Consider the following 72,089-nt stretch of genomic DNA (forward strand, 5'->3'; position numbering starts at 1 on the left):
CAAGAAATTCTAGTTCCTTTGGAAATTCCTTTAGGAATTTGTTTGGTAATTCCTGAAAGAAATACCGGCGGATTGCTAAAGGGATTCCTTAAGGAAATACCGGAGGATTTTCCAAAAGGATTCCTAGACAAATTTTGGAAGAAATTTTCGAAAGAATTCGTAAAGGAATTTTGGAAGATGTTTCAAGATTTATTTGCTGAGAATTTTTGAAGAAATTCTTTGAGGAATTTAGTAATGAATCACTGGAAGAATTACTGATGCATTACTTAGAGTAATTTACGATGGAATTCCTGGAGAACTTTTTGAAGGTACAGGTTTACCTCGATTATATGGACCCTCGATTATATGGACTTTTTACCTCGATTATATGGACATTTTTTCGCTCAATTTTTTTTGTGTTTGGGGGTTTTAAAAAGATGTTGAATATTGTAAGTCATATTTTACATTGATTCTATATTTATTATGGTACATTGGGCAAATAAAGGCCCGTAAGGCATGTTGTGATGTTATATATGGAGATGCACTCTGAGTCATATGCTCGATTGACTTGATTGTTTTACCATTTTCGCGTTGGAAAATTTCATTGTATATAATGATAAATATACAATTCTTTAATCTGCAACAGCCACGGCCAGAAAAATAATGCGTATTTTTGGTGATCTCTGCCATACGAAAACGTGAAGTGAATTGTCAGACTGACAGTATGCGGAGCAAGTGATAAGATGAGATTGTCATATTTAGCTGTTAAATCTTTGCTTCCAACCTTTTTCTGCTTTTGGTGCATGGTATAGAAGGACGGATGATGTATTAACATCCAGCAAATCGGACCCACTGAGACTGATTTTTTAGGAATATCCACGAAACTGGAGGAGTTTATTTCAATATGTGATAAATAAAGTTCCAAATGGTTTTCAAACCTGGCATTATTTCTTCTGGGCGAACTTGATAATTTAGAATGTAAACAACTGAAAACTCTTCGAGCAGTCTTTATGTTTAAATAAATGTTATCGAATATCCTGGTATTCACATTTGTTCAGCACAAGGCTTAAGGATTATACTGACGCTCAACGGTAGGAAAAGAAATTTAATATCTTTAGAATGTTCTTGAATGTTTTTGAGGACAACTTTCCCAAAGAACCCATACTTTTTGACGCCATACTTTTTGACGAATAGTGCTGGTTTCCAAGCTTGGCCTAACATTCGCCCTATTTTAAATTAAAATAAGGCCAATTCCAATTCTTCAAACGTGCGGCACTTTTCCGATTTTTTTTATTCTAAAATATGAGTTCTGTGAAATAGTTGAAATTAAATAAGTCAAAGAATTGACTGAGACAATAAAACGAGATACATTTTGTTTTGGGAAATGTCAATTGGTTCTTGTGAAAATGACGCTGGATAGAGCCCCTTATTTACATTGATTTAAATTCTTTTTAAGAATATCAATCAAACGCAACTTTTTGCAAGGAGATCTTTTAAAGACAAGTGTCAGAAAAGTGAGACTGTTTCTACGCGATTTTTGCTTAAGCAAATGCATTTTGGCCATATCTTCTGAGCCCATAGTCCAATCTGGCCAATTTTCAATAGGAGACAATAGGACAAAATTTGCCATCGGTTTCAATTTGCTGCGATCAAAAGAGGACAAGTGTCAGTCCTTCTATATAAAGCCAGTTTTTGAATCTAACATATACCTTTCTCGACCACTCAGTGTTTGCTTTGTTGCTGAAACAGGAAGGCACTGTAGTTAGAATTCGTTAATAAGTATATTAGTGTGCTCACATTGAGCTGGGCGAAGTCTTAATTACTAACGTAATCTTAGAAACTAACGGCTGGAAAAAAGGTTACGTTCTTATAGAAAATCATAATCTACTGAGTTATCATAAAATGAGTCCAAACATGCGGATTAGACTGTAAGGCAATATATGGATATTTTCTTTCAACTTTTAAGAGAGTAATTCTCGCTGAAACCGGGCCACTATTTGCACGAGGTTCTTAAAAATGTTTAAATTTACATTCTTTCGAAAGCTTTCGGCGAGTATATTAAGGATCCGAGTTAAATTCATCAGAATTATGAACCCCTCGTTAGTTATACACGAAATCATTTTTATGGACACCTCGATTTTTGTCAATTCTTGACTTACCAAAACTGTCATAACTCCAACATTTCTCAACCGATCGTAGAGATCAGCATATCGTTGGAAAGAGGAAGAGTGTATCCTCAATTTGCAATAATAAAAATACAAGCAGCCATATTGAATTTGGCCGCCATCTTAGAATTCTTGTTCAAAACCATTTTTCCGCCAAGTTCGCAACCTCCGATTTTGAATATTAATACATCGATGGAAAGCTTAGCTTATATTGTGCATTCTGTCCGAAAATCTCAGGTGTATGTTTTTTCTATCAAAAGTTATATATGATTTCCCAAATTATTTTTTTAAGGGCCATCTGACCAACGAAAATTATTTTTATGGTTAATATGGTAATACGACGTCAGTTCCTTGATTTCATACACTATTCTAAGCCAAATATGTTTCAAAAATCAAAAGCATATCTATAACAGTATTTTATTTGAAGAGCTCAAAAGTTTTGAGCATAACGGTGCCGTATTCAAGTTATTGTATTAAATAATTCAAGAATTTTGGTATTGGTAAATCGTACTTAACTTTTGATAGAAAAAACATACACCTGAGATTTTCGGACACAATGCACAATGCTAAGCTTTCCATCGATGTATTAACCCTTATCCTCCGAACGTACGATTCACCATTTCATATAATCACTAAAAAAATCATAACTTCCGCATTTCTCAACCGATTGTGACAATCAACCCCTCAACAATCGGTTAGATCTTCAGTTTCTGGAAATGGAATAATATTTTGGATTGGCCACTTGGTCCCGGAAATATTCCGAGTGTACTGGGGTTGGTTTTTGGTATCGGTAGGAAAACTTATTTAGCACTCCTATAATAAGTCATCGTGCGACATGTCAAACTCCATGATTTTGCAAAACAAGATCGGTGGAACTCATTTTGGGACTTTTTGGACAAGCTGGACATGCTCCGGAATCTTCCGGAGTCCTGGTCCACCGGAGAAAATGGCCATTTTCGATGAGTTATAAAACCTGGCTTGTGACACGTCAAACTTCACGATTTTGCAATACAAGATCAGTTCATTTTGTGTGTTTATGGACAAGTTGGACGTGTTTCGAAATCTTCCGAAGTCCGCCGGGGAAAATGGCCAATTCAGATCAGATATAAAACCTGGCTTGCGACATGTCAAACTTCATGATTTTGCAAAACAAGATCGATGGAGCTCATTTTGGGGATTTTTGGACAAGCTGGACATGTTCCGGAATCTTCCGGAGTCCTGCTCCATCGTGGAAAATAGCCATTTTCGATCAGTTATAAAACCTGGCTTGCGACATGTCAAACTTCATGATTGTGCAAAACAAGATCGGTGGAACTTATTTTGTTTTTTTTTTGGATAAGCTGGACGTGTTCCGAAATCTTCCTTAGTTCTATTCCACCAGGGAAAATGGCCATTTTCGATCAGTTATAAAAGTTCGCTTGCGACATGTCAAACTTCATAATTTTGCAAAACAAGATCGGTGGAACTCATTTTTGGGGTTTTTGGACAAGATGGACATGTTCCGGAATTCTCCGGAGTCCTGGTCCACCGGGGAAAATATCCATTTTCAATCAGTTATAAAACTTGGCTTGCGACATGTCATACTTCATGATTACGCAAAACAAGATCGATGGAACTCATTTTTGGGATTTTTGGACCAGCTGGACATGTTCCGGAATCTGCCGGAGTCTTGGTCCACCAAGGAAAATGGCCATTTTGGATCAGTTATAAAACCTGACTTGCGACATGTCAAATATCATGATTTTGCAAAACAAAATCGATGGAACTCATTTTGGGAGTCTTCGGACAAGCTGGTCATGTTCCGGATTCTTCCGGAGTCCTGGTCCACTGGAGAAAATGGCAATTATCGATCAGTTATAAAACCTAGTTCGATCATTTATAAAGTATGGTCATTCGCAGCACCTACTTCCAACACAGCCTCCCGTATCGTTCTGATTGATGGACGGCACTTCTCCGACATTATCGACGTCAGGACATATCGTGGCGTAGCATCGACTCTGACCACTGTCTGGTGATGGTGAAACTGCGCACAAAAATAACCGTCATCAACAATGTTCGGTACCGACTACCACCGCGGTACGACCTAGAGCGACTGAAGCAACCTGATGTCGCCACTGCATACGCGCAGCATATGCAAGGAGAAGAAACGCCGCCTGGAAGAAACGGAGTGCGAAGAGATGGAACAGCTGTGCCGTTCTCAAGAAACACGCAAGTTCTATCAGAAGCTCAACGCATCCCGCAAAGATTTCGTGCCGCGAGCCGAAATGTGTCAGGAAGAGGATTAGAGTATCTTGACGCATCTTTACTGTACGGCAAATCCTTCAAAAATGCCGTGAATACCACTGCCGTAATCTGAAAAAGTGACGTATACGACATTTTCCAAAAATGGTGTTAACGAGTACTACTCGTCGAGCTCTTTAACAGAAAAATGGAAAACATGCATGTTGTAAAATGGCTGTTACGTCACTTTTCCAGATTACGGCAGACCAGGTCCCAACGAATCATCTGTTCGTTGAATTCAAGGCGGCATACGACAGTATAGACCGCGTAGAGCTATGGAAAATTATGGACGAGAACAGGTTCCCTGGATAGCTTACCAGACTGATCAAAGCAACGGTGGATGGTGTACAAAACTGTGTGAAGATTTCGGGTGAACACTCCAGTTCGTTTGAATCGCGCCAGGGACTAAGATTGGGGGCAGCAGGGACAGCATGGACCATGTCCAAGGGCTTGACGACCCCTCCCCAGCTGTCTGTGAGTCAGGGAGAACTGCCTAGGGCGTGGTGGGATTTAGCAGATTTAGCATAAAAACCCCAAGTGCCCGTAATCAGACTCTATCAAAGCGACTGTGTGCCGCTTCAAAAGCACAAGCCCAGGGAGTGCCAATTGGCATGGGGAGTGTCCCTACTTCGGTAGGGTAGCGCGTGAGCTGCTTCGGCAGGGAGTGAGTGATCTGGTTGTGCTGAGGCAGGAGTGTCATAGCGTGTCGCCGCTATTGTCACCTCGAAGCGCAGCAGAAGTCTGAGTATGGACTGCACATGCTGAGGTAGGAGTCGAGGTAGCTATCGACACCTCGAGGCATGGCAGTGGAGTGTTAGAGTGAGCACCCGAAAAAGGGTCACATGGAGCGAATGGTCTTTGGAGAAGCTGCTTCGCGGCAGAGTAGCAGTGGGTTGTACCCACACACCTACAGTTGTGCACATGTGGTGCATGGGGAGTGTCCCTGCTTCGGCAGGGTAGCGTGTGGTCTGCTTCGGCAGGGTAGCGTGTGGTCTGCTTCGGCAGTGGTGTGATTGATCTGCTCGTGCTGAGGCAGGAGTGTCGTAGCGTAATATCTGTAGGCCCAGGCAGTTACCGCTATTGACACCTCGAGGCATGGCAGCGGAGCGCCCGGGAGAGCATCCAGTAAGACTCAAATGGAGTGAATGGTGTGCGAGCACCCAAGTCAGTCTCGCATGGGACGGGTGCCTGTGTGAGCGATAATGAGCGAGTACGTTTAGTACTGTCATCCCCCAGAAGTAGTACTGGGAGGTAGTTCCTGGGGGAAACGATGGTGGAGCCCAAGGGAGCTTAGTCGGTATTACCAGTATGGTCGAGTCCGACAATCCAGTACACTTCCGTGTGGTAGTTTGGCAACTACAATGCACGTATACTGGGTTAGTGTGTAAATGCATTCTCCATTGTAAAAAAAAAAAAAAAAAACGGACTAAAACAAGGTGATGGACTTTCGAGGCTTTTGTTAAACATTTCGCTAGAAGGTGTCATGCGGAGAGCCGGGTGTAACAGCCGGGGTACGATTTTCAACAAATCTAGTCAATTTATTTGTTTCGCGGATGACATGGACATTGTTGGCCGAACATTTGCAAAGGTGGCAGAACTGTACACCCGCCTGAAACGTGAAGCAACAAAAGTTGGACTGGTGGTGAATGCGTCAAAGACAAAGTACATGCTTGTGGGCGGAACCGAGCGCGACAGGACCCGCCTGGGAAGCAGTGTTACGATAGACGGGGATACCTTCGAGGTGGTCGAGGAATTCGTCTACCTCGGATCCTTGCTAACGGCCGATAACAATGTCAGTCGTGAAATACGAAGGCGCATCATCTGTGGAAGTCGGGCCTACTACGGGCTCCAGAAGAAACTGCGGTCAAAAAAGATTCGCCACCGAGACGCTAATAAGACCGGTTGTCCTCTACGGACATGAAACATGGACAATGCTCGAGGAGGACTTACAAGCACTCGGAGTATTCGAGATACGGGTGCTTAGGACCATCTTTGGCGGTGTGCAAGAAGACGGTGTGTGGCGGCGAAGAATAAACCATGAGTTCGCCCAGCTCTACGGCGAACCCAGTATCCAGAAGGTAACTAAAGCCGGAAGGGTACGATGGGCAGGACATGTTGCAAGAATGCCGGACAGCAACCCTGCATAGATGGTGTTCGCTTCCGATCCGGCAGGTACGGGGATGCGCTGGTAGCTGGTAGCTGGTAGCGGGGATGCGCTGATAGCTGTCCTATCACGCGCGTGCGACGCTACTATGCCGAGGAAAGCCCTGCCAAGAAATGGCAGACGCCCGGTATACTGGTGGAGTGCCGAAATTGCAGCCCTACGATCAGCCTGCCTCAAGGCTAGACGTAGGACGCAACGAGCCCGCACCGAGGAGGAAAGAGCGGTCCGCCGGGAAGTGTTTCAAGCTGCGAGACTGGCCCTTAACAAGGCCATCAAGAGCAGCAAGAGAACGTGCTTCGACAACCTGTGCGATGGTGCCAATGCGAATCCGTGGGGTGACGCCTATAGGATCGTGATGGCCAAGACCAAAGGGGGCTCTTCACCCCCCGAACGGTCACCGGACCGGTTGGCGAGGATTATCGAAGTACTCTTCCCGTCCCGAGCCACAAGTCCTGGCCTCCTCCTGCGCTGCAAGGCGCTGGGAGTGTGGCCGAAATGGTGGCTCCGGTGACGAACGAAGAGTTACTCGCAGTGGCTAACACCCTTGCGATGAACAAAGCTCCAGGCCCCGATGGAGTTCCAAACAGTGCACTTAAGGCAGCGATCATAGCGAACCCGAACATGTTCAGGCTAGCTATGCAGAGATGCCTGGATGAGCGTTGTTTCCCTGAGAGATGGAAAAGGCAGAAGTTGGTACTGCTGCCGAAGGCCGGGAAGCCTCCGGGTGACCCATCGGCGTACAGACCAATTTGCCTGATCGACACGACGGGTAAACTGCTCGAGAGGATCATCCTCAACAGGCTCACCCCGTACGCAGAGGGTACGGATGGCCTGTCGAGTAACCAGTTTGGTTTTCGGAAGGGTAAGTCCACGGTGGACGCTATCAATTCAGTCCTCAAGACTGCAGAGGTAGCGATCCAACGGAAAAGGCGAGGAATTCGATACTGTGCGTTGGTGACACTGGACGTGAAGAACGCATTCAACAGCGCAAGCTGGGATGCCATCGCGCTCTCGTTACACCGGCTTAGCCTGCCGGTGGGACTGTACCGGATCTTGGAATGCTACTTCCAGAACCGTGTGCTGCTATACGAGACCGATGCCGGTCAGAAAAGTGTTCCTATTACCGCAGGAGTCCCGCAAGGGTCAATCCTGGGCCCGGTACTATGGAACCTGATGTATGACGGGGTTCTGAAGCTAAAGTTCCCTCCTGGTGTGAAGATCGTCGGCTTTGCTTTGATCGTCGGAGTCAATCCCCGAAGTAGAGCTAACCGCAGAACACGCGATCACCACTGTGGCGGACTGAATGAGTGCGAGAGGCCTTGAGCTCGCTCAACATAAGACGGAGGTGGTTATCGTCAGCAACCGTAAGTCGGCACAACATGCAGTTGTGCACGTGGGAGACGTCGCGATCACTTCAAAGCGGAGTCTGAAGATTCTTGGGGTCATCATAGACGACAAGCTTACCTTCGGTAGCCATGTCAAATATGCGTGCAAGAAGGCTTCGACTGCTGTGGCGGCATTATCGAGGATGATGTCTAACAGCTCCAAGGTGTGCGCCAGTAGGCTACTGGCAGGCGTTGCCGCATCTATTCTTAGGTACGGCGGCCCGTCCTGGGCAAAAGCACTGGGGGTAACCAGTTACCTTCAGAAACTGGAGAGCACCTACCGCTTGATGTGTCTCAGGGTGATATCGGCCTACCGAACGGTATCGCGCGACGCATCCTGCGTGATAGCGAGTATGATGCCAGTCGGGCTGGTCATCCGGGAGGATCTTGTAAAAAAAAAAAAAAGGTACGAGACGGCGTGGAGCGCAGCGAGCGAGATGACCAAGTGCAAAACGACTTGGCGAGCTTGGGGCGTATTCGAGGATGGAGAGATGTAGCCTCGAACCGTGTATTGTGGCGTCAAATTGTTGATTCATTGTTATCTGTTTAGCGAAATGTTTAGATGTAAATAAATGAATGAATGAAATTCTGATGATTTTTTCAAGTTTTTGACGATCTCCGTACTGAAACCTGGTATGCGACATGTCGAACTCTATGATTTGGCAAAACAAAGCCAAACTGAGAACATTCTGGGGAATCTGAAATGTTTATCACATACCACGGGATATTCTGGCCACCTAAATACATGGATATGGTCACATTTTTAACCGTTGTGAATCAAAATATGCGATATTTCAAACTTCATTCTTTTCATTGACATGTCGCAAGCCAGGTTTTATAACTGATCGAAAATGGCCATTTTCCCCGGCGGACCAGGACTCCGGAAGATTCTGGAACATGTCCAGCTTGTCCAAAAATCCCCAAAAGGAACTCCACCGATCTCGTTTTGCAAAATCATGAAGTTTGATATGTCGCAAGCCAGGATTTATAACTGATCGAAATTGGCCATTTTCTTTGGTGGATCAGGACTCCGGAAGATTCCGGAACATGTCCAGCTGGTCCAAAAATCCCCTAAATGAGCTTCACCGATCTTATTTTGCAAAATCATGAAGTTTGATATGTCGCAAGCCAGGTTTCATAAGTGATCGAAATTGGCCATTTTCCCCGGTGGACTAGAACTCCGGAAGATTTCGGAACACGTCCAGCTTGTTAAAAAAAAAAACAAAAATGAGTTCCACTGGTCTTGTTTTGCAAAATCATGAAGATTGACATGTCGCAAGCGAACTTTTATAACTGATCGAAAATGGCCATTTTCTTTGGTAAATCAGGACCAGTGACGGGAAATGTCATTTCGATGTGATGAGACTAATTTGCTAATAACTTTTTTCACAAGTCATTTACAATTATGTTTTACATGTAAACATGTAGCCCTCAAAGGACCTGAAAACTTTTTCTAACAGGTAATTTATCGAAACGTGATATTGGCGACGTGAGAGCCGAATTAGTGTCAAATGACATTATTGTCATGACATTCCGTGACAGTTTTTAAATCTAGCTCTCATGACTCAAACTTTGTATTTAGAACAATGATCTGTTCGGCAAAGTTCTAGGACCCTTTAAATACTTCATGTCAACCAAAAATCCGAACTGTAAATGACTTGTGTAAAAGTTATTAGAAAATTAGTAATAGCAATGCCATGACATTTTTTGACATTTCCATCACTGATCAGGACTCCGGATGATTCCGGAACATGTCCAACTTGTCCAAAACCCTCAAAATGAGCTTCTTTTATCTTATTTTGCAAAATCATGAAGTTTGATATGTCGCAAGCCAGGTTTTATATCTGATCGAAATTGGCCATTTTCCTCGGTGGACCAGGACTCCGGAAGATTCCGGAACATGTCCAGCTTGTCCAAAAATCCCCAAAAGGAACTCCACCGATCTCGTTTTGCAAAATCATGAAGTTTGATATGTCGCAAGCCAGGATTTATAACTGATCGAAATTGGCCATTTTCTTTGGTGGATCAGGACTCCGGAAGATTCCGGAACATGTCCAGCTGGTCCAAAAATCCCCTAAATGAGCTTCACCGATCTTATTTTGCAAAATCATGAAGTTTGATATGTCGCAAGCCAGGTTTCATAAGTGATCGAAATTGGCCATTTTCCCCGGTGGACTAGAACTCCGGAAGATTTCGGAACACGTCCAGCTTGTTAAAAAAAACCACCAACAATGAGTTCCACTGGTCTTGTTTTGCCAAATCATGAAGATTGACATGTCGCAAGCGAACTTTTATAACTGATCGAAAATGGCCATTTTCTTTGGTAAATCAGGACCAGTGACGGAAATGTCATTTCGATGTCATGAGACTAATTTGCTAATAACTTTTTCACAAGTCATTTACAATTATGTTTTACATGTAAACATGTAGCCCTCAAAGGACCTGAAAACTTTTTCTAACAGGTAATTTATCGAAACGTGATATTGGCGACGTGAGAGCCGAATTAGTGTCAAATGACATTATTGTCATGACATTCCGTGACAGTTTTTAAATCTAGCTCTCATGACTCAAACTTTGTATTTAGAACAATGATCTGTTCGGCAAAGTTCTAGGACCCTTTAAATACTTCATGTCAACCAAAAAATCCGAACTGTAAATGACTTGTGTAAAAAGTTATTAGAAAATTAGTAATAGCAATGCCATGACATTTTTTTGACATTTCCCATCACTGATCAGGACTCCGGAAGATTCCGGAACATGTCCAGCTTGTCCAAAAATCCCCTAAATGAGCTTCACCGATCTTATTTTGCAAAATCATGAAGTTTGATATGTCGCAAGCCAGGTTTTATAACTGATCGAAAATGGCCATTTTCCCCGGTGAACCAGGACTCCGGAAGATTCCGGAACACGTCCAGCTTGTCCAAAAAAAACCCCAAAATGAGTTCCACTGGTCTTGTTTTGCAAAATCATGAAGTTTGACATGTCGCAAGCGAACTTTTATAACTGATCGAAAATGGCCATTTTCCCCGGTGGACCAGGACTCCGGAAGATTCCGGAACATGTCCAGCTTGTCCAAAAATCCCCAAAATGAGCTCCACCGATCTTGTTTTGCAAAATCATGAAGTTTGACATGTCGCAAGGCAGGTTTTATAACTGATCGAAATTGGCCATTTTCCCCGGTGGTGGACCAGAACTCCGGAAGATTTCGGAACATGTCCAGCTTGTCCAAAAACCGCCAAAATGAGTTCTACCGATTTTGTTTTGCAAAATCATGAAGTTTGATATGTCGCACGTTGACTTATAGAAGTGCTAAAAAAGTGTTCCCACGGGTGCCAAAAAACCAACCCCAGTACAGCCTGGAATATTTCCGGAACCAAGTAGCCAATTTAAAATTTCATCCCATTTCCAGAAACTAGAGATCTGAGCGATTGTTTTGAGGGGTTGATTGTCATAATCGGTTGAGAAATGCGGAAGTTATGATTTTTTTTAGTGATTATATGAAATGGTGAATCGTACGTTCAGAGGATAAGGGTTAAATCAAATATCCTTGGGGCAGTAACAAGCCTGTTGATGTATACTATAATAATAACAATAATAATAAATAAAACACTTAGAGTGGTGAAGGGAGGTGTTGCCGAAGTGTGGCAATCCATTTAATTTTTTTGTATGATTCATACAAAAAGTGTGACATAGAGGGAGGAGGGTTGAAAATGGCCAATTCCTGCGTTACGTAATTAAGGGTCTTCCCCAAGATGATCTTACCATCATCGCAATCAACGCAAACCCCATCCAAATTAACTTTATAGTGTTCGTCGATATGATCGAAATAATCAACGACTGACCTATCACATGGCAAATATTCAACGCATTGAATCATCTGTTTGTGATAGTTGTGAATCCGATTGTGGAACTCCTTATCATCTGATATGTAATTGCCCAGTCCATGCGCAATTTCGTTTCCGAATATTTGGTAAACACTTAGAGAAATTGACTTCAGAAACCTGAACCTTCAGAGTATTCTGTTGTTCACAACTCGTTGTGGTAAGGAGCTATGAGCTTTTGTACGTGTATACGTTGTATGCCCTCTTCAATGGTTTTCTGAACTTCCCATTGTTCCTTTTCTCATCTCCAATCGCCATGTTCTGTGACTAACGAATTATTTCATCATCGGCATCAAAATAAAAACAAGTAAACGATTGCAATCAATGTCTAATAGTGGGAAACCACTTTATTCATATCCGCTTTTCGATAAATGGAATTCCCATATTAACAAATAAGCTTGACTGTATTCGATTGCTATTATTCAACGTCAACGTTCTTATATATAGGAAAGCCTTACTCAGCCTAGCGGTAAGATGCGCGACTCTACGTCAAGACCATGTTGAAGGTGACTGGGTACGATTTTGTGTCCGGTCCAGGAAATTGACAGCTTCTAAATTGTCTCGACTTCCCTGGACAGAGAGTAATCATCGTCAGATGATATACATAGGTATATCATACGAATGCAAATAAAGCAACTTGCCGTAGAAACTTCGCCGTTAATAACTGTGGAGTGCTTAATGTCCCTATGAGGGATGTAATGTCCTAATAAAAAGAAGCTTAAGAAAAAACACATATCTGGTTTATTTATTTTCGGCAACAGCCAGGTTTATTTTTATGCGGTTCGATTTTGGTCGATTTTGAACTCAAGCCGCTATAAAATATTGAGTAGACACCATGAAAGAATCACAAAATTAAAAGAGAATTTAAGCATTGTTTAAAAGTGTACAACGTATAGATCAACCGCGTAAAAAAATACTTAGTAGCTACACTGGATACTGTTTTTTTTACGATTTACATTTTCTCAATTTTCACTCATCCTAAATGTTTAACGCATATTAATTACAATGTGATTTTCTTTGAATTATTTAGGATTTTATAAAACATGTTGCAAAGATTTTGGTGGTAAATTGAAGTCACACGATCAAAATTACTAGCGAAAAAAAAATCGTGTAAAAACAGATTCGTGTGTATACATATCTGTTGATTGGTATACGATTCCTTGTAAGTTTACATGAGATTAGTTATCATTTAGCATTGCACAATTAACCCCATCAATTACAAGTCAAAATGACCGGCTTTAACAATGGAAACGCATTTCATTGATTGCTTATCAGATAATCCAGCCGGAAGTCGTCAATCAACCTTAGCCAAAATCGCCAAAGTACATTCGTATATCACACGCTGAGAGATATCTGCGAATCTTTTTTGCAGGAATTTTCGATTTGCCCTTTTTTCGGTCACGGTGACTGCTAAGTTATCAAACAGATAATCCCTGTGTCTTATCACATTGCTAGAGATTATCACTTTTTATCTGATTTGTTTAAAAGCTTATATGGCTTCGCTGGATAATAAGCCCCCTGGAATTAATTTAGAGAAGTGCGTCGTCGGTAGGTGACCATTTACGATAGAGTCGGCCTAGCAGAAGCGTCTTCGTAGCACAATGTGTAGGCTAACTGTACTAACCTTCCTTGCGGTGGCAGTTTTAATACCTTTCTCGGAGGCCAACCGCTGTATCGGTAGGCCAGACGGTGCATTCATCGCCGATTTCACGGATTGTTCTGCATTTTTCACGTGCATACGACAAACACCAGTGCCTGGACGCTGTCCAGAGGGGTCCACTTCAACGATCAAGGTCAGCTTTGCGATAATCCGTGGAATGTGATCTGCCTGCTTTGCGTTGGTGGGGAAACCGAGGATGTGGAAGCATCCAACGCCGTAACGGAGTTTTTCCCGATCGAGAATGAATGTCGCAAATATACGCTTTGTGTCAACAGGGTCGGATTCCTGAGAGAGTGTTCGGTGGGGCTAATGTTCGATGCTGCAGCACAACGATGTGATCTAGAGGCAAATGTGGACTGTGAAGAAAGTGTTTGCCCGAATAGTGTTAATCCGAGTGTTGCCTCTATGGTGCCAGATCCTAGGGACTGCTCCCAATACTACATTTGCTTCAACAGAGTGGCGAATGGACCACATTCGTGCAACCCTGGGCTACTATTCGATCCAGTGAACAGGCGATGTGATTTAGAAGCCAATGTGGAATGTGAGGTATGTATGTTACAAGTTGAATGGGGTGGGGATGTGTTTCGAAGCGTCAAAGTGAAGAAAATGGGAATTGCTTGCAGAAATGGGATGTAACCATTATTGCTAGTGTAACAGTCATCAATAAACCACGTCTGGTACCATCGCTACGATACTTCAAGTGGATCGTTTATTCTAAGTAGCCTACTCTGGTTGAATCATATTACCTAGCCTACTACATCTCTCCTTTGTTCTAATAATGATGCAAGAATATTTGGATGTGTTTCAATGCCAATTGTACAGTTATATATTGTACAATTACAGAGTTAATGCTGCTTATACTTAGAACCTTGTTTATTAATAACATTTGTCTTTTTAATGATCTCTGATGAACAGTTGTTTATCAGGAAAGTTTCACACTTTGATCTCCTGGAATTTGGGTATCACAATAAAGAAGATAGGTTATATGTACTGAGCCTGTTGAGTGGCATTTTATCATTCGTTGAATAATAAATAAATTAATGTAGACTACATATGAATCTCTCGAAATTTTCAATAATACATAGTATTAATCTGTAAATATCTAACAAATAACATTTCAACTGAAAAAACTTGGGATTTACAAAATAGCATGCAAATAAAAACAACTATTCGCAAGTTTGCTTAAACTTCGGCTCAATATAATGGAAAAAGTCAATTTCAGCACAACGATAATCAAAGAAAGGCCGAGATTTATTATCATTGACATATTTAGATTGATTGAAAACTATGTATTAAATTTCTATTTAGATTCTCAAGAAACTGTTATTGAACAGCGTTGTTATTACATCTCACAAGTCACCTATTACGTATTCCGTGCATGGAAGGTACCTCTTGTTTCAATACGTCGTTTTTAAATTTTAAGTTTGAAACTTACCGGTTTCCAAAATATGCCCGTCGATTTCCAGGTCATTTTTGATTCGAGATATTTAGTTTCAAGCTTCCTAAAGTAGTTCAGTGGGACTGTACTGAGAACCAGTCAAAAGTGTTATCATGACATTCCCTCTTCGTAGATGCAATATCTAGTTTTTCACATGAGGTGGAAGATGGGTCACTAAAGCATGGCTAAATTTATTGGATTATATTTTATATATTTAAAATTAATTGGATTATATTTTAATCCGAACGAGATTAGGATATCTTTATCATTGTTTAGATTTCCTTCATTGTTTAAGAAAAGCTGTAACCATGGCAGCTAATGAAAATTTCCCAACAATTCAATTTCAGTTGCCAAATGGACTGAGAAACATTGGTTCTCCTACATTTGGTCTTTCGACGGACTAGGGTTACACATGAACCCTCTTCGCCGATTCTTTACTTGCGGACTGGAATTCTGCATTCTCTACGCTTCAGTACCAGGTATACGGACTGGATTTTCCCTTCGTTTTCCTGGGTTTGATCTGCGGACTTGAATTCTACATTCCCTTCGCCTGGCTACCAGATATACGGACTAGAATGTTTTCATTCCCTTCGTTTTTCTGGGTTTTAATATGCGGACTGAAATTCTATATTCCCTTCGCCCAAGTACCAGGAGTACGGTCTAGAAAACTTATTCTTTTCGTTATCCTGGTTTTTATTTCAAACTTAATTTCCACAATATAATAAACAAACAGCGATAAAAATAACGTTCAGTGTTTTCATTGCAGTAATATTTTTTAGCATTTTTTTCAGTCACTCAAATTACCTTATCCTTCAACTCTTCTTTTCTTCTGAATTCCTGTAGCCAAAATTTTACTTATTCCAGCAATGATTTTCTTCCCAAATTTGCACTAACAGAAATTTTGACTTCATTCGCTTTTCTTGTAAGAAAAAATTGTCCTCGTCGCCAATGTAACAGTCATCAATAAACCACGTCTGGTACCATCGCTACGCACCAGGCTGCCACCGCCGACTGTTTGGCACGACGCCGCCGCCAACATTTTTGCACCGGCGCGCCGCCATTTAAATTTTTCCACGCCGATTCCGCAGAATTTTCAGTGGAAATTCCGCAAATTCAGTGAAATTTCCGTAGAATTTCCTAATTGATCTCTACAACATCACGTTGACACTAGAGAGAATTTATTTTTTCGTGAAGATACCAATGGTTTTTTTTGAAAAAAACAATGCAATTTTTTATTAAATTTTAAAAACTTTGGAAAATTCGTGAAAACTGAGAAAAGATCGTGTGGAAATTGTGAAGGATTTCCCGTTGAAATCCAAAAAATCTTGTTGAACTTGAATTTTTGAACGGAAAAGGTCGTTCGGCAGAAAGCCATTTGGCTGACGACCACAAGGCTGAAAGTTGTTTAGCCGAATATTTCGTTTGGCTGAAAAAACCATTTGGAAAAATACTATCCAGCCTAAAGTTGTTTTGCTAAAAAAATTTATTTGGTCACAGTTTTTTTTAACTGAAACAATCCGGTTACCAGATTGCTCAATTAGAATATGCGATTTGGCCGAATGGTCGTTTTTCAGAAAGCGTCATTTGGTCAGAAAGTTTCGTTCGGCTGATTTGATTATTTGGGATATTTGCACTACATTAATGGAAGAATCTTTTGAATTTTGCCTAAAAAACTGACCAACTTCCTCAGGAAATGCTTTAAGTTTTTCAGTTACTTTGAAATTTCGAGAATTCTTTGGAATTACCAAGAAGAGCTCAATGGATTTCCCAAAGACAGTAGTTTTGTATTTCAACGTAAAATTCGTCAGATTTTACATGAGAATCTCTTCAGAATTTTCACGAGAAGTTGTTTTAAATTTCTACAAGAAAAGATTCGGAATGAACGCTGAAAGTTCCTGTTGGGTTTCTGTTTTGAGTATTCTTCGGAATTAACACGAAATTTTCAATCTAGATTAATTAGGTCCTTAAATGAAGAACAGATATTCGATATTCTTTCAGAATACAATGAAGCTAATTATTTAAAGCGCGTCAGGTTTTTTTCCGATTCATAAATCAAAAGGGACATTGTTTAATTTGAAATTTAAAAGCAGATGGAAAATGCTTCCACGACATTTTCGGTCTTGTTTCAAACTCATTAGCAAAACACCGAAGGGTACTTCATTCCAACTTTTGACAGTTAATATGTAAGGCTGACGTTTTGGATTGATTCCTTCTGAAATGTTGCATTTTCAGTAAAAGGGGTTGCTTAGCCTAAAATTTTTAAACACAAAAATATATCTTTTTGCGGATTTAGACTATTTACAGAATTTTTATGAGAACAATGCATGCATTTTTGACCTATGCTCCATCGTTTGCAACCATAAACAATGTAACGCTTTGGGGCCAAATTAAGATGGCTAGTTTGACATAATCAACTTCAAAACAGAAAATTCTTCGAAATATTCGCTGGGGACTCTATGAAATTTACACGAAAAATTCTCCGGAATTTCCACGGAAAATTCAACAAAAAAATCTTAAGTTTTCACCGAATATTGCTCGGAGTTTTAAGGGAATTTCTTTGGATTTCCACATAATTTTCTTGGTACAGTCGCCTCTCCACATCTCGATATTGAAGGGACCATCGAGATAGGGAGAGATCGAGGAATGGAAAGAAAATTGGAAGGGGTACTAGATCCAAACATGCTCGTTGCTATGAAAAATGACAACAACACAAATGTCGTTTCCTGTTGTTGATGTGTTTGTTATTGTCCAAAGATGATCTAGATGATAAGGAGAGTAAATCCAGAACAAAATATGATCAGAACACATCGAGATAGAGAAATATCGAGATAGGGAGGTTACCAAGATGTAGAAAGCCCAAATATATGTAGATTGAAGGGACTGATGAAACCATCGGCGATATCGGGAGAGATATCGAGATATAGAACATCGAGATGTAGAGAGTCGACTGTATAGTCCATAAGAAGTCCATAAGAAATTCCATTGGCCGAAAGCGACATTAAACAAAATTCCGTAGTCTCTCTATTTTTCGATACTGCTTTTTACGCCTAAACTCTTATAGCCAAATTCCATTTAGTCGAGCTAAAATGAACGTTTATCTTAAACTATCATTAGGTCGAAAATGGTGTGACCGAAAATGTAATTTGGTCGAAAGGAACATTCGGCCGTACTGGTAATTTGACTGAAACAACTGTTTGCCCTTACAGGTCATTTGGCTGAAAATGCCGTTTGGCCGAAAAAGTCGTTAGACCGCATAGATTATTGGACCAAAACTGCACTTTGGTAATAATGGTCTTTTGGCATGGGACCCTTCTTAGCCGTGCGGTAAGATGCGCGGCTACAAAGCAAGACCATTATATTGAGGGTGGCTGGGTTCGATTCCCGGTGCCGGTCTAGACAGTTTTCGGATTGGAAATTGTCTCGACTTCCCTGGGCATAAAAGTAATCATCGTGTTAGCCTCATGATATACGAATTCAAAAATGGTAACTTAGCTTAGAAACCTCGTAGTAAATAACTGTGGAAGTGCGTAATGAGCACTAAGCTGCGAGGCGGCAATGTCCCAGTGGGGGATGTAATGCCAATGAAGAAGAAGAAGGTCATTTGGCATAAAGATTAAATGTCCATGGGTGTTTTGAATCATTTTAGAAAATGGCGTTTTCTGCGAAAAGTATATTTGATTTTTAAGTTTTTTTTTTGCCAAAAATTCGTTTAGCCGAATAGGACATTTGGCAGAAAATGTCGTTTAGCCGAAAGAATTGTTTTGCATAAAAGACATTTTCGGTCCAAATCTCTTTCTGCCATATGACCATTCCTACCAAACGGTCAAATGATTTATTCGTTCTAACCATTTTTTCGGCCAAATTACCCTTTTCGGCTGTATGTCTCTTTCAGCCAAAATACATTTTCGGACAAACCATTATTGACCTGATAACAGTTTCGGATATACGTTTAATACGGCTTAATAAGATTTGGTTAGATGACTTTTGGCTTTAAGGCTAGTATCGACTCAATAAGTAGAGAGGCTACGAAATTTCGTTCGGTAGTCGTTTGACAAAATGGCTATTTCGACATTTGGTCGAACGGATGGACATTTTCGACCATATTGTCTGTTCAGTAATTATGACAAACGTCCATTTCGGCCAAATGGCATTTTCGGGCTGATGAACAATTCGGCCAAACGACCTGTTAGGGAAAATGACTTTTTCGGCCAAATTACCTGGCCGTATTTTGATTTCAGTCAATGTAATTTCCCAAGAATTTCTTATGGACTATGCACTCATTGTTAGATATCTGCAACATGTTTACGTTTCATTTAGCGAATGTCTTTCTAGACATCAAACGGTTGTCATGTGCAGCGTAATGCAGCTATCATCGATTTTGACATCGTTTTGAAGTTCAGCGGTCCGATAACTGCAAAACTGTTGAAACTATCGAATTGCATTTTAAAAGCATTGCAGTTAAATTACTTGCAGTTATTGAACGTCTACTATACAAAGAATGAGATCTGAGATCTACATTTTGAACAAATATCCGCGGATTCTAAAAAACTTTCCGTTGAAAACTCCTTAGAGTCTCCCACGGATATTCTGAAGCACTTTCTGTTGGCCATGCTAAACTATCCGTCCTTATTATTTTAGACTGAGCAAGCAAATGTTAAAACACTTATTCTACCAGTCGCATTCTTCTACAATTATGAAGAATTTTCTGTGTGAATTTCAGCTTCTGTTGGCAATATGCGAATATTGAATCCGACCACTACCTCGTTGCAGTATGCCTGCGCTCAAAACTCTCGACGGTGTACAACACGCGTCGAAGTCGGACATTGGGCGGCTACAAGACGGTAGACTAGCCCAAGAATACGCGCAGCAGCTGGAAGTGGCACTTCCAACGGAAGAGCAGCTAGGCGCAGCATCTCTTGAAGATGGCTGGAGATATTCGATCCGCCATTGGTAGCACCGCAACCGCTGCACTTGGCACGGTGCCCCGGATCAGAAGAAACGACTGGTATGACGGCGAATGTGAGCAGTTAGTGGAAGAGAAGAATGCAGCATGGGCGAGATGGCTGCAACACCGCACGAGGGCGAACGAGGGCACGATATAAACAGGCGCGGAACAGACAAAACTCGATGTTCCGGAGGAAAAAGCGCCAGCAGGAAGATCGAGACCGTGAAGAAACGGAGCAACTGTACCGCGCTAATAACACACGAAAGTTCTATGAGAAGTCAAACCGTTCACGTAAGGGCCACGTGCCACAGCCCGATATGTGTAAGGACATAAACGTGAACCTTCTTACGAACGAGCGTGAGGTGATCCAAAGATGGCGGCAGCACTACGAAGAACACCTGAATGACGATGTGGCAGACGAAGATGGCGGTATGGTGATGGACCTGGGAGAACGCGCGCAGGACATAATTCTACCGGCTCCGGATCTCCAGGAAATCCAGGAGGAGATTGGCCGGCTCAAGAACAACAAAGCCCCTGGGGTTGACCAACTACCAGGAGAGCTATTTAAACACGGTGGTGAGGCACTGGCTAGAGCGCTGCACTGGGTCATTACCAAGATCTGGGAGGAGGAAGTTTTGCCGCAGGAGTGGATGGAAGGTGTCGTGTGTCCCATCTACAAAAAGGGCGATAAGCTGGATTGTAGCAACTACCGCGCAATCACATTGCTGAACGCCGCCTACAAGGTACTCTCCCAAATTTTATGCCGTCGACTAGTACCAACTGCAAGGGAGTTCGTGGGGCAGTACCAGGCGGGTTTTATGGGCGAACGCTCCACCACGGACCACGTGTTTGCCATTCGCCAAGTACTGCAGAAATGCCGCGAATACAACGTGCCCACACATCATCTATTCATCGACTTCAAAGCCGCATATGATACAATCGATCGGGACCAGCTATGGCAGCTAATGCACGAACACGGTTTTCCGGATAAACTGACACGGTTGATCAAAGCGACGATGGATCGGGTGATGTGCGTATATATTATGGCACGTAGATATTATGGCACGTAACTTTGAGAAGATGGAGGAAGCCTACATCAGACTGAAGAGGGAAGCTAAGCGGATCGGACTAGTCATCAACACGTCGAAGACGAAGTACATGATAGGAAGCGGTTCAAGAGAAGACAATGTGAGCCACCCACCACGAGTTTGCATCGGTGGTGACGAAATCGAGGTGGTAGAAGAATTTGTGTACTTGGGCTCACTGGTGACTGCCGAAAATGACACCAGCAGAGAAATTCGGAGACGCATAGTGGCTGGAAATCGTACGTACTTTGGACTCCGCAAGACGCTCCGATCGAATAGAGTTCGCCGCCGTACCAAACTGACAATCTACAAAACGCTAATTAGACCGGTAGTCCTCTACGGACACGAGACCTGGACGATGCTCGTGGAGGACCAACGCGCACTTCGAAAGGAAAGTGCTGCGTACCATCTATGGTGGGGTGCAGATGGCGGACGGTACGTGGAGGAGGCGAATGAACCACGAATTGCATCAGCTGTTGGGAGAACCATCCATCGTTCACACCGCGAAAATCGGACGACTGCGATGGGCCGGGCACGTAGCCAGAATGTCGGACAGTAACCCGGTGAAAATGGTTCTCGACAACGATCCGACGGGCACAAGAAGGCGAGGTGCGCAGCGGGCAAGGTGGATCGATCAGGTGGAAGATGACTTGCGGACCCTCCGTAGACTGCGTGGTTGGCGACGTGTAGCCATGGACCGAGCCGAATGGAGAAGACTCTTATATACCGCACAGGCCACTTCGGCCTTAGTCTGAATAAATAATAAAATAATAATTCTGTTGGCAATTCCAAAGAATTCTTGGAAAATCCGATGAATTCCCTTGGAAAATCTGAAAATTATTTCCAAACGAATGTTTTGGAAAAACGTAAAGAATTTCTGGAGAAGTTCATCAGGTTTTTTATTCGAAATTCGGAAGATTATTTCGTTAATGTTTTGGAAATAACTCAAAAAAGGCAAAAAAAAAACTTAAACTAACGTAATAAAAAATCGCCACGCCAATTCACGCCGCCGCCGCCGCCGCCGCCGGCTAAAATAACTTTCGGCGTGACGCCCAAAAAGCGACACCGACCATAATTCTGACAAACGGACCAGCGCACACCAGCCTAATATTGTATACATAATATTTGACGTGAATCGTCAATATTGCAGACAAGTTGTAAGCAATCTTGTTATGAAGAGGAGCATTTCAGCGTAGAATGGCGTATATTTCCGCATGTTAAGTTTCACGCGCTGTTTATCTTTCATTATCTTTTTTTTTTCAGTCTATATGTGATGTAGTCACAACCAAGATGAATACACAGCTACACAGCAAATAATTTTGAAAATTAAACGACGTGTAAAATTGCTGCTTATCCCATCAAACGAATTAACATTCGATACTCAATTTATTATCAATTTCCCACCTTATCGGCCGCGACGATTTGAAATCGTCGCAAAACAAATTGACGCCAAAATCGTCGCCAGAAGAAATGGCCATAAGATCTGTCAAATCAACTGTGAACAAAATTTTATATACTCAATAATCACATTATTTCCCAAAATTGAGCCCTGTTTTTAATGCAGATTGACATTATTTACTAATAAAACTAACATAATTTTAGAATAATGATGTTAGCGACGATTTTGATAGTGCCTAAAAAATGGTCGGCGCGTTTTGTTACCAAGGAAACAGACAATAATTCAATTGAATTTTACAAGCAAGCACAGTTTAAGTTTATTTCGATTTAAAAGAAGAGTGAGATCGATTGAATGTTACGTTTATTTGCATGCTCCAAATATGTGCATGAAAATACATTTAAAATCACAATATATTTTTATCAGTGTAGGTGTTTCAATGTGCCCAATTTATGGTCGAGAAGAAAATTCATTTTCGGTGCAAAACATAAACAAACCGGCTGGCTCTCCCATACTAACATCCAACACTGTAAACTCGGCAATACTCATTAATGAGGAAAAAATACACATTTTTTGGCGATATACGGAGCTGTCAAAATAATGGGTATTTTAAAATTTCGAAAAAGGGGTACTTTTTCCCCTTTTTGTACTTCCAACTGTTTACTCATTAATGAGTGAAAATCCAGTTGGTTACGTTTATATTTGTTTGCAAAAGATCCTATCGATAAATTTAAGTTTTATTTCGAAAATGGGTGCGAAATCTACAACCAAGGATCAAATTTCAGCGGAAATAGAAGCTGATGCTGCTGTGTTTGACAGTAAGTATTTTATTAGTGCTCTAAAACATTGAAACATAAATAAATCCATATTTTCAGTCCGCGCCAAACTAGTCCCCTTGCTTGTAACTGCGGCCAAACTTTCGCCAATGATAAAGAACCATGGCTGCAGCTCCCAAAAACCAAGGTCCCGGATTACAGAATCTGATGAAGTCGAGATGCTGGTACCTACTAGGAGATCCCAACAAGTTCATAGGATAAACACTATTGACTATGCTGCGTGACTCAAAAGGCGATGTTTGTTTATAAACTAAGTTCATGATCATTAAGTCAGGTTTCCATGAATTTAAAAACTTTGTTTAAATAAAATACCTTATCATGATGTGGAAAACTTGATCTTTTCTTCTCGATTCGAAACAGCAAATCCAGTTTCCCTGTTTTTCCACGGGAATGAATAAAAAGGGGTTTATTTTACTCATTTTGCATTATATTTCAATATCCTTAATGGGTAAAAATTACACCTTGTTTTGACGTAAAGTCAAACTACTCTTTAATGAGTAAAGGCCTTTTACTCTTTTAATGAGTTGAACTATTTAACTTCATAATGGGCATTTTTTTACCCATTAAAGAGTACTTTGGTGGCACAGTGAAGATGGCTGAATCGTGAATTCGGCAGATTGGAACACCTAGTAGTGTATTCATCTTGGTCACAACCGTCATGTAAATTATTTTTTTTAATTTAGATTTCAATTAAATTTGCCTAATTTTACAAGATTGTGTAATTTTAAATTGATTATGATTTAAAATTAAAGCGCGTTCGTTTGTTTTTGCATTTATATTTATGCTCCGAATATGTGCATCAAAATAAATGTAAATTTACATCAATTTTCTGGCTGTATTGGAATTTTTCGACTCACTTGCGTCCTTTCGTCTAGTTTTCCGCAATTGCATCTTCAATCTCAATTTTAACTAGCTGCAACTGGAGTATTGACAAAATATTTTTTTTCTTTGGTTTTTGAGCCTGTGCCGGGAACTGGAGACCCTGCTGGGAATACCATCGGTAACCCTATGTTTAATTTCCTAAATTTTGTATTTCATGTGTCGTAAATCAACATACAAGAGTTACATAACATAGGCAAAATTTGGCCAAATTTTAGCCTTCTGAAATTAATACCGATTGCTTGTGGCAAATTTTCATAAGGAGTTTTATTGAAATTCTTATATCTAATTGCCGCGGTGTAATACAATGCAGAAACAGACTTTTGTTATGCCAACGAATGCAGCAGACGGTGACTTATTTGTGTGTTTCAAACCCACAACGGAGGAGCCTTCCCTAGCATCACCCCAACAACCAACAAGAGGAGTGGGACAGTCGTCAACTACAATCTTTCTGTGAAGCAGAACCTGTCGTCTAGTCAAAACAATGTCAATTATCAGATCAGTTACTTCTACGTAAACAGGATGGGCGAACCGAATTTTAGCTCCTGAAGTCAACAACAGTTTCTACCTTCACATTTCAGTTCGTGGAACGATTTCTCCGAACCAACGCGCTGCATGCAGCTCGGGGGTGATTGGAAATCCTGCAATAGTCATCAACAGTTGTTGACAGGTCGCGACAGGTTGTTAGCCTCAGCAACATTTGCACAATTCAATAAAAAATACACCGCTCACACTTCTCTGGGAATTAACGTCTGCCATTTTTTCGGGAATAATACTTCAGGAAATACCATCCAGTTTTTCCAAAAAATTCAAGAGCACTTTCAGAAATTCCTGTAGAAGCTCTTTCCAAATTTTTTTTCAGGTGTTCCATCGAATACAATCGGAAATTCTATTCTCTCGGTAATTTCTCCGACAAGAATTACTTCTACAAGTTTTGGACAAAATTTTCCTCTTGTGGTTTCCCCAGTTGGCCAAGCGGTAAGGTGCGCGGCTATAAAGCAAGACCATGCTGAGGGTGGCTGGGTTCGATTCCCGGTGCTGGTCTAGGCAATTTTCGGTTTGGAAATTGTCTCGACTTCCCTGGGTATGAAAGTATCATCATGATATACGAATGCGAAAATGGTATTTAACTTGGCTTAGAAACCTCGCGGTTAATAACTGTGGAAGTGCTACATGCTGAAACACTAATTACATGTCCCAGTGGGGCCAATAATAATAATAAGAAGAAGGTTTCCCCAGAAAATACCCCGGAAACTACTTCGCAGATAAATCCAGAAATTCCTTTGAAAATTCAAACAAGGTAATATAAGAAAATTTCGAATTTTTTTTCGTTGGTTCCTTTAGGAGTTCTTTCAGGAATTTCTTCGGATGTTTTATTAGAAATTCCTTTGAGAATTCCTGTAGGAATTCTTTTTAAATTAAAATTAAAATTCGGATATTCCTTCAGCAATTGTTGAAATTGTTTTAGGAATACCTTTGAAAATCACTTTAGAAGAAATTCTTCCTTTATTCTGTCAGAAATTGATTTAAGAATTTCAACGAGATATGCTTTAGGAAATCCTTCAGAAAATCTTTTGAGAACTCCTGCAATAAATTTTGAGAACTCCTGCAATTGACATTTTTTCGAAAAATTCTCTGGAAAGACCTTTGTAAATTAATTCGGAAATTCCTTGGAAACTTCCTCCAAGAAATCATGCGGAAATCATCTTAGCCGAAAGTTCCGACAGGAATTATTCCAGAAATTTTGTTGTAGATTTTTTCCGTAAATTTATTGAAATACTAAAAGAATTTTGAAAAGTTTCTAACGGAGATTTGAAAGGAATTTCCGGATGAAGCTTCGGAAAGAATTCTTAAAGCAATTTCCAAATGTTTCCCAAAAGAATTTTTGAAGTGATTTCCGAAAAACATCTTGATGAAATATACGAAGGTCTCAAGGAATATCTAATTGAATTTACGGAGGAATGTCCGAAGGGATTCCTGAATGAATATTTGAAGGAATTCTGAAGGATTTCCAAGAATTCTCTCACATTTCTAGAGGGACCTCTTAAGGAAATTCTGGAAGAATTTTCAAAGGTATTTTACCTATAGGAATTTTAGGGAAATCTTTAGGGAAAATCTGAAGGAATTCGTAGAAATCCTTCTTAGAATTTTCGAAATAATATCTTAATACTTTCCAAAAAAAAATCTGTATCTATCTTCGATGTACTTTCCTGAGAATTTGTTGAAAGAATCTCTGGAAAAAATTCAAGAAATTCTAGTTCCTTTGGAAATTCCTTTAGGAATTTGTTTGGTAATTCCTGAAAGAAATTCCGGCGGATTGCTGGAAGAATTCCCTAAGGAAATTGCGGAGGATTTCCCAGAAAAATTTTTAGACAGGTTTTGGAAGAAATTTTTGAAAGAATTCCTAAAGGAATTTCGGAAGGTATTTCTAGATTTATTTGCTGAGAATTTTTGAAGAAATTCTTTGAGGAATTTAGTAATGAATCACTGGAAGAATTACTGATGCATTACTTAGAGTAATTTACGATGGAATTCCTGGAGAACTTTTTGAAGGTACAGGTTTACCTCGATTATATGGACCCTCGATTATATGGACTTTTTACCTCGATTATATGGACATTTTTTTTCGCTCAATTTTTTTTGTGTTTTGGGGTTTTAAAAAGATGTTGAATATTGTAAGTCATATTTTACATTGATTCTATATTTATTATGGTACATTGGGCAAATAAAGGCCCGTAAGGCATGTTGTGATGTTATATATGGAGATGCACTCTGAGTCATATGCTCGATTGACTTGATTGTTTTACCATTTTCGCGTTGGAAAATTTCATTGTATATAATGATAAATATACAATTCTTTAATCTGCAACAGCCACGGCCAGAAAAATAATGCGTATTTTTGGTGATCTCTGCCATACGAAAACGTGAAGTGAATTGTCAGACTGACAGTATGCGGAGCAAGTGATAAGATGAGATTGTCATATTTAGCTGTTAAATCTTTGCTTCCAACCTTTTTCTGCTTTTGGTGCATGGTATAGAAGGACGGATGATGTATTAACATCCAGCAAATCGGACCCACTGAGACTGATTTTTTAGGAATATCCACGAAACTGGAGGAGTTTATTTCAATATGTGATAAATAAAGTTCCAAATGGTTTTCAAACCTGGCATTATTTCTTCTGGACGAACTTGATAATTTAGAATGTAAAAAACTGAAAACTCTTCGAGCAGTCTTTATGTTTAAATAAATGTTATCGAATATCCTGGTATTCACATTTGTTCAGCACAAGGCTTAAGGATTATACTGACGCTCAACGGTAGGAAAAAGAAATTTAATATCTTTAGAATGTTCTTGAATTTTTTGAGGACAACTTTCCCAAAGAACCCATACTTTTTGACGCCATACTTTTTGACGAATAGTGCTGGTTTCCAAGCTTGACCTAACATTCGCCCTATTTTAAATTAAACATTAAAGCCAATTCCAATTCTTCAAACGTGCGGCACTTTTCCGATTTTTTTTTATTCTAAAATATAAGTTCTGTGAAAAAGTTGAACTTAAATAAGTCAATGTATTGACTGAGACAATAAAACGAGATACATTTTGTTTTGGGAAATGTCAATTGGTTCTTGTAAAAATGACGCTGGATAGAGCCCCTTATTTACATTGATTTAAATTCTTTTTAAGAATATCAATCAAACGCAACTTGTTCCAAGGAGATCCTTTAAAGATAAGTGTCAGAAAAGTGAGACTGTTTCTACGCGATTGCATTTTGGCCATATCTTCTGAGCCCATAGTCCAATCCGGCCAATTTTCAATAGGAGACAATAGGACAAAATTTTCCATCGGTTTCAATTTGCTGCGATCAAAAGAGGACAAGTGTCAGTCCTTCTATATAAAGCCAGTTTTTGAATCTAACATATACCTTTCTCGACCACTCAGTGTTTGCTTTGTTGCTGAAACAGGAAGGCACTGTAGTTAGAATTTGTTAATAAGTATATTAGTGTGCTCACATTGAGCTGGGCGAAGTCTTAATTACTAACGTAATCTTAGAAACTAACGGCTGGAAAAAAGGTTACGTTCTTATAAAAAATCATAATCTACTGAGTTATCATAAAATGAGTTCAAACATGCGGATTAGACTGTAAGGCAATATATGGATATTTTCTTTCAACTTTTAAGAGAGTAATTCTCGCTGAAACCGGGCCACTATTTGCACGAGGTTCTTAAAAATGTTTAAATTTACATTCTTTCGAAAGCTTTCGGCGAGTATATTAAGGATCCGAGTTAAATTCATCAGAATTATGAACCCCTCGTTAGTTATACACGAAATCATTTTTATGGACACCTCGATTTTTGTCAATTCTTGACTTACCAAAACTGTCATAACTCAACATTTCTCAACCGATCGTAGAGATCAGCATATCGTTGGAAAGAGGAAAAGTGTATCCTTAATTTGCAATAATAAAAATAAAAGTAGCCATATTGAATTTGGCCGCCATCTTAGAATTCTTGTTCAAAACCATTTTTCCGCCAAGTTCGCAACCTCCGATTTTGAATATTAATACATCGATGGAAAGCTTAGCTTATATTGTGCATTCTGTCCGAAAATCTCAGGTGTATGTTTTTTCTATCAAAAGTTATATATGATTTCCCAAATTATTTTTTTAAGGGCCATCTGACCAACGAAAATTATTTTTATGGTTAATATGGTAATACGACGTCAGTTCCTTGATTTCATACACTATTCTAAGCCAAATATGTTTCAAAAATCAAAAGCATATCTATAACAGTATTTTATTTGAAGAGCTCAAAAGTTTTGAGCATAACGGTGCCGTATTCAAGTTATTGTATTAAATAATTCAAGAATTTTGGTATTGGTAAATCGTACTTAACTTTTGATAGAAAAAACATACACCTGAGATTTTCGGACACAATGCACAATGCTAAGCTTTCCATCGATGTATTAATATTCAAAATCGGTGGTTGCGAATTTGGCGGAAAAATGGTTTTAAAAAGAAATCTAAGATGGCGGCCAAATTCAATATGGCTGCTTGTATTTTTATTATTTCAAATTAAGGGTACACTCTTCCTCTTTCCAACGATATGCTGATCTCTATGATCGGTTGAGAAATGTTGGAGTTATGACAGTTTTGGTGAGTCAAGAATTGACAAAAATCGAGGGGTCCATCAAAATGATTTCGTGTATAACTAACGAGGGGTTCATATTTCTGATGAATTTAACTCGGATCCTTAATATACTCGCCGAAAGCTTTCGAAAGAATATAAATTTAGGCATTTTTAAGAACCTCGTGCAAATAGTGGCCCGGTTTCAGCGAGAATTACTCAAGACTTATTTCATCGTGTAACACAAATTTCGAGAAAAAAAATTTGCTTCGATTATATGGAAAATTCGATTATATGGACTTTTTTGCATCGAAAAAGTCCATATAATCGAGGTATAGGGTAACGGTACCAATAGTGGAGGTATTAGTAGATCAACAAAAGAAAATATTTTTAAAAAATTGATAATTATGGGAAAATTACAGCTTTAATATCCTAGTCAGTAGATAAACTAATAAATTAGCTATTAAAAATGAGATAGATGTCATTTAACATCAACAATTACCAAATATTGCTTGCACCACTATGGGTACACTGTTCCTTTAGTGGCGGTAAAAATTAATTTTGGTTCCCATAGTGGTGCTATCCATTGGTTTGTTATGAGACTCGCCACTATTGGTACAGTTGCATCACTATAGGTGCAAGGGAGTCAATTTTGTTAAGGAAAATCATTGTTTTCAATAGTTTTTCAACCGAAATCTTAAGATAAGTTGCATTTAACAGGATATTTAAAGCACGACGCATCAACTGAAACCATCGTGAAGTGTATAAATATGATTAATCTCATTGAAACCCCACTACCTCCACTATTGGTGCTACCTCCACTAAGGGTACGGTTACCCTACCTGTATGCATGAAAGATATTCTGGATGACGAATCGAATTAATTCCTGGGGATATCTTTTTACGTAAAAATAACTGGATCATATTCCGAACGAACTTTTAGAAAAATTCATGAAATATCATCTGAATCTGGAGAAATTTCCGAAGCAACTCCTGAAGTAAATTCCTAAGGAATTCTTCAGAATATCCGAAGAAGTATGATGATAGATCGACTGCAATCCCGATATTTTTGGGTTTATATTTTTGGCATAAAGTCTTAATTCCAGATTCAAAACAGGGTTTTGTTTTACTACTGTATGGATTTGCGCTAGAATTTCCGAAGGAATTCTTTCAGGTAATCCTGACGGAACTCTTGTGAATGTTTCTGAAGTTATTTCCGAATGAATTCCTGTAATAGCCTTGAAGTTTATATAACAAAAATCAAGTTGGTATTTCGTTGAAAATTCCATTGGATTTTTTTTTCGTGGATGCCTTTAATAGCTCTTTAGCAAATGTTTTCAGAAATATGTTAAGAAAATATTTTTGAAAATCTATTTGTGTGACTCTTCGTAAATAAATTCAAGATTACATTCTGAAGTTCCTGCAGAAATTTCCTCAAAAACTTTGACAGAAAATAAATCTCTGAAGATCTAAAGGAATTTCTAGAAGATTTGCTAAACAAAAAATGGAGGTATGACCAAAGAAATTCCTATAAGAATTTTCGAATGAATTTTTGGAAATCTGGGGAAATCCCTGAGTGGAATAACGAAGGTATTCTAAGAATTTCTTTCTAGTGTTTCCGAAGGGATTTATTGAGAAAGTACAAGCAGAATTCCTAAAATATATTCCAAAGATTTCTACATCAATTTCCGAAGAAACTCCTGAAAGAATTTCCAAAGGAATTGTTAGAGAAACATCGGAAGGACTAAAGGAGTTTCCGAAGGTATTCCCAAAACAATTTGCGTAGGTATTCTTGAAGGAACTTCAGAAGGATTTCCCAAAAGAATTTCTGAAGAAATCCTAAAAGAATTCGCAGAGGAATTTGCGAATGACTTTCGATATTGCTTTTAATTCCTTTTTTTGAATTTTCGAGAAATTCTTCTAATTTATTGTGCGAGGATTCTGTATTTACATGATTTTTTTGCTCGTTTTTTTGATCGTGTGACTTCAATTAGCTACCAAAATCTTTGCAACATGTTTCAAAAAATCCTAAATAGTTCAAAGAAAAATCACATGGTTATTAATATGCGTTAAACATTTAGGATGGGTGCAAAATTGAGAAAGTGTAAATCGTGTAAAAACAGAATCCAGTGCACAATTTATTTTTGGAAATAGCTTTTTTATTTTCCTCGAAAATTCCTTTCAGAAAATCCTTCGGAATTTCTTATAGGGATTTTTTTTGAATTCCCATCCCAGCCTTTCAGAAATTCCTTGAAGAATAATATATCTAAAGAAATTGTTTCAGGAAAACCTTCCAAAATTCTTTAAGGAGAATTCTTTTTACGGGTTTCTTTATGAATCCCTTTAGTGAAATATTCGATTTGGTGGGTCACGTGCCCCAACCTAATTCCGCAGTGTTGAACTGCTCGTTTTTCCGCCTATTGTTGAACGCACGTGCATTTCTTATGGAAGTTCAGCAGTAGGCGACAAAATTTGCCGTTCAACATTTGGCGGTTTTCCCTATATTGTATCCCGCCTGCTATATAAAGCATAATTGTAAGAATCATTCATATTGCCAATGGAAGTTGTTGGAATTATTTCTTGCATAACTTTGAGAGGATGGAAGAAGCCTACATCAGACTGGAAAGCGAAGCTAAACGGATTGGACTAGTCATCAACACGTCGAAGACGAAGTACATGATAGGAGCTACAAGAGAGGTCAATGTAAGCCACCCACCACGAGTTTCTATCGGTGGTGACGAAATCGAGGTGGTTGAAGAATTCATGTACTTGGGCTCACTGGTTACCGCCGATAACGATACCAGCAGAGAAATTTGGAGACGCATCATGGCAGGAAATCTTACGTACTTTAGACTACGCAAAACGCTCCGATCGAATAGAGTTCGCCGCCGTACCAAATTGACTATCTACAAAACGCTTATTAGACCGGTACCGGATACCGCACTATAAAATATTTTAGGCCGGATAGAAAAACATGATTTTCGGGTAAATCTCGCTTAACTTTTCAAAAGGACCTAAGTAACATTTTTTTCATGAATTAATTTGAATAGCGCAATCAACAGAACAACATGAAAGCTTTTGATTGCAGAACTCAAATTAATTCATGAAAAAAATGTTACTTAGGTCCTTTTGAAAAGTTAAGCGAGAAATGTTACATTCTGGTAAATGTTGGATTTGGGAAAATTCCTTATGGTTATTTGTTGTTCGGGTACTTGGTTATCGGGTATTTGTTATCAGCCCAGCTGAAAATGTCATTCGACCAAACGGGTCATTTGACCTAAACGGTCGAATTGATAGAAACGGCTAGTTAGCCAATTTGTCGAACGGTCATACGGCCGGAAATGTCGTTTGGGCGAATATGTTATTTGGCCGAAATTGTTTGATCGAACAAGTCATATGGTGGAAAATGTCGTTGGGCCGAACGAATTATACGACCGTAAATGTTGTTTGCTGAACAGGTCATATGGTTAAAAGTGTCGCTTGGCCGAACAACAGTGAATGTGAAAAGCGTGAAATAACTGATTATAATTGAGAAGTAAGAAAAAGGAAAAAAAGCAAGAAAACAAGAAGTGAAAAATGAGAAGTAAGATGTCTCATTCTTCACTTTCAACTGCTCATTTTTTACTTGAAGCGTCTTACTTCTCACTTCTGTGAAATTAAGATGTGCGAAGTGAGTACGCATATGAAACTTCAAGTTATGATGTCAAACCCGTATCTCCGGCTGAAATAAGACTTCTTCCAAAGCGTAAAGATTCACAACTAAGAAAATAGGGACAGGATTCGAAATTATCACAAATTTTTAGGATAAGTTGAAGTAATTCGGTGATAGAAAGGACTTAGCGAACAAAGCACTGAAGCGAAATAATGAAATTGTATTAGGACCTAAACATAGTACGCAAACACAATTTCATCTATATAATACTTTCATTCAATCAAAAGAAACATTCATAAATTACGCAACGTTTCGCTGGGAGGGGTTGCGAGATGTGTGACGATCCATATAATTTTTAAAGGATTCAAACAAATAGTGTAAAAATGGGAGGGGAGGGTTGATGAAATAGCCAAATTTTACGTTACGTGATTGATGGACTTTCTTTAAGGAAAATGCCTTTGTATACGCCACGCGAAACCTGATATATATTTTTACCTCTGTAGTTTTTTGTATATATAAAAAACAATGGTTTTTCGTATGAAAGTGCACATTTTTAGGAACCTCTCCCCCTTTAAGAGCTACATAATCTTTAAACATTCCTTAATATATGCTCATTGAACATCAATTAAATGTTATTACCTCTTATTTGTGTTAATATATACTTAAAGTGGGGTAAGAGTGCGTTTTTCACTTGTCTTGCAAAAAGGGTTCTACCAAAACGAATCTCAATAATTTCAATATTTTTTCCACTGGGTAACATAAAGGAAGAGTATGTGAATCATCGACACTGATTTGATATGCAGAAGCTTGCTTCATAAGGGCCACATGGTCGATTGAAAACTAAGTGCGTACTCTTGCCCACTCTACTCTACATTTTTCTCAGCATTCACAAATTAAGTAGAAAGCAGAATGAGTTATAAATGAAATTGGTTTCCAAAGTTTTCCAGTTTTATAAAATATTGCTTAACAAATATATTAAAAAAGCTCGAATCAGTTTATACATTCTAAGCTCGATTCTAAACTAATCTTGTTATACATGTACATTCATGATATGCTGATTGAGCTGATAGCCGTTTAAAATTTCGCCATTTATTATAATAAATATGATATATAGTAACTTGATGCCCATCCACATACATTCAATTTTCAATTCCACTTGAACAAGATATTTATTAAGATTAATGGCGTAATCTGAATAGGCTATAACACATCGCCTCATCTATTGAATTTTATTTCTAAGAGGTGACCTGGCAGCCATTTGAACATATGTACTGCGACTTTAACTTCCTTAACTTAATCCACAAATTATGTTCAATTATGCTAAATATGCTCAACTACGTTTTCAATTGCATGGATTAACCAGCAAAGGCTCAACTAAAACGTGGCCCATGTAATAAAACGTGAGCTGGCAAAGCAAGACTGTAATTATTGCTATTGAGTCATTAGATTCTATAAGATAATAAAAAACCCAGATTAATCCACCTACAGTGAGATTTTGACCCTTCCTTAATTAAAAGGAAATATTTTCAGACTCCAGTACAGTGAACGTTCGCTAATTGGGGTTTTTCTAGTTGGGGCGCTTTTTAGTTGGGGGTTCGCTAATTGGGGCGAAACCCAATTAAAAAGCAGCTAAACGTCAGAATGTGATGTCAAAAACGCGTGGACGTTTTGTTTCCGTGTTTGGCGGGATCGATATTTTCTGGCGCGTAAAATTTTCCTTTGTTCAATGCAAAAAGTAAACAACATTGACGCTTGTCAAAGCGCCCCAATTAGCGAACGGCATTCGCTAGTTGGGGTGAGGTCGTGCCCCAATTAGCGAACGATCACTGTATTTAAAACGAGATAAAACTACTCAACCTCCCACGGCGATTGAAAGTATAAAGACAAATTAATTGCCTACCAAAAGGCGGATTCCATGGGTTGAGTGACAACAAAACACATGATTCCGTACTGTACGTCAGGTTGCCTATCTATCAGGCAATCGTCGGATTGAATAGCTATTGTAACATGTGGTAACATCATTGGTTAGATACTATCGTAACGCTGGCAGCATGTATATTCGTAATTTCCAAAGACCTTGATATTAAATAATCCAGAACTAACTTAATCAGTCATTGATCTGAACGAAACTCAATAGCGTTCAATAATACCATATATTTTGCCTTATGGCTGCCTAATTTTGTATAACTAATGATGTTTAATACCTTAAAAATGAGCGAGATTTATATGGTAGTAAATTTTGGAATTTGCACTCATACGCACACATACATGCATATAAGTGGTCTATTAGTGTCTCAAAACATGCTCACATTTGTTATCTAGCTTCCACCAAAGAAATTTTTGAAATCCCTTCAAATTTTTACGTTTTTGCTTTTCTGAGAAGGTTTTGTGGTACATGCTTCTATCTGTTCCTCAATTAAAATCAATTGTTTCTTTGAAACAAATCCGAAAAATAAGCATATTTTCATATCATAACACTTGTTGCAATTAAATTTTCAATATTTAAGTGAATTTGTTTCAATTGCCATACATTTTATTTCATAATTCAAGAGGTTTATTGATAGATCAATACATAACACGCCTGCGTAACGCATACAAAGTGAAATTATAGACACTTCCGAAGGAAGGGTCAAAACAACAAAATCTCAATAGATCAAAGCTGAATATTCAAAATCTGAAAATGTTGTGAAAATCCTTTGCAAATACCAAAAACTTGTAATTCAAAAGAGTTCATGGAATGATTTTTCATCTCAAGCTAGTTGATTTTTCCAAAAGATAGTTCGAAGAACAAGTTCTGATATTGGTTCAAAATTTTGGAACTATTTTTGAGTTCCACAAAAAAACTTGTTTATTAAAATAATTTCATGACTAATAATATATTCTGACCGATGGTCAAGGTAACGAAAGTATAAAATTAAATAGCAGGAACATGAATTAGTACAATACAACATGTTACCGCTAAGTGTTACAAATGAAATTGTTTTTAACAAATGAGAAATGCATACAAAGCGATTTTCACACTTTGCTAGTTGACAGAGCTAGTTTGGGCGGCGCAGAACTCTATTACTCTGGCGGGCGTAGATCAAATTGGTAGCAGTGCCATTCGCTTACCGATTGTTTCAATCGGACAACTAATGGCTACCAAAGCAATCGATGGAACATGCCAAAAAGTGGAATTGGAGGTTCCCGCGAGTCTGCCGGAGGTAGGCTCGCTCTCTTTAGTTGCGACCGTGGATGTAGTTACATCGTGTGAACCCAAGTTATTTTTTTGAGAAGTGCAAGTGGAGAAGAATTTACACGTGCTTCTGGGACGGTCCAACTGGCTGGAGAGCCCCGATCACTAGTCCCACTAGTTGGTGCTGGTTAATCGACAAGGATCGGAAGAGTTAACCGGTCTTGCTCAGTGTGATTTTTATCACTACGGCTCCCTGCCAAAGAGTGGCACCGGTAGTCGTCGCGAATCCCCCTCCGCAGTGTTAACTGCGCGAATACACCATCCGCTAACCGCCAAGGACAACCGCATTTTGGAATCCCATTGTCAGTCATCTCGGATATAGGAAGCTGGCAGGTAATCTACGGATCGATCGTCGTCTACGAGCAGATCGTCGTCCGGTCAAGTGCCTCGTGGTATAGTTTATCGTCCGACGAAGGTTCGCCGCCTTCTCATGTGGGGAAGCAAGCCAAGGTATCAACTCGACGTTTTGTCGGCCAGCCCCGTTATATAGCAGCGTGCACACAACCCGTCAACGTCCGGCCGAACGCCTGTGTCACGAAAATCATCTCCCGTTAATTAGAACCGGCAACTAACCTGCAAAATATTGCGCCTTCAATTCCATAGTGCGCCCTGTCGGCGTTCGATCGCCCCGCACAATCCGCCATCCTTTCGGCGACCCATCGCCCGCCGGCTTTCCATCTCCTGGTATTCCGGTATTCCGCCCGGCCAACAATTCATCTGGCATTTCGCCCGGCAGACGCTTCATCGCTCGTCCGGCAGTCCGCCCGGCCGAGGCTCCATCGCACGTCCGGCATTCCGCCTGGCCGACGCCCCATCGCTCGTCCGGCATTCCGCCCGGTCGACGCCCCAACGTTCATCCGGCATTCCGCCCCACCGGCGCTTCATTGCTCCGGCGACATTTCATCGCTTTGCTGACAGTCGCCCGATCGGACGTCCGTCGTCCTGCCACCACTCCAAAGTTTCGTCACCCTGTACAAAATCAATCGTGAGTAATTAAAGAGTTTATACAGCTAACCTCCCGAACTCCAGTTACTAGCAAGGTCCGAAAACCTCCCCATAACCTCTACCGACCCTGGGACTCGAGGACCAAAAGAGGCCTTGCGTGCCCACCCCATAGGTGGCCGTTGGCTATAGACCAGCTACCGGGGGTTTAGGACTTTGCCCCTTCCGGGTTCAGTTGAGTAGTTCCTCGAGGGCAAGAGGCCGTACCAGAAACGGTATCAAACTGGATGAATGTAAGCAATTTCTTTTACCTTGGTTCATCGCCTAACTTTTATAAACTAATCGATTAGTCCTACACTGTTTTTAATTATCCTTTTCTTATGACATACATAAAACTACATTTTTATTTATTTTGCATTAGATAAATAGAATTAAAACAACGTGCAATTACCATTCCCACTTTATTAAAAAAAAAACTAACTCCAACGCGCACCCGGCACATCAAAACCGAAGCCAAAACAAAACAGAATTTGACAGCAACAAGCACGTGACATGCGACTGTATTGGTATTGTCGGCGTAGCACCAAGTTAGAATTCGGAAGTCGGGACTTCCGAACCGAACTTTCGTCCGAAGTTTTATTTGTCAAACTATTTGATGCGTTGCTTAGCGCATCTTTAGGCGAATCCAGCGCACTACTTCCGAAGTTGGGAAAGTTGCCTGTATCTGGAGAAAAATCCAACTTCGGTATAAAAAGCGGTATAAATTTATTCCGGATACACAATAACACCACCATTCGAACAAGCTACACTCTCGATTTTATGCGTGGTACACTTTCCGTACGGTGCACGAAAAAGTGGCGTTTGAGTTTAGGGCGAAAACCAAAAACGAACAAGTTCAGAGCAGAAAGTGTACACCGGTGCAGCTACGCCGCAAAAACGAAAACGACATTAGTATTATATATGCATTTTCTCAGTTGTTAAATGAAAGCCTTCCTATGCCCGATATTGCACGAGAATGTACCTTGTGTTGCAAGTACAGTGGATACACTATGCCCAGGGTGTCGTTTTTCCAGATTTTTTAAAATGTATTTGATAGTAATAATAATTTCCTCAAATTGTGAAATTGTTTGATTTCCGGGTTCTTCCCTTAATTATTTCATTTGGCATATCTGTTATAATTTTCTCGATATTCCAAATTTTTCGATTGTCCAAGCTCGCTCGATTGTTTTTACATTTGATCCATTATTATTTATTTATTTAATCAGACTAAGGCCGAAGTGGCCTGTGCGGTATATAAGAGTCTTCTCCATTCGGCTCGGTCCATGGCTACACGTCGCCAACCACGCAGTCTACGGAGGGTCCGCAAGTCATCTTCCACCTGATCGATCCACCTTGCCCGCTGCGCACCTCGCCTTCTTGTGCCCGTCGGATCGTTGTCGAGAACCATTTTCACCGGGTTACTGTCCGACATTCTGGCTACGTGCCCGGCCCATCGCAGTCGTCCGATTTTCGCGGTGTGAACGATGGATGGTTCTCCCAACAGCTGATGCAATTCGTGGTTAATTCGCCTCCTCCACGTACCGTCCGCCATCTGCACCCACCATAGATGGTACGCAGCACTTTCCTTTCGAAAACTCCAAGTGCGCGTTGGTCCTCCACGAGCATCGTCCAGGTCTCGTGTCCGTAGAGGACTACCGGTCTAATTAGCGTTTTGTAGATTGTCAGTTTGGTACGGCGGCGAACTCTATTCGATCGGAGCGTCTTGCGGAGTCCAAAGTACGTACGATTTCCAGCCACTATGCGTCTCCGAATTTCTCTGCTGGTGTCATTTTCGGCAGTCACCAGTGAGCCCAAGTACACAAATTCTTCTACCACCTCGATTTCGTCACCACCGATGCAAACTCGCGGTGGGTGGCTCACATTGTCTTCTCTTGAAGCTCTTCCTATCATGTACTTCGTCTTCGACGTGTTGATGACTAATCCGATCCGCTTAGCTTCCCTCTTCAGTCTGATGTAGGCTTCCTCCATCTTCTCAAAGTTACGTGCCATAATATCTATGTCGTCAGCGAAACCAAATAGCTGGACGGACTTATTGAAAATTGTACCACTCGTGTTAATCCCTGCTCTTCGTATTACCCCTTCCAAAGCGATGTTGAATAGCCGTAACCCTCTGCGGGTTTCGAAGGGACTCGAGAATGCCCCTGAAACTCGAACTACGCACATCACCCGATCCATCGTCGCTTTGATCAACCGTGTCAGTTTATCCGGAAAACCGTGTTCGTGCATTAGCTGCCATAGCTGGTCCCGATCGATTGTATCATATGCGGCTTTGAAGTCGATGAATAGATGATGTGTGGGCACGTTGTATTCGCGGCATTTCTGCAGTACTTGGCGAATGGCGAACACCTGGTCCGTGGTGGAGCGTTCGCCCATAAAACCCGCCTGGTACTGCCCCACGAACTCCCTTGCAGTTGGTGCTAGTCGACGGCATAAAATTTGGGAGAGTACCTTGTAGGCGGCGTTCAGCAATGTGATTGCGCGGTAGTTGCTACAATCCAGCTTATCGCCCTTTTTGTAGATGGGACACACGACACCTTCCATCCACTCCTGCGGCAAAACTTCCTCCTCCCAAATCTTGGTAATGACCCAGTGCAGCGATCTAGCCAGTACTTCACCACCGTGTTTAAAAAGCTCTCCTGGTAGTTGGTCAACCCCAGGGGCTTTGTTGTTCTTCAGCCGGCTAATCTCCTCCTGGATTTCCTGGAGATCCGGAGCCGGTAGAATTATGTCCTGCGCGCGTTCTCCCAGGTCCATCACCATACCGCCATCTTTGTCTGCCACATCGCCATTCAGGTGTTCTTCGTAGTGCTGCCGCCACCTTTGGATCACCTCACGCTCGTTCGTAAGAAGGTTCCCGTTTATGTCCTTACACATATCAGGCTGTGGCACGTGGCCCTTACGTGAACGGTTTAACTTCTCATAGAACTTTCGTGTGTTATTAGCGCGGTACAGTTGCTCCGTTTCTTCACGGTCTCGATCTTCCTGCTGGCGCTTTTTCCTCCGGAAAATCGAGTTTTGCCGATTTAAGACCGTTTTAGTTGGAAATAATTACAAAGCCACTTGTATAAGAGATAAATCAGTTGTGTGATTCAGTAATATAAGACTATTCTAAGTTGAATTTGAAGCCAAATATATAGAGCAAAGTTGTTGAATTCCTTAGCAGTGTTGATGAACTGGAAACAATTATGCTGCTAATAAGTAACGCATAGCCGTTAGAAAAATATAACATATTCATACACCAAAACAATTGAACATTTGAATCTCGTGCTTCATGGTTCTGGTTCTAATCTACAGAAAATAAAACTGAGGAGTATTACAGTTTTAATCTTTGAAAATCAGCTGCTTTTAAGTCTAATACGGCTTTCTGAAAAATGCACGTTACAGATTCATATTGAAAATGAATGTTCAGAAACGAATCGACTAAGTGAATCCTGAAGCCCCATACCTACGAGAGAGGGGGTCCTTAAAATTATTCAATTACATATGACATTCATCAATCGAAAAATCTGGTAATTCTGAGCTGGGATGCGAAATAGGGGAACTGTTACGTCTTCCATCTCACTGAATATATACATGCCTGGTAGCGGGTCACTTTTTAGTGACTTGGTCACTTTTTTCGGGCTAGTCACTAAAAAGTCTCTTTTTTCGTCCTCAAGTCACTAAAGTCACTTTTTCTCGTAAATAGTCACTATTTTCAAATATTTTGAAACTATTGACTAAGATTTTTTATAAGGCTCTATGTATCCATCGGAAAATGCTTTGTTCATGGCGGAAATGAAATTATGGACATTTGAAAAATGATCGCTCTCTAACTTCGCCAGCCATTTAACTCGCTGCTCTTATTGGCATTTCACCAGTAGCTAATTGAAGGTGTTTTACGTCACAATTTATAAATTGGTATACAGTCATGCAAGCAGGAGACCTGTCGATTTTAACTCAAACTTTATGCATTGAGGGATGGTGGGGAGACTTGATTCTCCCCTGTTTTAACAAGAATTAAAGTAGTATTGTTATAGCGTATTTTTATAATAGATCCTCTAGACATATGATCGTTATGTTGCGAGTTTTGTTTATTTAATTGACAACCTTATTTACTGTGTTTTGTTCCTCCTAAAGATGTTTTTTAGTGGCCACGCAAAATTAGAACAACTTCTCCCAATAATGACCAAATGCTATCATTTTTTCACAGCACAGATCCATAAATATGCTAAATAACCATGATCTTCCTTGATAAAAATGCCATAATTCCACCACAATTTCAGGATATTTGGATTTTAAGTTGTTACCTCAATTTGAGCAGACTTCCCTCATTGGGAATCCATATAATTGCCTATAATTGTTTTTTCGGTTTTTTTTTTTTGTAGATTTGACAGATGTGATGAAGGGTTTGCCATTAAAAAATATTTATTGAGTATCATAGATATCATAGAAAGGCGATCATCAAGTCTCCTCAATTTTGAAGATTGCATGCGCTGTCGAATTCCATAGCAAAAATCGTCCATGAATACACACAACCTGCGTATTTTGGAGTAAAAATATTTAAAAGCTCAGAGAGCATGGTCCTCATTACAAGCAGGACGTCGAAGGTTCAATCCCAGGCTCGTTGTACATGAATGTCCATAATTTTTGTATCGTTTTCTACTAAAACGATCCGTACTGTTGTTCCTGTCGTACTAAAAATTCAAAAAACATCCGTTTCACCTATGACAAATCGTTGAGTTCTCTGCATCTTTCTTAAGTAGGTGCTCAGCTAATCCAATGATCGAAATTTTCACTCATTCTCACGATAAGAGAATGCACATTCACGCAGATTTTCGCCGAGAAACAATTTTCAGAAAAGAAAAACAGGCGTTAAGAGTGATAACCATATTTCGCTCACTTCCAGTGGCGTAAAAATTTGATTTGCTTGCAGACTACTCATAGTTTTGAGTTGTCCTGCTTTTTACAGATATTGAGTAAAATTTCCGTGGGGTTAAAAGAGAGGGCAATACAAATTTACTTTAGTCACTAAGTAGATAAAAGTTAGCGAGTACGATTTTCGCGTCTCTTCTGAGTTCGTTCTAAGAGTGGTGAGTGAAAAATGTTTTCCGCCACAAATTACGAAAAAATTATACTCCTTCGACCCAAAAACGCCTGATTTCGTCTCATCGAACTTGTAACTGAAATTGGAAGTCACTATTTGGTCACTTTTTCTGCAACTGTAAGTCACTATTTGGTCCCTTTTTTCGTCAGCTTTGGTCACTAAAGTCACTATTTTGAGTGGCTTCAGTTGCTACCAGCCCTGATTCATCTCATCGCAAAACAGAGAAATACAGCACCAATCTTGTCGCTTCTTTTTGCTAACATGCGTGAAAAAATCACAAAAATGAAAAAAAAAAACAAATCAATTTCCGTTTCATTGCTTTGTTTATGATGGGATGGAAATGGGAACTATAAGATGAAGTGCCGAACCGTTCCCTTGTATACTCAATCTGATACCTTGACATTTATGTATAAAAATGAGTGCTGGCGTAACATTATTTTAGAGGATGCCTCTAATAATGTTATTCCATTTCGCGAAGATCTCAACATTTTTAGTTTATTTTTCCAAGGTTTCATCATACAACAGCGAATTTCAGCATACAACTTCAACTTAGTGCAAGGATTCTATGCCATGATACCATTTTTGCATTCATAAAACATGAGGTTATCACACTTATAGCCAGGAAAATCGAAAGGCCACTTCCAGCATGATATTATCACCAGGATTTGAAGAATTCTATGCGACTATTTATTTGGTTGATGAACTTTGTGGGAATAAATCGCTACTTCCACTGATAAATTTTCAAAACTTGAGCGGAAATGTGTTTGGGTTTCCATGAGTAATTCTTCGGAGTTTCAGCAGAAAAGTTTCCGAAAAACAAAAGCACAAACAGATTCATATAATTTACGGTCAACCCTTTGAGTTAATTGGCTCCCAAAATTGAAAGAACAAGATGGTTTTATTATATTGGGTATTAAAGTTGTCACCTGGTGCAAGAATTATTATCCCATTTACTTTACTAATTATTTCTAGAATTACTATAATCATGATTTTCTAACAAACTTTCTAATTATGATTCGCTAACATCCTCTAATAATGATTTCCTAACTAACTTCATTACAGGTTATCACAGAAAGCCCGCCTCTCACGGACTGCCCGGCGTCCGGATTGCACTACATACCCGTGGCAGGGGATTGCTATAGCTTTTCTATTTGCCTCGACGGTGGCATCATTGGCGAAGAAACGTGCGCTGACGGTCTTATCTTCGATATCAACCAACAGAACTGCCGACCACGGGCTGATGAAGGTGCTCAGTGTATCACCGATCCGCCGTCTGAAGCAGCATTCTTTTTGAATTATAAGTGAGGACGTCTCGGTGACGAAACGCAAGTGAATCGAATACAATTGTACCAAAATCGCTTTTTTTTACTGTGAAGAGTAGTCAGTTTAATTTAATTATATATACTAACTATGATAGATTATTAAAAACATATTCCTGAGCTTAAGCTTTTGCTTGATGTGTAAACATTGTTTGTCATATACATTCCGAACATCCGACTTCTGAAGCATGTCTATGTCGAGTGTTGAACAATAAATTTGCATCACCCTGCTTTAATCCGTCTAAGGTCACAAACGAGAATGACAACCTCTTCTGCAATCCGAATACTTGATTTTTTAGCCATCTGGCGTTGCACGTACCAGTTTAATCAGTTTCGCCGGAAAACCATGTTCGTACATTATCTGCACAGCTCTGCCGAAAAACGTCCAGCTTTACTGTTTTTCAGCTCGTTTGGAGCCTTCTTTACCTCGTCCAGCGTTGGTGCCTCCACAACTTGACCGTCGCTGACTATGTCCATACTGCTCCTTAATACACCTTTATTTTTATGGTTCAACAAATCTTCGAAGTGCTCCTTCCACCTGGATGCCACCATAGGCTTGTCTGTTAGCAAATTCCGTTCTCGGTCATTGCACATGGCGGACACTAGCGCAGTCTTATGCCGCACGCCATTGACAGTTGCGTAAAATCTCCCCATATCGTTTCTATCCATGTTTTCCTGCGTTTCAGCTATCACACTCTCTTTGTGTTGCTTTTATTCTGCGGTGGATTCGTTTCTCTTCTGTCCTCACTACACTGTACCGCTCTGTATTGGAACGGGTACGAGCCACTAGCATTCGACTCCTAGCAACATTTCTCTCGTTCGTCACTCGCTGGCACTCCTCATCAAACCAACCATTTCGTTGGCGTCGCTGTGCAGTGTAGTGTTGGAGCTTCGTGGATATTTTCCCTCAATCTGTTGACGTCGCCAGATCCGGTGGCATCTCCTATCGACTCGTCCAGCTTCTAATGGTACTGTTCAGCAATTCCGTCAACTGACAAGCGTTGGATATTGAAACGCATCGTTCTGTTGTTTCGCGAATTCGTGACGCTGGAGAGTCGCGGCCGAATTTTTGCAACTACAAGGTATTGATCCAAGTCGATGTTTGGACCTCTGAAGGACCTTACATCTATGACATCCGAGATATGTCATCCGTCAACCAGCCCGTGGTATATCTGTGAGCAAGTATCTCCACTCGGATGTTGCCAGGTGTGTTGCCGGATATTCTTACGTGCGAAGTATTTACTGCTGATATAGTATAACTGGCAGCCATTAACAACGCAGCGGAGAACAACGTCAGGTATATGGGACGAAGTCGACGGAACGATTGGTTCGACGAAGAGTGCAGACAGATTCTGGAGGAGAAGGACGCAGCGCGGGCGGTCGCGCTGCAGCAAGGTACCCGGCAGAACGTGGAACGTTATAGACGGAAGTGGAGACAGCAGACCCGCCTTTTCAGGAGAAGAAACGCCGCCTGGAAGAAGCGGAGTGCGAGGAGATGGAACAGCTGTGCCGTTCTCAAGATACACGCAAGTTCTATCAGAAGCTCAACGCATCCCGCAAAGGCTTCGTGCCGCGAGCCGAAATGTGCCGGGATAAGGATGGGAGCATCTTGACGGACGAACGTGTGGTGATCGAAAGGTGGAAGCAGCACTACAAGGAACATCTGAATGGCGCTGAGAGTACAGGCAGTGAAAGTCAAGGCAGCGGAGGAGATGACTACGTCAGTTCAGCGGACGATGGAGGCCAACCAGCCCCCACCTTGAGGGAAGTTAAGGATGCCATTCAACAGCTAAAGACCAATAAAGCAGCTGGTAAGGATGGTATCGGAGCTGAGCTCATCAAGCTGGGCCCGGAAAAGTTGGCCACTTGCCTGCACAAACTGATAGTCAGAATCTGGGAAACCGAACAGCTACCGGAGGAGTGGAAGGAAGGGGTTATATGCCCCATCTACAAGAAAGGCGACAAACTGGAGTGTGAGAACTTTCGAGCGATCACCATCCTTAATGCCGCCTACAAAGTGATATCCCAGATCATCTTCCGTCGTCTGTTACCATTAGTGAACGAGTTCGTGGGAAGTTATCAAGCCGGCTGCGTTGACGGCCGCTCGACAACGGACCAGATCTTTACTGTACGGCAAATCCTTCAAAAATGCCGTGAATACCAGGTCCCAACGCACCATCTGTTCGTTGATTTCAAGGCGGCATACGACAGTATAGACCACGTAGAGCTATGGAAAATTATGGACGAGAACAGCTTCCCTGGGAAGCTTACCAGACTGATCAAAGCAACGGTGGATGATGTGCAAAACTGTGTGAAGATTTCGGGCGAGCACTCCAGTTCGTTCGAATCGCGCCGGGGACTAAGACAAGGTGATGGACTTTCGTGCCTGTTGTTCAATATTGGTGCTAGAAGGTGCCATGCGGAGATCCGGGTGTAACAGCCGGGGTACGATTTTCAACAGATCCGGTCAATTTATTTGCTTCGCGGATGACACGGACATTGTCGGCCGAACATTTGCAAAGGTGGCAGAACTGTACACTGTGAAGCAACAAAAGTTGGATTGGTGGTGAATGCGTCAAAGACAAAGTACATGCTTGTGGGCGGAACCGAGCGCGACAGGCCCGCCTGGGAAGCAGTGTTACGATAGACGGGGATACCTTCGAGGTGGTCGAGGAATTCGTCTACCTCGGATCCTTGCTAACGGCTGACAACAACGTTAGTCGTGAAATACGAAGGCGCATCATCTGTGGAAGTCGGGCCTACTACGGGCTCCAGAAGAAACTGCGGTCAAAAAAGATTCGCCACCGCACCAAATGTGTACAAGACGCTTATAAGTTGTCCTCTACGGACATGAAACATGGACAATGCTCGAGGAGGACTTGCAAGCACTCGGAGTATTCGAGAGACGGGTGCTTAGGACCATCTTTGGCGGTGTGCAAGAGGACGATGTGTGGCGGCGAAGAATGAACCATGAGCTCGCCCAACTATACGGCGAACCCAGTATTCAGAAGGTAGCTAAAGCCGGAAGGGTACGATGGGCAGGACATGTTGCAAGAATGCCGGACAGCAACCCTGCAAAGATGGTGTTCGCTTCCGATCCGGCAGGTACGAGACGGCGTGGAGCGCAGCGAGCGAGATGGGCAGACCAGGTGCAAAACGACTTGGCGAGCGTGGGGCGTATCCGAGGATGGAGAGATGCGGCCTCGAACCGTGCATTGTGGCGTCAAATTGTTGATTCAGTGTTATCTGTTTAGATGCAAACTAAATAAATGAAATGAATAGTATAACTGGCAGCAGCAACGGTCACAAGTCGCAGACCATTATCGTCGGTAGTGGAATGAAGACTTTCAGTACCAATGAAAGAGCGAAAGAAACTTTCTCTTCTGATCTGCGCATTTGCATCCCCGATGACAATCTTCACATCGTGTGTTGGGCACTCTCCGTAGGCCTTATCAAAGCTCTCATAGAACTCTCATAGAACATCTCATAGAACGAGTTCGATCTTATGATAATTAATTATTTTAAAGTAAGGGGGTCCCGTAGCGTAGTTGGCTACACGTTCGACTTTCAAGCGAATGGTCATGGGTTCGATTCTCAGCCCCTCCACCAAAGCCCTCGTCAGCCGCCGGATGCGCAGCCTATGCGGTGGCGTATTGGGGTGCACGCCTCACCGTCACGGCTGCCTGATGACGACTGACAACTTGTTCCTCTCGGAGGCATTCCTCCAACGTAACCCGGATAAATGGCAACCGGACAATGCAGCGATCATTGGATACACGACATGGACAAAACGAACACAATGGACTCACGACGAGATGGACCAGCAACGACAACAACAATGAATAATGGAAAAATCTAAAAATAGATTCTGTGTGGATTCTGGCTGCAGAATACCACAGTAGATCTCGGCACAGTAGCGGTTAAGTAACACAGAGTGCCTATCAAATAAATAAAGGAATATTAAACATATTTTAGGAGAAATTTTACACAGTTATAAGTCTTTACAATTCTTCCATTCACTTCCACTTTAATCCACTTTGTTTAAATCAACAGTGTAACCTCTCAGTTACAATCCTATCGTAGCATCGATCAACAATAAAAAAAAAATGTACATAAAAAAATTATATATATATATAATTTATGGTCCTAGAATTAAATAAATAGATTAAGATAGTGATGTTATATATTTAAAAGTTTTGTTAGCCCATCCTAGTTCCTTTCCTTCGGTGTCAGATGCCCTTTACAACCCTATTATAAATTTAAATTTGAATTATCCCTTACCCCCTGACACCAAGCAACCGCTGACAACAAACGAACGTTTGTAACAACGACCGTAACCCGCTACCATGCTACCATGTCGGTAACAATACGCATTATGCCATGGCGGTTTTGTAAACTGCGGTCCAGCGGATATAAAAACCACCTGAAACCAGGTTCAGGATCTTATTCGTGACAGAAAATCAGCATCTTGCCGTAGCGATAAGCCAGTCGGAGTGCTGAGGTGTAGAAGATTCCGTGCGCGATTCTACCATCCTGGTATCTGCAGTGAACCGAGTGCCTGCCAACTGTGCCACGTAGGCGTACATCGACCGGAGCGTAGGTGGTGAACGCAGCGAGTGAAGCTTACCGAAGCAATAGAGAGACGCCATACCATCTCGGCGACCAAACCATTCATCCACCGAACGTCGGGACGAGGGGCCTGTTCATCGAGCGAGCGACGTCAACTTCGACCGTATTGTGGGTGGTGGCGAGTCCTAGGCTGGTGATCGACGACTCCCGTCATTATCGTCGCATCACACGTGGCGAGAGCGTGACAACGGCCGTCTTGGAGGTGAGAGCCCCTGTAAGGTCCGGCGGGATTACCCCCGCTTGCAGGACGCTCAATATCCGATGAGTTGTCACCCCGCTAACGAGCTTAGGGACGTCACCGTGTTTTCTTCTCCCCACCCCGCTTCAACACCCCGATGAATGCCAGCAGAAATTGCAGCAACTGGAGTCTGCTCACTGCACTACATACGCCGTGGATGACCGCTACCCGAGTAAAAAGGTGTGTTATATCTTCTCCCCATTCCCATTCCTAGAATTGTTTAAATTAGAATAAAATTGCATTTCACTATTTATTATTTATTATTTTCTTAGACCATATTATCCCTATTCCACCATCTTTTGAATTGAATTAGTGTTTGATCGGTGCATAAACGTGGGAAGTTCGTTCCGTTATTCAATAACTCCCGGATTGACCCTGAGCTTAGATTAAATTAAATAATAACTTTCAACAGATACGTATTTCGTTTTCTTCTTGAAAACTCCTTCAGTGTTTTGTTATCGACTTGATAACGAAACACTGAAGAAGATTCCAAGAAGAAAACGAAATACGTATCTGTTGATACAAACAAAGTTGATTATACATGGGCGTAGCCAGGATTTCGAGTAGTTGGGGGCCAACTTTGTTGGGTCTTCTGAATCGTAGTTTTATAGTAGTTTAATAAAAACACATGAATATTAGTGCTTAGCACTATTTCCGTCTAAGTTCCAAAAACTTTGAAACCACATCCACAACCAACAGTAAAGGCTGGATCACAATAGCGCTTTGCGCTGGATGCTGAAGTCAGCGTTTTGAACTAAAAGGAACGCCAATGAACGTGACGCATTCACGCCCTTAATGCAAGGTTCGCGTTATGCGTTTGTTTAACAACAATAATGATTAAAACAATAATGGATTTAAAAATGCATGTTTTATTGCTCAAAATAATTAACCAACTAGAAAGAATATAAAATCAGCTATAACAACCGTCTAAGACGAGTTAAGTAACTCCATTTGATTCCACCAATTATTTCTATATATTTGCAGATACGTATTTCGACCACAACTGTGCGGTCGTCTTCAGTGTCTCGTACTTGACTCGACTCGAAGAATTTCTTGTAAAAATTTCAAAGAATTCCTACTGGATTTCCACCGTAAATTTATACAGAAATTATACCGTGGAGCATCGAAATCCGTACACTTAAGCACCTTAGTATATGAAAAAGTCATTAGAAAATTGGAATCGAATGTAAATAAAACGTTTGTCATTGACACAGGCGCATGAAGGCTCCTATTTTTGAAGTGTTTCACATTTGCTCATTAAAAACTACAAAAAAACCCAGATTAATCCACCTAGCGGTGATGGTGCCTTTCTCGTTCGGTCAAAAGGTTTGGAAAAATTTGGAAGAAATATGTGGATTGGTCTTATTTTTCATATTTGTCTATGTATGTATGTATGTATGAAGTTAGCCACCATCCTGGCTGGAGTCTTGCTCTGCATGCGGTTCCACTTAACAGTAAGGTCAAATTTCAATATAATTTTGAATTCAACATATTGCTGTATGAAAGGCCAAAAATGGGGGTGGTGGACCTGTAAGCAGAGACACTTACACTAAACCCACGGGAAAATAAGAATCTCCTTCCAGCAAAATGATCCAACAAAAATAATAATGAAATTTGCAATTCTTGTTAAGCTTTCCACGGATGGTTTGTTTGAAGAAGGGCGCGTCAACTGGTTAACAACTGTTGGAGATAAAAGTAATAGACGCGAACGACTGATACTTTCCTTCCTTGACTCCGATTGGCTACCACTTCATTGTCCAATTGTAACTTCATTGATGCCCTGATGCACCCTCCCAGTCCCATTTCATATATTTACAGTCAAATCAGTAATATTGTAGAGGAAATAAGGTGGTGTTTCGGCTGATGAATACCGTTATCCCTGGACCTTGGGCCTGATCTGAAAAAAATATCCCTGATGGCATAAAAATAATATAGCATATGTATTATAACTAAAATGAAACATATGCATGATAATAACCAATGTAATGAGTATAAAATAATGATAATACATATTTACAATATAATGTTCTCAATAGATTTGCGAGCAAAATATCATATGGCCATTCGAATGAGTTTGATTGTTGGCCATATATTTGATTTCACAATAAAATATATGTCATGAAAAAAATATATATGAATGTTACAAATCATTTGATAAAGCAAAATAAATATGTATATGATGAAACTGTCGTATCCGCATTTTACTCAGCCAAAGAGTCATGACACTCGCGAGCACGAATCAAAAAAACAACAACCATTCGATTATAACATGGTCAATAGACTGAATCTCTCATGCACATTTCTGCTTTTTCAAGCTGCCGTCCGTTCTGCTCAGATCGTCACATTCACATTCTATCTCTTTCATACCTCCATTCTACTCAACTCTTCATTCCTTCAGCTACAAGTCACACCCCATATGATTCAATAACGTTTGTCGCATTTGTGAATCTTCTCTTGAACGTGCGCTTTCATTCTGAGCTTTTCATAATTGAAAGCTCTGCTACAGTGGACTTTGTACACCTGAGATGTTGACATCCTAATGGAACGTACACACGGTCAAGCAGTTTGACCAACATTGACTCCACCTCTCGTTTGTTCCAACATCCATCAAGTTTTACTAACAGCGGCACGAACAATCAATTTATTCGACCAACAATATCACACACGAACGACCGGAGCGCTAACTTGAGCATCAACCATCAAAAAATATATGGGGTTTTGTGCAACTTCACTACAAATGCTCAAACATGTTCGGCGATCCTTGACTCCACCCCCGACAACTCAAACCAAAATCAAACCGTTTTAATTTTTTCCAACCGAGCCGCCAACTGTCAAATGGTTGTTCGAACAACTTCACACACGTTCCAACAAAGCAGCAACTGAAGCGTTTTCTTGGGGGTGGAGTCAATGTTCGTCGAACTGCTTGACTGGTGTGTACGTAGCATAACACTCAGACAAATATACATACATGAAATAAACAATTATCAGATGGTCGATCGTATTCACTACATCCTTTCCCTTCCCTACTCTTCTAATGTAGAAATTGTTAGCACTATTTATTTGCTCAATAGATTAAATGAACACCAAAATAAAAAATCTGTTATTAGTTATTAGTCGTCAAAAACAAAAAAAAACTCAACAACAATCCAAACAAAATATAAATATTCAAATTTATTCATAAAAAAATCAAATTCCAAATCAACCCCATTCTATTCAAATACCAAATCCACTCAAAATGAAATCCAATTCAAATTCTATCTGAATTCATTTCAACTCTAATTCAATTTAAATGTAAATAAATTCCAATAAAAATGTAGCCCAATCCAAACCTCAGCCAATTTAATTTCAATCTAAATGCAATTTGCATCCGATCCAATCCAAATCCAATCCAAATTCAATCCAAATCCAATCCAAATCCAATCCAAATCTAATTTAAATCCAATCCAAATCCAATCCAAATCTAATCCAAATTTAATCCAAATCCAATCCAAATCCAATCCAAATCCAATCCAAATCTAATCCAAATCCAATCCAAATTCAATCCAAATCCAATCTAAATCCAACCCAAATCCAATCCAAATCCAATCCAAATCTAATCAAAATCCAATCTAAATCCAATCAAAATCTAATCCAAATTCAATCCAAATCCAATCAAATCCAAATTCAATCCAAATCGAATCCAAATCCAATCTAAATCCAATCCAAATCCAATCCAAATCCAATCCAAATCCAAATCCAATTCAAATCTAATCTAAATCTAATCCAATCCAAATCCAATCCCAATCCAATCCAAATCCAATCCAAATCCAATCCAAATCTAATCCAAATCTAATCCAAATCCGATCCAAATCCAATCCAAATCCAATCCAAATCCAATCCAAATTCAATCCAAATCCAATCCAAATCTAATCCAATTCTAATCCAAATCCAATCTAAATCTAATCCAAATCCAATTCAAATCTAATCCAAATCTAATCCAATTCTAATCCAAATCCAATCTAAATCTAATCCAAATCCAATTCAAATCTAATCCAAATCCAATCCAAATCCAATCCAATCCAAATCCAATCCAAATCCAATCCAAATCCAATCCAAATCCAATCCAAATCCAATCCAAATCCAATCCAAATCCAATCCAAATACAATCCAAATCCAATCCAAATCCAATCCAAATCTAATCAAATCCAATCCAATCCAAATCTAATCCAAATCCAATCCAAATCTAATCAAATCCAATCCAATCCAAACCCAATCCAAATCCAATCCAAATCTAATCAAATCCAATCCAATCCAAATCCAATCCAAATCCAATCCAAATCCAATCCAAATCCAATCCAAATCCAATCCAAATCCAATCCAAATCCAATCCAAATACAATCCAACCAAAACCCATCCAAAATCAATACAAAATCCATACCAATCCAATCCAAATCCAATCCAAATCCAATCCAAATCCAATCCAAATCCAATCCAAATCCAATCCAAATCCAATCCAAATACAATCCAAATCCAATCCAAATCTAATCAAATCCAATCCAATCCAATCCAATCCAATCCAAATCTAATCCAAATCCAATCCAAATCTAATCAAAAACCAATCCAAATCCAATCCAAATCCAATCCAAATCCAATCCAAATCTAATCCAAATTAAATCCAAATCCAATCCAAATCCAATCCAAATCCAATTCAAATTCAATCCAAAACCAGTCCAAATCTAATCAAAATCCAATCCAAATCCAATCCAAATCCAATCCAAATCTAATCCAAATTCAATCCAAATCCAATCCAATCTAAATTCAATCCAAATCCAAATCCAATCCAAATCTAATCCAAATTCAATCCAAATCCAATCCAATCCAAATTCAATCCAATCCAAATCCAGTCCGTCCCCAATCCAAATCCAATCCAAATCCAATAAAAATCCAATCCAATTCCAATCTAAATCCAATTCAAATCCAATCCAAATCCAAATCCAATCCAAGTCCAATCCAAATCCAGTCCGTATCCAATCCAAATCCAATCCAAATCCAATCCAAATCCAATCCAAATCCAATCCAAATCCAATCCAAATCCAATCCAAATCCAATCCAAATCCAATCCAAATCCAATAAAAATCCAATCTAAATCCAATTCAAATCCAATCCAAATCCAATTCAAATCCAATCCAAATTCAATCCAAATCCAATCTAAATCCAATCCAAATCCAATTCAAATCCAATCCAAATCATATCCAAATTCAATCCAAATCCAATCCAATCCAAATTCAATCCAAATCCAATCTAAATCCAATCCAAATCCAATCCAAATCCAATCCAAATCCAAATCCAATCCAAATCCAAACCAATCCAAATCCAGTCCGTATCCAATCCAAATTCAACCCAAATCAAATCCAAATCCAATAAAATCCAATCCAAATCCAATCGAAATCCAATCCAATCCAAATCCAATCCAAATCCAATCCAAATCCAATCCAAATCCAATCCAAATCTAATCCAAATCTAATCCGAATCCAAGTCCAATTCAAATCCAATCCAAATCCAATCCAAATCCAATCCAAATCCAATCCAAATCCAATCCAAATCCAATCCAAATCCAATCCAAACCCAACCCAAACCCAATCCAAACCAATCCAAATCCAATCCAAATCCAATCCAAATCCAATCCAAATCCAATCCAAATCCAATCCAAATCCAATCCAAATCCAATCCAAATCCAATCCAAATCCAATCCAAATCTAATCAAAATCCAATCCAAATCCAAATCTAATCCAAATTCAATCCAAATCCAATCCAATCCAAATTCAATCCAAATCCAATCTAAATCTAATTCAAATCCAATCCAAATCCAATCCAAATCCAAATTCAATCCAAATCCAATCCAAATCCAATCCAAATCCAATCCAAATCTTGTCCAAATCTAATCCAAATCCAAACTTAATCCAATCCAAATTCAATACAAATCCAATCCAATCCAAATCCAAATCCAATCCAATCCAAATCCAATCCAAAATCATTCTAAATCCAAATCCTATTAAAATTCAATTCATATCACATCCATGCCTAATCCAAATTCATTCGAAATTCAATCCATATAAATTTCAAACCCAATCCAAATTCGATCCAATCTAAATCCAATTCAAATCAATCCAAATCCAATCTGAATCCAACCATAATTCAATCCAAATCCAATCGATATTCAATCCACATCTAATCCAAGTCCAATCCGAATGCAATCCATTCCTAATTAAAATCAATCGAATTCCAACCAAAACTCAATCCAAATCCAGTCCAAAAGCAAATCAAAGTCAATTGAAGTCAAATTTAAATCCAACTAGAATCAGTTACAAGATTCAAACAAAAAACAAATGATATCATATCTAAAAATTTGAAATTCAATCCAAATGCAAGGCAAAACCAAAATAAGATCCAATCTGATCCCAATCCAAATCCAATGCAATTCGTGTTTCATGTTTTCGCCAGGCTTCCTTTTTTTTTCCGCATTCGCAAAGTTTACTCTTCTATAGGGCACACATACGTAGTCCTACGTGTAAATGCCTTGTATTTCTGTTCGCTCCGGAATATACAAAAAAACCTAGTAATCCTGCTGCAAAAAAATGTGTCGGAGACCTGCTCGCCCCGGAATAAACAAAAAAAATGACTCGGAGACCTGCTCGCTCCGGTATCTTATTATCCTCGGGGGACCTGAACGCTCCGGCATTATCTTTTGATAATACTTGAAGACCTGCTCGCTTCAGTATTTTTTTTAATACGGAGACCTGCTCGCTCCGAAATTAACAAACATAAAAAGCTTCGGAGACCTGCTCGCTCCGGTATCTTATTATCCTCGGGAGACCTGCTCGCTCCGGGATTATCTTTTAATAATACTTGAAGACCTGCTCGCTTCAGTATTTTTTTTTAATTCGGGGACCTGCTCGCTCCGAAATCAACAAACAAAAAAAGTCTCAGAGACCTGCTCGCTCCGGTATCTTATTATCCTCGGGAGACCTGCTCGCTCCGGGATTATCTTTTAATAATACTTGAAGACCTGCTCGCTTCAGTATTTTTTTTTAATTCGGGGACCTGCTCGCTCCGAAATCAACAAACAAAAAAAGTCTCGGAGACCTGCTCGCTCCGGTATCTTATTATCCTCGGGAGACCTGCTCGCTCCGGGATTATCTTTTATTAATACACGAAGACCTGCTCGCTTCAGTATTTATTATTTTTAATTCGGAGACCTGCTCGCTCCGCAATGCACTACTTTAATCAAATCCCCAAACTTGGGCATACTTACCAGGTAACTAGCACATTAATGGATGTGGCAAGCACCATTTTTATGTGCCAGTTACAAAGTCAAACATAATTGCTGCGTAATGTCGTATTCCAGTATCTAATCCCACCTAATCCGTTTTTCTACAGTCCTCAGAGTCACTCCACTAAAAGAAACATACTTGCTCACAAAATACACTAAAACAATCACACCTTACATTCGCATTTACTATTTTCGCCAATCTATTTACTTTCTTTTAACAATTTTGTTTCATCCTACCGACTTCGCCATGTCGTATCCGCATTTTACTCAGCCAAAGAGTCATGACACTCGCGAGCACGAATCAAAAAAACAACAACCATTCGATTATAACATGGTCAATAGACTGAATCTCTCATGCACATTTCTGCTTTTTCAAGCTGCCGTCCGTTCTGCTCAGATCGTCACATTCACATTCTATCTCTTTCATACCTCCATTCTACTCAACTCTTCATTCCTTCAGCTACAAGTCACACCCCATATGATTCAATAACGTTTGTCGCATTTGTGAATCTTCTCTTGAACGTGCGCTTTCATTCTGAGCTTTTCATAATTGAAAGCTCTGCTACAGTGGACTTTGTACACCTGAGATGTTGACATCCTAACACTCAGACAAATATACATACATGAAATAAACAATTATCAGATGGTCGATCGTATTCACTACAGAAACATTATTACATTATTTGTTTTTATTTGTTTGTTTTCTTCCTTTCTTTTTTATGTCAGAAATGTATTTGAAAGTTAGAAATGATCAATTAAATCGAGGTAATATGGTCGGAGTTTTGCTAAGTTTTATTAAGTACTGATGAAATGCAACGAAAGTTTTCATGTAGTGATTCTTCTTGATCACAAATGTTTTTCAACTCAATAATGGCATATTCATATTACAAGCATTTACGAGGCATTTAGAGTGATAAATTTCATATGAAATGAAAATACGATGAGCAATCCTTGATATCAAGCTACTCTTCATCATGTGAGTAAAGTCGTGCTCTGAATAGGCTATAACAGAAGACATTTAATCTGTAATAGATTAATACATTTAAAAAATATCAATAAATTACGAGCTAAAAATCACAGGTGAATCATACTACGTTTACTACATACTACAAACCCTTTGCTACAGTGTCAAAGAACCCATACCATATATTATCTACTTTACATGTTTTGTACGGCAGGGTTTGCTTTGTTAAGCATTTGTCGACCTTGAGAGAAATGGTTCAAAAATACCAATCCGAAGAAGATGAATTTGATTTTGGTTCGATCCAGGTTGTTTAGATGAATGAAAATAATATCATGATATATAATATAACATGATATAATATTATATGATGAAATATAAACATTTATTGAGTATAATTGCAAGAAATTTGATGAATGTAGTAAATTATTGAAAACAATGAATGAAGCTCAACCGATTGATACCGAAGCTTGTTGTCATCTGATCGAACGTTTTGTTCACCTGGTTCTGAAAAAAGGTAATTCTACTATGGGATCACTAGAAAAAAAGTAGGTTCTGAAAAATGGTGGCTCTGGTATCGTAATCATTGAATATTTTTATTGGTGTCAACCGGCCCGACAAAGTAGTCGAACCTCCATTAGTCAAAACGGAAACCCGAAAACAAGTTATTTTGTATGGTAGGATTCGATTTCATAAATGTAATGTAATAATCACAAATTAAATGTTTTCCTATAACAACAGAATATTTATTCATAGGGTGTCTCGTATTACGAATATTATAAACATGTTTAGAAGGAGTAAAACGATTATAAAAAGTAAAATAATTGAATAAAACGTTACGATGTATGTAATATATGATGGGAAGATCCATTAATTACGTAACGCAAAAGTTGAGCATTTTCAACCCCCCCTCCCCCCTATGTCACACTTTTTGTATGAAACATCTGAAAATTTTGTATGGACCGTCACACTTCACTCAACCCCCCCTCCCCCCTCTAAGCGTTACGTAATTTGTGGACGCTCCCTAACCAATACGGAGACAATGAGTTTGGATATTTCCGTTGGTAAAAAATAACCCTTTAGCTGTTGTACACAATATACAGTTTATTTTATGAAAATACTGTTGAATACACTGCCATATGATGAAAATATTCCATATAATTTTCTATTTGAGCTCAAAGAGTTTAATTCATATACCCTTAAAAGAAATTTGATAAAATTGAAATGACTATATTAGAGGTGATGGACATTATGTGTTAAATAAATAGGAATGAAACAAATGTAAAGAATATGATAAGAATAATAAAATCAATAAATATTCTGAAAATATTAATTATAATAAGGTAATGAATTAACAATAAGAACTTCACTTGTCATAAGACGAGTATGCACAATCCCACTCAACTGTACCCCGACATATACGTACCTCGACCCCAACAGTAAAGCCGTCTTCAGTGTCTCGTACTTGACTCGACTTCGAGACGCCGAAGACGACCCCACCGCTGAGGTCGAAACACGCATCTGTCAAGGGACAATCAAGTGTTGGAACCAAATGGGACCGTACAAAATCGTCTTATGACAAGTGAAAATATTCCACTAAAAAGCTCAAAATAATTTTCTCAGGCTGACTACTTTACCCACAATTTAAAGACTTGGCAGCTCTTCGCTTCCGAGAGGTGGTAATCCTGAAAGATCTCCAGCAATGCCGGCGGCTACCATTTTCACTTGAGCACTATTGTCAGCTATTACGATCTATCTCATTGATCCGAAGAAAGCACGATCGGCTAACGGACGCCTTCAGGGCCGTATGGTCTCCCTCGGGGGTGTAGGTTAAGTTGGGTTAAGTCGACCATTCTTACCCGCGGAAGTTAATATTTGTACACCAACAATTTTCAAAATTTGAACAAGACAAAATGTCACACGCGAGAAAAAATGCTTCCGTTTTAAACGATGCCGAGTGTTTTTTTTTCATATTTGTTTATATGCATAAAACAAATTCTCGCCAAGCGCAATTTGTTGCAAACAAATCGGATGAGCATAAGAGCAAAAAATGGCATTTTATTGTTTTAAAATTAGTATTTTCGCCATAACTTTTGACCCAATTGTACGATCCGGCCAAGTTTCTATAGGAAACCATGGGACAAGATTCTGCGTCGAATGCAATCTGTTGCGAGCGACCTGAGAAGCACACATATTGCACATCAATCACAGTAACTTATATATGACCGGATTCAATCACAATATGGTTACTGCAACCAGATTTGTTAAACTTGTGTTGCTTGGGGAATATATGAAGTCTAAGTGCTAAAAAAGTGAGCAAGACTTTTTTGAACTCTTTTTCGCAATAAATAGTAATTTGACCATAACATCTAAGCCCATAGTCCGATCTGGCAAATTTTTAATAAGAAAATATGAGACACTCTGCGTCGAATGCAATTTAATGCGAGTAAATCGGTTGAGGAAAAGTGCCTGAAAAATGAGTGAGTTTTTTTTTTGCGATTTTTCCATAAAAACCCTGATTAATCCACCTAGCGGTGATGATGCCTTTCTCGTGCATTATAAAAATAGTATTTTGGCCATTACTCTTGAGCCCATAGTTCGATCTGACCAATTTTCAATAGGAAACAACGGTAGAGTATCCTGCGTCGAATGCAACTTGTTGTGAGTAAATCGGTTAAGGATAAGTACCTGAAAAATGAGTGACATTTTTTTACTTAATTTTTCTATAAAAAAGTGGTATTTTGGCCATAACTTCCGAGCCCATAGTCCGATCTGACCAATTTTCAATAGGAAACAATGGTAGAGTATCCTGCGTCGAATGCAACTTGTTGCGAGTAAATCGGTTAAGGATAAGTACCTGAAAAATGAGTGACATTTTTTTTGGGTGGGTGCGCACAGACACACACACACACACACACACACACATACACACAGACATCACCTCAATTCGTCGAGCTGAGTCGATCGGTATATAACACTATGGGTCTCCGGGCCTTCTATAAAAAGTTTGTTTTTGGAGCGATCATATAGCCTTTACGTATACTTAGTATACGAGAAAGGCAAAAATGGTATAATTTTCGATCCCATAGTCCGATATGGCCAATTTTCAATAGGAAACAACGGGACAGGATTCTGCGTCGAATGCAACTTGTTGCGAGCAAATCGGTTGAGAATAAGTGCCCGAAAAATGAGTGACATTTTTTACGTGATTTTTTCGTATGAATTTGTATTTTGGCCGTAACTCCTGATCCCATAGTCGTCGAATGCAACTTGTTGCGAGCAAATCGGTTGAGGCTAAGTGCCTGCAAAATGAGTGACATTTTTTACGCGATTTTTTCGTATAAATTTGTGTTTTGGCCATAACTCTCGATCCCATAGTCCGATCTGACCAATTTCAAATAGGAAACAATGGGACAGGATTCTGCGTCGAATGCAACCTGTTGCGAGCAAATCGGTTAAGGATAAGTGCCCAAAAAATGAGTGACATTTTTTACGCGATTTTTTTGTATGAATTTGTATTTTGGCCATAACTTCTGATCCCATAGTCCGATCTAGCCAATTTCAAATAGGAAACAATGAGACAGGATTTTGCGTCGAATGCAACTTGTTGCGAGTAAATCGGTTAAGGATAAGTGCCCGAAAAATGAGTGACATTTTTTACGCGATTTTTTTGTATGAATTTGTATTTTGGCCATAACTTCTGATCCCATAGTCCGATCTAGCCAATTTTAAATAGGAAACAATGGGACAGAATTCTGCGTCGAATGCAACTTGTTGCGAGCAAATCGGTTGAGGATAAGTGCTCTAAAAATGAGTGACATTTTTTGAGTAGTTTTGCGCACACACACACACACATACACACACACACACACACACACACACACACACACACACACACACACACACACACACACACACACACACACACACACACACACACACACACACACACACACACACACACACACACACACACACACACACACACACACACACAGACACACAGACATCACCTCAATTCGTCGAACTGAGTCGATTGGTATATAACACTATGGGTCTCCGGGCCTTCTATAAAAAGTTTGTTTTTGGAGCGATCATATAGCCTTTACCGTATACTTAGTATACGAGAAAGGCAAAACATGATAAAATAATGAATTAAATCAACTACTCCTGACTCGAAATCCGTCCACCGTGGACGGATTTCGAATCAAAGGATCAAAATCCGTACAGGTATTTCTTAACTAAATATTTAAATTGAAACAGTCTGATTGACTAAACTATTATTGTAAATAGTTCGATACGCACCTTGAGAAGCGATCCCTTCGATTTGTATTCCGCTTATCTTATGTGATGATTTGCAATTAGCAATAAAAACAGTTACTTTTCGTGCAATTATGCTCTACCCGAAAACAAAATGGCGGCATAAACTCCGCGTTTGGTAGTTGGAGATTTGTTTTTGATTTTTGTTGTTTTAATTTCAAAGCCTTCTTTCCAATTCTATTGTAACAGGTTAACTGTTCGGCGGGTGATATCTTTTAAAAACGTTACACACTCGTCGAACGTTCAAACTAGACTGTTTATTAATTCAAATTCTTAACTTAACTTGAGCTCCCATTTGGAGGTACCTGAAGTCATTATATAAATCACACCGTCATAATTAGCGTGCGACGGGTAGCATGGAACAGCTTGCCCTGGGAACAACCATAAAGCGATGACTCTGTAAAACGACACTTCCAAAACGAAGTGCATAAGCATTGGTAAAGGCATCGACTTGATGAGTCGCTGGATTATGGAGTCTAGAATTATATACGGCATGCCGCAAGGAATGCGATTTTATGGAATTGAACTAGGTCGGTGACATACGTGATACGCATGCTACACCACCACCCTTTACTGAAAATGATTGAAGATCATTTTTAAATTTTGACTTCAAATACCTCTCACAAATTACAATGATTATAATCCTGTTCCTTCAGTAAATTTTTCTTTCTTACATTTTAAGCTCATCCCTCCTTTCGAAAAGAATGATTTCACATGGTACAATGGCAATGGCAATATGTTTGTTATGATATTTTGTTGGTGGTTGTTTTCCATAATTCTATCTGATAATGGGTGAATTGCATTCTCAATTTCGTGTGATTCAAAATAAAGGATAAGTTTCATTAGTATTTCATAATATGCTATCATTTTAATTTTTAAAATATCAATTCGAAAGGTGTGCAATAATAATCTCCACTTTTCAGTGTTCCACTAAAAAACTCTATATATATTTTTAAATAATTAAATTGCAGTTGAAGTAGTGTTATACAAATAATAATAATGCTTTTGTCCAATATGCTTTGGATTATTTACTGAAGATCGGTAGACATTCATTCAAATACCTTTAGTTTTTCTCTAACGAACCGATAATTTTGTGAAATCTACGTTTTAATATACAAAACCGAGTTTAGGTAAAAGAAATGCTTCTTCATTTGTAACTGCTTCGTACACATGAAGTTGATCAGGCTTCTGTGTTTGAACGTTGCAATGAATAACATTTTCTTGTTTTTAAGAAATGGAACTGGTAATTTAATCAATTTAAGCGAAAAGGTCTCAATATGAATTTTACTAAAGCAGTTTTTATTTCTTCTGTATAATTTGTTACGTCTTACGAAATATATAGTAGAAAAATTAATGTTGCATAGAAAAAAAAATCATATAATTAAGGACAGATCCAAAATCAATAAAGTATTAAATATATATATTTGAACATTCTTCATTTTTTGTCGTTGTCGCTATCCATGACAAAATTATCATAGCTGATAAACAATTTTTCCTATATTCTATGACGTCCTTCTGCTCTTCATTGAGGCAGGCATCCGGGTAATAATAAAAAAAACTAGCGTGCGCAGACTTATCTGGTCGCTTTTCAAATTAATTTAGGCAACAAGCACTAGAGCTTGGCCATTTCTTCTTCCGGGCATCCGGTATCCTTTTAATCCGGGCATCTGGGGCAATATTTTAAAATTCAATAATAAATAAATACGTGGGTGCAGGCCTGCAAACCCTTTTTTCTATCACTTTAGCACCCAGGCATTCCTTGCTATGGATTTTAAGCCTTTTCGCATAGCTAAAGAGAATATTATGATTTTGTTTCCTAATTCTAACAACCTTCTGGGGATTTTAAGCCTTTTCGCCCAGGGTTGAGTAAATAAATAATGAAATGTATTGGTTTTTAACGAAATTCTGGGGATTTTAAGCCTTTTCGCCCAGTAATTACGTAATAAATAATAATATGAAATAAATATGTTTGAGCTTACTTTGTAATTTGTTGATATTATTATTTATGTATTTTTTGTAGTTGACATTATAAAGTTTTTAGCCATTTTATTTGTATTTTGTTTAGTTTTATTTTAAAAATATCTAATCATATCGTTATTTATATTTCTACATTTTATATTCAAATTTTCATTATTCGAGGGTTGTTATTAATGATTTTTAAAAGTTTAAGTTATTTATTTGTTATTGTTGGCAAATTATAACAGTTTTGTTTTTGAATTGAGTTTTTCAATTGTTAATTTTGCTTTTGTTTATGAGTTCATTATAATATAATTATTGTGTTGAATTTAAATCTTACTTTTTTTTTAGTAATATCAGAAATATTTGAAAAAATTAGTATGTTGCAAATCTTGATTTTGGAATTTTATATTTTCTTTATATATTATTATTTATAAGATATTTTTGTTTTAGGTATATTTTATTAAAAATTAATAACACGGGGAAAAATTCTTAACGTTTTACATCGTAGTAGCAAAGCTAAACGTTCAAAATGAAAGTACTGTGAGTTCACCTCTATTTGTGAAAATGTAAAATATAGCCCGAGAAGGAAAACATGTTTTTTTATTATTGGAAAGAAGAAACAAAAAATAAGGGTATAACTCAGGAAAATCGACACATGGCAAAAATCCATGGATTTTGAAATATGCATATCATGCGTCGGCACATACTTAATTGCATACAAATTCACACATGGTTACTATGACCCACATGGATAGTATGTGTGAACACTCATGCAATGAATGCGCGGGCATGGAATATATATGTCGAAAATATGGAATCCATTTCGCTACCCCCATTGCAAAATCCATGTTTGAACTCATGAATATAATGCGGAGATTTTTGTAAGTGTAGGGATAAATTTATAATGAATACCAAATATTGTGTTTGATTGATCATTTTTTTTGTTATTGATTGGTAATGATCAATGTTTACGAAATTTGCATTGTTTTTAATTTTGAAGGCAAATTTGAGCCAGATAAATATAGCCAATCACTTTTATACGGTGAATAGTAGGATAGAGGAGAAAGAAACTTGTACGATTAGGTTAAAATCAATTAAGTAATACAGAAAGAATGCAAATAAATGTTTTTTTTTTCTTCCTTGGATGATCAAAGTGAAAACTTTTTGCTCGAAGAAAAAAGTAAAATGTTATAGTTGAGTGTACTCTTCATGAAAGTATTTATAAATGGGTACCTAATTTAGCGATGCAAAAAAACTTAACAAAAATGAGATTGCATGAATGGGAATATTGTGCTTACATTTTAGAAAAACACAAAATTACAAAAACGTTTTATTTTAAGTTTAACCTGAAATTAAGATGCATAGTTCATTTAAATGATTATTTTCAAATGTATAAACAAATTTAGATAGGTTTAAAAACATGTTTTTGAATGGTTACATGAAGTAATGCCAAGGTGAAAAAATAAAATTAGCAGTTTGATGAGTTGCCACATTTTGGAAAAAAATATATATAGGATGAGAAGATATGTTTTTTTTTATAGGTCAGTTTTGGACATTAGTTTTAAGTATGCATTAGAAACGGCTTGAGTTAGTTTGCAAATAATTTAAATTTCCTTTCAAGGACAAATTTCCGTCGTATGATACACGTTGTATGTTTGATATTATTCGAAATTTTGTAATAGAGTTTGCCATGACATTATTTATAAATAATCTAGTCACAAATAAAAAAGATACAACTGAATTATTAACAAAATATATGAATAAAAATTAAAAGAATAAAATTAAATTGTATTTTTGCAATTGTCAAATTTCTGACAGCAGAAAGGTGTAAATGCACAACGGAGTCTTTAACTCAAAAGTGTAGTTTAGGATTAGTACGCTTAATTGCAACAAAGTAGATAAATTTATGACAACTTCGTACAAAAAAAGATGTTTGTTTAGAATTGTAAGTAAGTTTTAGTTACACTGGGATTCTTTTCTAACAAGTTTGATAGCTTTTTTTTAAATAAAATCTATTATTTTTTTGTTAATTTGAATAATTTTGTAATTTTAATTCTTCAATAATATGTTCAGCAATAATATTATAAATAGCAATATATAATAATAATAATGATTTTTTTTATATAAATTTTTCGCTGAGTTCTTCAAATTTATTAGTCTTTTACTGTTTAATTTAATTATTATGTGCATTTGTGGCAATGATCATATTAATTTAAATAAATAAATAGTAAAACTCTAAACTAAACTGCTAAACGTCACCCATACTCAAGTGATTCTACACTACAAAATTCCACACATTTTTATTGGCAAAAATCCATTAATTTTATTCATGATTGTAATTAGTGCACACATAACCACTCTCCACGCGAAGTACAAATATAATCTATAATCAAATAAAATGTATGTGTGGTCTCTAATATGCAGTTATTGAATTTATGTGTGGTTACAAATTGCATATATTTGGGTCGCCAAATTGCAAAAAATTATGTGTGCGACAAATATATTCAATATAAAGAATTTTTTCGGTGTACTGTACTTTTGTGTTGCGCAATTCAGTTGCAACATGAATTTTCTTTAACGTAAACATGTATTTAACGATTTTCTTCGACTGCTTTACGATTTCTTCGATTAAAAACACTTATTTTTATATGCTAAATATTGGATTCACCGTGTTTCTATGCCTTTGTAATTTCATTAAAACGCATAAAAAGATTCACTTCTCGTAAAATGTAAAAAAAAATTCAAATTCGTATTTCGTTGAAGTTTATAAGTGGTTTTTAGTATTATTATTATTTACTTTCTCATTGTGTGCTTTTTTGGGTTTTAAACGAACAAATATACGCGCGAACAAAACAATACCGCAGTTAAACAATTAGTACGAAAACCTAATATAAGACGTAAAGTTGTAATTTTGAATCATCAATAAAAATCTACATTTACTCCGAGACTTACAAGAAAAGGGAGAAACTAAACTAGAGCTCATCTATAGAGAAAAATGTCGCACGACAGTTAGAAGATAGCACTATTCAACATATTATAATTTTATGCGTACGTACAAACAACATGTTGTTCATTTTACTCACTTTCTTTTAAAATTAGATAAATTCCGCTATTACCTGGTTACTGCTGCATACTTGCTAAATGTTTTCAGCGAGTCCATCCGTGTCGAGTCTTTCGGTGGTTCAAAAGACATTGGGGTATATGCCTTATCCAGGTTATGGTGTTAGATGATTTTGCTGTGTGACAGCACAGCGACGGCGGCATCCGGAGCTAATGTCGATGTCTTTCTTCCTCGATATTGGCACTTTATTCTAAAATCAGCGTAGCTCGACCGGACGGACACCACATTAACCGTGCCGTCGTGAACACGTATGTACTTTTCGCTTCACCTGCGCCAACTGCATGTATTATGTTGCGCGAGTTGTGCTGTACTTGATAATTAAATCCACCTGCAACTCCACTTTTGGTCTCGTGTTTCCAAGCGTTAACTCACGAGGCATTTTGATTGATAAATCCCGATCTCCTACTGAGGCGATGGTCGTAGGTTTTTGTTATTGTTGCTTCTGATTCAATCTTATAGATCACACGTATCGACTTGTACACAAACTTTGGTGCACTTGTGTATTCTGTGTGTCCTGCGTCAGCAAATCTCGACCCGAAAACTAAATTACAAACATGGTGTGATAACCGCAATTGGGGACATACTGGGCATCATTTAAATCCATTTTAGCCACTCAACTATGTACATTTTCTTCAGTCGGCAGGGTGACGGTTCCTGCCGGCTCACCAGTCTTTATCACTTTATTAATTGCCGGATTCGGCCACTTGTTCACTGGTCGCCATGTAACAGGTTAACTGTTCGGCGGGTGATATCTTTTAAAACGTTACACACTCGTCGAACGTTCAAACTAGACTGTTTATTAATTCAAATTCTTAACTTAACTTGAGCTCCCATTTGGAGGTACCTGAAGTCATTATATAAATCACACCGTCGGCACTAGCGTGCGACGGGTAGCATGGGAACAGCTTGCCCTGGGAACAACCATAAAGCGATGACTCTGTAAAACGACACTTCCAAAACGAAGTGCATAAGCATTGCAAAAGGCATCGACTTGATGAGTCGCTGGATTATGGAGTCTAGAATTATATACGGCATGCCGCAAGGAATGCGATTTTATGGAATTGAACTAGGGTCGGTGACATACGTGATACGCATGCTACACTATGCCTTCAAAGCTTACTGTCAAGTGTCTGAACAGGATAAGATTAATTATTCATACATTAATTACCTTTAACCTCCTTTAATTTATTGATAGCTCATGAGGTGGACGGATTTCGGTGCTGTACGGATTTCGGTCCCGCACGGTACTGAAAATAAAATCAAAAAAAGGAATTTTCGGAGGAATTCCTAGATTAATTCCCAAAGTAATCCTGAAAGAATTCCGGTGGAAACTTCAAGATATCCACTAGAAGATCCTCCATGAGTTTCTCCGAAAACTCCACCGGCAGTTCCTCCAAGAATTCCTCCAGGATTTCCTCCAAGAATTATTCCGGTATTCTATCGGCAGTTCCTCTGAAATTTTTTCCGGGAAGTTTTCCAGAATTTTCTCCGGGAATTCATTTAGGCTTTCTTCAACCGTCTAAGACGAATTAAGTACTCTCCATTTAATTCCACCACCATCCGAACGGACTGGCTTTCTTTCTGGAATTCATTTAGGCTTCTTCAGGAATTTATATAGAAATTCCCCCAAAAGCTCCTCCGAGAATTTCTCTGGGAGCTCCTCAGGGAATTCTCTGGGAGGTCCTCTGATGATGACGATGGTACAACTACATACCTCTACAAAGGTTTCAGCTAGACGAGATTTATCTACAAGATGAATTTTCCAAGATTTTTTCCAAAGATTCTTCTGATATTTTCACTAACATTTCCTTCAGGGATTCCTTTGAAAATTATCCCGCAAATTTCTTTAGAAATTCCTCCGGAAATTTATCGAGAATTCCTCCGAGAGCTCCTTCAGGAATTCCACCGACAATTCAGGAGTTTCTCCGGGAATTCCTCCGGGAATTCCACAAGTAGCTCTACCAGGAAATCATTCAGGCTTTTTTCAGAAAATCATTTAGGCTTTCTTCAGAAATTTGGAAATTTCGGATGTTGTGGTTGGAAATTCCTCCTGAAGTTCTTCAGATAGTTTCTCTGGGAATTCCTCCGGGAGGTCCTCTAGGAATTCTTCTAGGAGTTTCTCCTGAAATTCCTTCGGAAGTTCTTATGGGAGCTCCTTCGGCAGTTCCATCGGGAACTCCTCCGGGAGATCCACCTCAGAGGAGGAACTCCCGGAGGAATTTCGGGAGAAATTCTTGGAGAAATGGTCAGAGGAATTCTAGGAGGGGCTGCCGGAGGAACTTCTGAGGGAATTTCTTGAAGAACTACAGCAAGAATTTCCGGAGGAATTCCTTGAAGAATTCCTGGAGGACTTGTAAAAACTCCTGGATGAAATCCCAAATGAACTTACGTAAGAATTCCAGGAGGAACTCCTGGAAGATTTCCTAAAGGACCTCCCGGAGTAATTCCCGAAGGAAATCCCAGAGAAATTCTCCGAGGAACTTCTGGAGGAATTTGTAGATAAATTCCTAAAGAGGGCCTAAATGAATTCCTGAAAGAAAGCCTGAATGAATTACCGGAGGAACTACTGGTGGAACTCCCTGAGGAATTTTCATAGGAACAGCCGGTGGAATATCCGGAGTTGAATTTCTAGTGGAACTTCCGAAATCCCATTTCCCGTGAAATTCCTACCAAATAACCTTTAGAAATTATTATTATTATTTTTATTTGGGAGGTTTTCAGCCCTAGGCTGGTTCAGTCCGAATCCAGGAATTCCCTGTGAAGTTCCTTGAGGGATTCCCGGAGGAACTCTTGGTAAAACTCCTGTAGGAGCTCCCGGAGGTACTCCCACAAGCACTTCCGGAGGAATTCCCACAAGGAAGTCCTGAAATATTTTTTGGAGAAGTTCCTGAAGGAATTTTCGGAGAAATATCTGAAGTAATTCCCGGAAAAAATACCAGGAGGAATTAATGCAGAAATTCCCAGATGAAATCCTGAAAGTATTCCCAGATGAATTGCTGAAGAAATTACCGGATGAATTCCCGGGGGTTTGTTCTGAAGAAATTCCTGGAAGAACTCTTGGAAGATATCCTGGAGGAACTCTCAAATTATTTTCCGAATGAAATTGTAGAGTAAATTCCGAGTGAAGTCTGGAAAGAATTCAAGGAACAATTCTGCGGAAAGAATTCCGGAGTAATTCCTGACGGAATTCCTGGAGCAGTATCTGAAGGTATTCCCGGAAAAAATACCTGCAAGAATTTCCGGGGGAATACTTGGACGAATTGCTGGAGAAATTCTTAAACAATTTTTTAGAGGAATTCTTGAAGGATATTCTGAAGTGCCATTTTCCTATTTCTTATACCCTACACTGTTGTCGAATAGATTCATTCCAGAAAGCTTTAGAAAATAACCACTGCATCCTGCGGTTGTTCCAATTCCAGCACTTGTTTCGTTGGGATCCTTGTTCTGTTATTCATTGGAAGCCGTGGATGGTAGCGTCATTGGACAGAGTGCACCATTTTCTAGCGGTAGTGAAGATGCACCTGCGTTAACCCAGCCGAGTTTCTGCAACGTTTTGAAGTCTGGATAAACAGCCGTTCAACGAAATTTCTGGAAGCTGCTGGTCCTTCAGCTGCAGCTGAGGATTCATAATAAAACTGCATTTACGGACATTGATTTCAAACACGCGCATGCTGTAAATGAATGCTGTAAATATACCTCTTATGATAAGGACCGATAGATAAATGCATAACAGATTGCATAACTTACCAGTTTTCGGTTTTTTGAATTCTGCAATTATGATTTTTTCACTAACTGATATGGTTAAATTTACCCATTATTTCTCCCAGAATCAATATTCTGACATGGGAGAAAAATACCCTTTTTTGTTTACGAAAAAATTACCCGTTTTCTGACATATCAGTATTTATCAAAAAAATGGGTACTTGATACCCATTTAATGGATACTTTCAAATGTCCGTTCGGAGGAATTTAGAAGATTCCAAGGGAGCTTCTAGAAAGATTTTAAGGAGAATTCTTGAGCCCGAAATGTTTCGAGTTGTTTGGACTTTTACATATTATGGATCCGGGATACCCTAATACGTTTTTGGGAATCTTGAATTTCAACCACCTATTTCTGAATATGATTGGATTGTAAAGTGCACATGTTCAAGGTAAAGACACTATATACAAAGACGGGAAGTCTGATCCCTGAACAAATAAATTACCAGGCAACTCTGCGTCCGCAACACTGCTGATGCTGGATATACTTTCCACATTGGTCTATACGAATTTCATAATTCAAAAATATTTTATTTGTATCGTGTTCAACCACCCAATAAAAAGCCACAATTCACTATAAACATGTTTAATTGATTTTCAACCACATAAGAACACTTTTTCACCTAAATCCATCAACAAATATTCACATAATAACATAAACATATTTATTCGTGCTGGTTCAAATAAACCCTTGCCAAATGTTGCGCGCGATATTTTGGAATGACAGGTCTCTTGCTCGATTGGAATGACACTGACAGTAAATTTGGAATTCCAATTGGAACATTTCCCGTCTTTGTTTATAGTGTCTTTAGTTTAAGGGAACTCATTTCAGTAGGGGAAGATCCCCCAGCACCGAACACTTCTTAAAACAACACTCGCAGAAATCCGTCAATCATCTCATGTAGTATAAAAGAAAGCTATTGAGAAGTCCTTTACCCTTCAGACCGCATCGTGCTTTCGTGCAGTGCGGTTCTTTCTCTCTTTGCGGAAGGAAGTTTTTAATACTACCCGAAGCTATTTTAATTTCAACGGTGCTTCTTAGCGCTATTTGTACCAACTGATCCCGTTACGATCTTTGCAAGGACCCGTGCCTTCGTTTTACGTTGGACCCGTTTGCGGAAGTAAAATTCCGACAAGCGGTGGTAATCCTGCAGGGACACCGTTCTGGGAAAAAACCTCTTAGAAGGTCACGTCTCCACGCTCAGCAATGAGTATTAACAAAAACAAGAGGAAGGGGAGTCTCTGAATTCTCCACTTCCTTCAAAGAAACAAGGTTTCAAGACCGTCCTGCCCAAGCGCGGAAAAAATAGAAGGAAGCTGGAGAATTCAGATATTCCTTCTAACTCTAATATCGGAAATAATTCTTCTCCAATCGAACTGAGCAATCAGTTCGATTTGATTAATGATGAAATTGAGCAAATCGAATCTACCTCTAGCCCAGGTGATTCGATTCATGCGAAAAAAGCAAAGGATTCCGCCAATTGTGGTATCTGTTGCCGAGTTTTCTGGCTTCCGGAATGAGATTTTGAGTAACCTTCAGGGGATCAAGGTTTCATTTCAGATTGCTAGGAAGGGTGACTGCCGCGTTTTGCCGGGATCCTTTGACGATCGCAAACGTCTTCTTCACTATTTAACTGAGAAGCGCCATAAATTCTTCACATACGACGACAAAACTGAGCGATTGTTCAAAGTCGTCTTGAAAGGTCTCCCCAGTGATGACAAATCACTGGATGAGATTAAAATTGAAATTTCTCAATTACTTGGATTTTCACCAGTCCAAGTAATTAAGATGAAAAAGAAATCCCATTCTGGTACTTCCCAGAGGGGCATTTCTCAAGAATTTTATTTAGTTCATTTTAACAAAAGTGAACTAAATAATATGAAAAGTTTGGAAAAGGCCTGTATTATGTCTCATGTCCGTGTTACATGGGAACATTTCCGCAGGCCTGGGGAAAATTTCCAAAACCCTACCCAGTGCCGTAAGTGCCAAAAGTGGGGTCATGGATCCAAACATTGTAACATGGATGCTAAATGCATGATTTGTGGTGGAACCTCTCACGCCAAGGACGCATGTCCTGTGAGAGAAGATTCACGCAAAAAAGTTTTGAATTCCCGTGCAAAATTGATGACGGGAAATTCCAATCGGATCACAGATTCGACGGGTAGAAATTTTTCAAACGCTCAAATTTCGAAACCGGTTACCGGTCGAGCAATTCATACCCACCACAATTCACAAACAAATTTTGCCGCTCGTCAACGGGTAGCAAGCACTTCAGTAAATTCCA

At 39.2% G+C, this 72,089-nt stretch overlaps 1 protein-coding gene across 1 annotated transcript; it reads left to right on the forward strand.

The window, feature by feature from the left end:
• The first annotated feature begins 13,455 nt into the window (after window positions 1–13,455).
• Window positions 13,456–43,619, forward strand: LOC134204022 (peritrophin-44-like). The gene is given in 3 exon segments (XM_062678858.1): window positions 13,456–13,627; window positions 13,630–14,060; window positions 43,252–43,619. Coding segments are annotated over 3 exon segments (846 nt in total). The 3' UTR covers window positions 43,495–43,619.
• Window positions 43,620–72,089: the final 28,470 nt, after the last annotated feature.

This window comes from Armigeres subalbatus, unplaced genomic scaffold (assembly GCF_024139115.2).
Source record: "Armigeres subalbatus isolate Guangzhou_Male unplaced genomic scaffold, GZ_Asu_2 Contig347, whole genome shotgun sequence".
NCBI lineage: Eukaryota > Metazoa > Arthropoda > Insecta > Diptera > Culicidae > Armigeres > Armigeres subalbatus.